Source organism: Notamacropus eugenii, chromosome 1 (assembly GCF_028372415.1).
Source record: "Notamacropus eugenii isolate mMacEug1 chromosome 1, mMacEug1.pri_v2, whole genome shotgun sequence".
Taxonomy (NCBI): Eukaryota; Metazoa; Chordata; class Mammalia; order Diprotodontia; family Macropodidae; genus Notamacropus; species Notamacropus eugenii.
In genome coordinates this window covers 599961620-600033708 of record NC_092872.1, presented here as the reverse complement: position 1 = coordinate 600033708, position 72089 = coordinate 599961620, and the positions used below count along the sequence as shown (strand labels likewise).

At 37.9% G+C, this 72089-nt stretch overlaps 1 protein-coding gene, 1 long non-coding RNA gene and 1 pseudogene across 4 annotated transcripts in view; 2 read left to right on the top strand and 1 right to left on the bottom strand.

Annotated features, from left to right (window-relative positions):
* LOC140520603 (cystatin-like) overlaps positions 1-2336 on the bottom strand; it is an 11173-nt gene extending 8837 nt beyond the window's left edge. The window contains exon 1 of the mRNA XM_072634620.1: positions 2018-2336. Coding sequence (XP_072490721.1) covers positions 2018-2236 — 219 coding nt within the window. The 5' untranslated portion in view covers positions 2237-2336. The remainder of the gene's footprint in view (positions 1-2017) is intronic.
* A 10021-nt stretch (positions 2337-12357) lies between these two features.
* On the top strand, positions 12358-13619 carry LOC140519159 (heterogeneous nuclear ribonucleoprotein K pseudogene; annotated as a pseudogene).
* An 18531-nt stretch (positions 13620-32150) lies between these two features.
* LOC140520602 (uncharacterized) lies at positions 32151-66320 on the top strand. 3 transcript variants are annotated; one of them, XR_011972588.1, is made up of 7 exons: positions 32151-32207; positions 33022-33317; positions 33520-33720; positions 34583-34728; positions 35774-35812; positions 56408-56981; positions 66132-66320. It is a non-coding gene; the product is annotated as an uncharacterized lncRNA (long non-coding RNA). The 3 variants fall into 3 exon arrangements; XR_011972590.1 differs by lacking the exon at positions 32151-32207 and adding an exon at positions 32214-32347; XR_011972589.1 differs by lacking the exons at positions 56408-56981; positions 66132-66320 and adding an exon at positions 46666-46957.
* The last annotated feature ends 5769 nt before the right edge of the window (positions 66321-72089 follow it).

Sequence of the window (72089 nt, the reverse complement as noted above, 5' to 3'; positions counted from 1 at the left end):
ACTATTGTGCTATAAGAAATGTGTGATGAATGCAAAGAAGCATGGAAAAATTGATACAAACAGAAGCAGAGTGAAGTATATAGGGCTAAAGAACAATATACACAATAGTTGCAACAATGAAAATGGAAAGAACAACTTTACACAAATAAAACAAAAGGAATTATATCGAGATTACAACAATCAAGCTCAATTCAAATGAAAAGATATGACAGGATAACCCCCTCCCCAAAACCTACCCCTTCATGGAAGCAGGACCTTCATAGATATTGTTTATTGTGCATATTTTCAAACTTCTTTGAAGTATTAATCAGCTGTAATAATTTTCTCCTTTTCTTTTTTCTTTCAATTTTTTTTATTTTTAAAAAATATTGTTTGTTATATGGGATGGCTCTCTGGGAGGAGGAAGAGAAGGGATATTGTGGGATATTATAAAAATAAAAGATACAAATAAAAATTTATTTTTAAAATGCCAACCTAGTAGGAATTCATACAGCTAGAAAAGTGGTAGAGCCAGGCTTCCAGAGGTTTCAAGTTCCAGAGCTAAGCATGGGAATTGCACTAGCAAATGTAATCTGCCTCTAAGTTATTGTCTCACCACAGGAGAGGCAGCAACTCTGAAGTAAAGATTGATATGGGGAGATGGGGTTAAAGGAAGAAGGAACGACAAAAGTTGGAGGGAGGGTGATGGTGGTAGCGATGGTGGTGGTGGTGCAACAGAACAAAGAGGACCAGGAAGCAGGATTTTTCTCCACTCTCTTACACTCTCTTCTGGTGCTTCTGATTGAGAATGAATCCAGCCTGACCCATAACTTTGCCCTCTATGGGCAAAATTGCTTTGGCTACTGATTGCATCCTACAGAACAATTCTTCCTGATTCTTGTTTCTTTCCCCCCACACCTTCAAAATCTTAACACAAGCCTTGCTATAACGTTTCAAGAGGATCTCTCAAAGATTGTGTGTGTGTGTTCGTCCTTCGTTGCTAAAGATGACCATGCCATCAGAGAAATAATGACATGACTTGCACTTGACTTTGTTTTGAGTGAGGGAGGGCTGTGCAGATCACCAGCCTAACTTCTCTTCCAGAGCCATCTGAATCTAGGGACCAGATATTCATCAGGGTGACTGGAGATGACCCAGGATGAGGCAATTGGGGTTAAGTGACTTGCCCAAGGTCACACAGCTAGTGAGTGTCAAGTGTCTGAGGTGAGATTTGAACTCAGGTCCTCCTGACTCTTGCACTGGTGCTCTATCCACTAAACCACCTAGCTATCCCTCTCAAAGATTGATAATTAGAGAAGTAGAAAGGCTGAAAACAGGGACTAATCATTCAACCACTCAATGGAACTGGAAATAACCTGAAAACAGAGAAAATGGAAAAAGTCAAGGAGAGGGAAAGGGAAGGCCACTGACTGAGGAGGCTATATCCTATTCTGCTATTTACCAGCTGTATGACTTCAGGAAAACCACTTTATCTCTCTGGGTCTCAATTTCCTTATGTGTAAAATGAGAAGGTTGGACTAGTTGGCCTTAGAAATCTCTTCTGGTTCTTAGAGAAGGATCATAGGATTCCATGAGAAAAAGTGAACACCTGGGTATGAAATGAGTGATGTGTGTCACTGAAGTTTCCTCATGAACACCATTGAACACTTCCAGGAACAATTCTTCTCCTTTATCCTCTGTCTGATTTTTTGTTGCTACTTCACCCATCCTTTCTGGATTTCTTCCTTTTCTCTTCTCTGTTTAATATTACCTATCCCATTGCTAGAATGTGCAATTGTAGTATTTTTAAAGAAAATGCTTATTTATTGCTTTTCTTTAATAACATTATCTATTCCTGAATAAATGTTTATCTGATGAAATAAAAATTTTCTTTTCTCAAAATGCCCTAACAATTTCTTTTTTTACTTGAAGAAGACTTGAAAATGACCCTTTCTGAGTGTGTCACCTTCAATAGCAAGGAAAGATTCTCACCCTTACTTCATAGATGCAGTGGGGATGTTGAGACACAGAGACTGACCTGCTCCTGGGCTCGAATCAGCTGGGTCATCTGGTAGAGGTACTCATCATTGCTGTCCTTGTTGTACTGCTTTATGGAAAATCGAAGGGTCTCTGGGAAAAATGCATGATTCTGTTCAATATCAATGAATTTTCTCCATACATCCTGATTCTCCTGGGCCTGTATCACCAAGAACAGGGAAGTTAGCAGGAGCAGTGGGATCTGCAAGAGCCTGGACATTGGTTCTTGCCTTGGAGGGTAATGGAAATGGTTTGGTAGATGATGTCTTAGTCTTTTGTGATTCTCTCCCAAATGCTAGTTTTCACTAGTTCCTGGCAAGTTGTATTAAAATGTGTATCTCTTGTATGGGCTCCTCCTCCTTTCTTCTCCTCCCCTCTCTTTCTTTTTGATTCCTTCCCAACATACAACCACAACAGAAGCAGGTAAGGACTGAGGATACAATGTAAAAAAAGAACCAATCCTTGACATCAGGAAACTTAAATTCTTTCTCTCCAACAAATTTAAGCAAGTAAGAAAGCCCTGCTTTTTTTGGTGGGTCCAGCCTGTCTTTCAACCTTACATGATTTTTTTTTCTAAAAGAGTAACAGAGTTTCAAGAGTTGGAAGATTCTCTGAGAACATTTAGTCCACGCTGCTGGAACATGAATCCCTTCTACATCTCCAAAAAAAGATCATCCAACTGTCTCAAAGACCACTATCTACCCCGTTTTTTGGTTTTGTAATTAATTTATGTGTTTCGACTTTGCTACCATCACTTCCATAAGTGTTAGATTTTCTCCCCCTCCCTCCCTGGATGGCATGCAATCTTATATGAATTCTACACATACATTCTTATTAACCACATTTTCACATTAGTCATGTTGCATAGAAGAATTAAAATGAATGGGACAAGCCATGAGGAAAAACAAAACAAAACATAATACAAGAGAAAATACTCTACTTCATTCTGCATTCCGATTCCATAGTTCTTTCTCTGTATGTGGATGGCATTTTGCCTCGAGTCCTTTGGGAATGTTTTAAGTCCTTGCATTGCTGTGAAGGACTAGGTCTAATAGCTCTCTCTAATTCTTAGGTTTCTTATATGATGCTAGAGCTGAAAGGGACCTTAGGGGCCATTTGGTCCAGCCTCCTCATTTAGCAGATGAGACAACTGAGGTTTACAAAAGTTGAATAACCTGTAATAGGGGCAGCTAGGTGGTAAAATGGATACAGCACTGGGCCTGGAGTCAAAAAGACCAGAGTTCAAATCTGGCTTCAGACACTTGCTAGTTGTGTGACCCTGGGCAAGTCAGTTAAGCCTGTTTACCTCAGTTTCTTCATCTGTAAAATGAGAAGGAAATGCTAAACCACTCCCGTACTTTTGGGAAGAAACCTCCAAATGGAATCACAAAGAGTCAGATACAACCGAACAATAATAAACTTGTGATAGTCAGGCAAACCCAGGACATCATAAGTCAAAGTACTGTGTTCTCTGTCCACGACACTATGCTATGTGAAGATGCCATTCTCTTTCTCAGGATTGGTCCCTGCATCAACAGTCCCACCTTCAACCTTAATAGGGCCCAGTATCATGAGAGAAGGAAAAGAAGAAACATGAACTTAAAAGCACTGAAACAGCAGAGTCTACAAGCGGCTCCTTTCCATTGTAAAATGTGTTCAGTCCTACAGAAGATGGGGGGTAGTAACTGTTAATCAGTTAGTCAGTGTTGTTCCAGACACTGTGCTAGGCACTTTTACCATACTGTCTCCTCAGAGGCAGATGCTATTGTTATAGTTACCTCCATTTCACAGCTGAGGAAACTTGAAGCTAACAGGGGTAAGATGACTTGCCCAGGATAACCCAGATAAATAGTATCTGAGGTCATATTCCTGACTGCATGGCCAGTGCTCCATCCATGGCGACCAGCTCATCCTTGTTAGTACTTCTAATGGTAGAATTGTAGCTTTAAAGAGCATAGATTGGCACAGTGGGGAAATCATTGGGCTGATTATTAGGAAGACCCAGGTTTGAACGCCACTTCAGAAATTTACTCACAATGTGATGTTGGGCACATCATGCATCACCTCTCTAGGACTCAGTTTCCTCATTTATAAAATAAGGAAGTTGAATTCAGTGAACTTTGAGGTCCCTTGTAGGTTCTGATCCTAAAGACACTGCATCAGAGGAAATGAAACATACATGGAAACGATATGTCCTTGACTCTAAACTATCCCATTCTCTTAAATCCCTCCCCAGGACCCTAGGACCACCATGTTCAGATGTTGTTGTCTGTCAATAAGTAATTTGGATGATTTCCCTGCAAAGAAGATCGTCTTTCCTCCTCTCCTAATTCTCTCTGGTTCATAATGGCCACTTGACAAATCACATCTGTCTAAAGGCTTAGCTCTGTTCAACAGTTTAAGAAGTTAAGTAATTTTGCCCAAGACTGAGTCAAGACTATATGGACAATACTAGACATCATGACAACATGCATTTATATAGACTTCAGGGTTTTCAACACATTTTACATATATTATCTTATTTGAGCCTTCCAACAAAACTATGGAGTAGGTATTTTGATTCCCTTTTTATGGTGAGGAAACAGCTCAGAAAGGTCATATGACTTACCAAGTTAAAAAGTATCTGGGGTAAAATTCAAACCTATGTTTTCCTGACTCCATGTCCATTGCTCTACCCACGACATCCTGCTGGCTCTGAGGCCAAGGCCAGATGCCAAGCCCCAGGGAAGAATAAGGGACCAAGACAGGAAACCAGATAGGGAGTTGGGCATCTATCCTCTGGGAACCACAAGTATACTGGCAACACTGAACAAAGGCTGCTTCTCTTATCTCTGGTATGTGTACTTTTAGAAACATTGATGAACAAAAAATTTTTAGAACTTTTAGAAACACTGATGAACAAAAAATGGCTTCAACATTCTGATAGCATGGAAAATTTTAAACTGTTTCCCCTGAAAATATTTCACAATTCTTAAAAGACTTTATTTTCCTGTCTACTAATATTTTCTACTTCTTTAAAAAATATTTTGCCTAGGAGGGAAAAAAATGCCTATTGCCCTTTGACCCCCCTCTTTACTGGCTAGTTACATTTATACTCCTTCTTCGAAGTTTTAAGGTATTTTGAGGCCCTGAAAATAAGTCTCTACAGCTTTGAAAAGTACTAAGTATTGTATCTTATATCCTTAATGAAAATATTGGGGATATTGGCCTTTGACTGGGCCATAAAATACATTGTCACAAGGGAAACCTTATGCGAAGTATAGTAGTCCAACTCATAGTGTCATAGATTTAGGACTGGAAAGGCCTTTAAAGAACATAGAGTCTAACAGTTCAGGGGTGGGGAACCTGCAGCCTCGGGGTCACTTCTATCCTCCAGTGAGGACTTTTGACTGAGTCCAAGTTTTGCAGAACAAATCCTTTTTATTAAACGGATTTGTTCTGTGAAATGCCATTTCAATGAGAGTTGCCAAGCTAACATCCTCCTGATACTTTACCAGTATCTCCACCTGTCCCCACCTTCAACCATAACAAGGATTCTACCCTGAAAAATAGCAGACTGGGTTATTAGCCAAACATTCTATATTTGCCAAAACAAATGACCCTAGATGCCTTTATTGTCATAAGTGGGTCTTAGGTGGTAGTGATATAAGCCAGTCAAAATAAATGCTTTAAAGACAGGCAAATTCTGAAGGTCAGAACATGGAAACAAAGACAGGCATTGATTATCTGAGAGATTAACACATAGGTACATGAATCTAAAGGCAGGTTTAAAACTAGGAAATCAATTTTTGAAGGGGAAAGGGTAAGGTTAAGGAATCAAGTTCCATTATTTGCCAAAGTTCAGACTGACTCCATGATTCAGAGTTTCAGTTAACTTTTCTTCCTGTCTCCTAAAATTTTCCATTTTAGAGTTTCAAAATTCTTTGGTCATTGAAGCACTAGGTTGAAGAGAATAGAGGCCTTGTCTGGTAGGGAACATATACATGACCCTCTGGGGCCAACACTGATTTGGTAGATATTTTAGAGTTACTATTTTTTAATATTTCATTTCAAAGATATGGATCCAGTGAGGATGAAGGGTTCATGCGTCAGAGCTGTGAGTGGAGTGACCTGAGACAGGGCTGTTCTTAAAAGACAACTAACTGTAGTATTTATGGACATTAAGCAATATGATTAGCAAAACATCTTTCTCTTAGCAGAAATGTTAGTGTTTCGTTGTTATAGGCTAAATGTGCATATCAGCCTAACCTTATGAATATCCCTACATCTTCTCCAATAAGAAGGTACCACTCTCAAAACTCCCTCAAAATGCCTCAGATAAGAACTGTAGTTGTCTTATCTGGAGTTCCTCCTTAGCCTTAAACAAGTCTAAGAAAAGGCCCCCATTAGGTAACTTGATATGCTTGGTATACAGTCTTTCTGTCCCACTCCTTTCCTTCTTCAACAACAACAAACTTTTTTTTTTTTTGACTAAGAAACAAGGCCTCATGTCCTACTGTGGCAAAAAAGAAGGCAGTGGTATGGGTGATTGGATATAAACAACAGCCAAATATCCCTAGCCTACTGAAGACAATCTTCATAGTAAGGGACCTCAGTAGGTATTAAATCCAAATCATACCCCCAAATGAAACCCCACTACAACAGAGATGATAGCCTTTGCTTGAAGACCTCCTTAAACCTCCTACTTTCAGACGGTTTGAATTTGTTATAAAGTTTTTCCTTATATAAATCTAATTTTTTATCCTTGTCACTTCTACCCACTGCTCTTTATTCTTCTCTTTAGAGTCAACCTGACCAATCATAATCTCTTTTCCATATGCCAAGCCTTCAGATACTTCACAGCTAATATGCTTCCCTCCTCCATCCCTAGGTTAACCATGCCAAGTTCCTTGAACCAATCCTTTTATGGAATTTTTTTAAGGCTTACCTCCATGGTCTTCCGTGGTAATCTCTGCTATTCAGGCTTTACCTCTGCATAAGGTGTCTACACAGAGAGGACTTCCAGAGCAGGGGTGGTGAGTTAAACCTTTGCCATACATATTTCTTAAATATGTGCCTCACTGCTATTTTAAGGAATTATTTTTTCAGTAAACTTTTGCACTTCTTTTTCCATTTTGCCAATTTTGCTTCTTAAGGAGTTATTTTCATTTTTTAGTTTTTCCAAGTGCATGCCCAATTCACTGATCTTTCTCCGTTAAACTCCCTGAGATATCAGAAAATAAAACAAAGTTCAAAAAATGAAGAAAATAGAAGAAAGTGTGAAAGATGTCATCAGAGAAACAACTGAATTGTTGCAAGTGAATTCTATGAAACATTTATGGAACAACTAATCCCAGTACCACATAAATTATTTAAAAATATATAAAGAAGGAGTCATTGAACAAATTCCTTTTATGACAAAAAATATGGTTTTGATACATAAACCACAGTGATCAGAAACAGAAAAAGAAAACCACAAACCAGTTTATTTAATGAATATTGATGCAAAAATTTTAAATAAACTATTAACAAAGAGATTACAGCAACATATCACAATGATCATAAATGGGTACCTAAAAAGGCCTTGGCCTAAAAAGCCAAGGTCTCCCATTGCATTCTGGGCCATCTCCAGTCATCCTGATGAATATCTGATTACTAGATCCAGATGCTTCAGGAGGAGAAGGTAAGGTTTGGTGACCTTGCACAGCACTCCCTCACTCAAAACAAAGTCAAGTACAAGTCATGTCATCATTCCTCTGATGTCATGGTCTTCTTTGAAAACGAAGGATGAACACAACAACCACACTATTATTAAGGTCAAAGTTTAAGCTTACTCCTCCTATGGATTCTCTATTTGTGAGAAGGAGTGAGCCAGGTTTTTAGAGAATATTTTGTTTTAAAGGTCTTTACATGTAGCAGTAGGAGCTGCCCTCTGGGGACCTGCCATGGCAATTTGAGCAGAAGTTGGGGAAAGCTGCTATTATTCCCTCCCCTCCTCCTCTTCCTTCCTTCCTTCCTTCCTTCCTTCCTTCCTTCCTTCCTTCCTTCCTCTTCCTCTTCCTCTTCCTCTTCCTCTTCCTCTTCCTCTTCCTCTTCTTCTTCTTCTTCTTCTTCTTCTTCTTCTTCTTCTTCTCTCTTCTTCTTCTTCTTCCTCTTCTCTCACCACATATAGTCTATCTCTCCACTTTAGACACCTTACCCTTACATGTGGATGCTCTGTCCACAGGAATGTAATTTCTGGTTTCTTGTATTTTGCAAGATATTGGGGATCAAGGTTTATATTCTTCACTTACTGTTATCATTATTTTTAAAAAGCTGGGACAATTTACTTCTTATCTAGTTTTCATCAATGATTTCTTGAAATATAACTCTGGAAAAAAGAGGCTTTTAAAAAAAGCTCATTTTGCTTCATATTTTGCTACTTGACCACCCCTTTAAACCTACATCATTCTGGCTTTCTTTGAATGGCCATCAATAGTCTCTGTGCCTCATTATTTAGATTTTAATGGCTTAGAATGAGTGTAAATAGCATTTGTTTTCTGTTCTGGCCAAAACTCTGAAGGTGTTTTCACTGATATTTTTGTCATGACAAGCCAAGCCATCTTTTGTTAGAATTCATACCCTAACTCAGTCATTGAATGGGCATTGCCTCAGACAAACTAAGACCTTGGAAAGATCTAATTTATTTTCCCCCAGAGTCAAGATGATTTTATTTTAATTTATCAAAGTATTTTATTTTATTCTTTAGGAAGTTGTAATCTTTTTATTAATTAATTTTTAATTTTCAACATTCACTTCCACAAGATTTTGAGTTCCAAATTTCTCCCCATCTCTCCCCTCCCCTCACCCCCAAGGGAGCATTCATTCTGCTTCCTCCAGTCTGCCCTCTCATCTATCGCCCTCCTCTGTAGGGCAAGATAGATTTCTATACCCCAATGACTGTATATCTTATCTCCCAGTTTCATGTAAAAACAATTTATAACATTCATTTTTAAAACTTCGGGTTTCAATTCTCTTCCTTCCTCCTTCTCCACCCAACCTCATTGAGAAGGCAAACAATTCAACACAGGCTATACATGTGTAATCATGCAAACACTTCCATATTAGTCATGTTGTGAAAGACTAACTATAGTTTCCTCCACCCTATCCTGCCCCCTATTCATTCTATTCTTTCCTTTGACGCTTTCCTTCTTTAAAAGTGTTTGCTTCTGATTACCTCCTCTCCCAATGTGCCCTTCCTTCTATCATCCTCCTCTCTCTTATCCCCTTCCCTCTTACTTTCCTATAGGGTAAGATAGATTTTCATACCCAGCTGAATGTATATGTTATTCCCACCTCAATCTTAATCTGATGAGAGTAAGGTTCAACTCATTCCCTCTCACTACTCCTGTCTTCTCCTCCACTGTAAAAGATTTTTCTTGACTCTTTTACGTGACATAATTTACCCCATTTATCTCTCCCTCTCTCTTTCTCCCACTACATTCCTCTCTCTCATCCCTTAATTTTATTTTTTAGATGTCATCCCCTTCATATTCATCTCCTCTTGTGCCCTCTCTATATCGATATATCTCTATTTGTGTGTATATGTATACACACATACACACACACACACACACACAGCACATAGATTTATATTCCCTCCAACTACCCTAATATTGAGAAAGGTCTCATGAGTTACAAATATCATCTTTCCATGTAAGAATGTAAAGAGTTCAACTTTAATAGGTCCCTTATGATTTTTCTTTCCTTTTCATCCTTCTCTTGTCTTATATTTGAAAATAAATTTTCTCTTCAGCTCTAGTCTTTTCATCAAGAATGCCTGAAAGTCCCTTATTTCACTGAATGCCCATTTTTCCCCCTGAAGGATTATATACAGTTTTGCTGGGTAGGTGATTCTTCATTGTAATCCTAGCTCCTTTGACCTCTGGAATATCATATTCCAAGCCCTCAGAACCTATAATGTTGAAGCTGCTAAATCTTGTGTTACCCTGATTGTATTTCCACATTAATCAAATTGCTTCTTTCTGACTGATTGCAACATTTTCTTCTTGACCTGGGAACTCTGGAATTTGACTCCAATATTCGTAGGAGTTTTCCTTTTAGGATCTCTTTCAGGAGGTAATTGGTGAATTCTTTTGATTTCTGTTTACCCTTTGACTCTAGAATACCAGGCAGTTTTCCTTGATAATTTCTTGAAAAGTGATGTTTGATCATGACTTTCAGGTAGTCCTATAATTTTTAAATTGTCTCTCCTAAACCTATTTTCTAGGTCAGTTGTTTTTTTCCAGATGAGATATTTCAAATTATCTTCTTTTTTTAAATTTTTTGGTTTTGTTTTATAATTTCTTGATTTCTCATAGAGTCATTAGCTCCCTCCTCCATCCCTAGACTCATCTCATCACCTGAAGGTTGCCCATCAGGTGGTAGATTTTTTCAGCCATAGTATTCTGGCAGAATGAGTCTCAGACTTGTGTAATCATAGATAGTTTAAAGAATCAAAGGAAAGAACATAAAAGAATGAATTTTCATCATGGTTTGCATTATGTATTTCATAAGTGTCAAACAGTGGAATAGAAAAACAAAATCAAAGAAAGTTCTTGTCCTCAAGGAGCTTACATTCTAATGGGGGAGGTAACACATAAAGAAGAGTGGTAGCTAAAGAAGGGTATTTTGATTTTGAAAGTTAAAAGTATGGTAGTTAGAGCTACAGGGAGTCAAAAGACACACCCTTTTCAGGAGATTTGATTATGGTTCCAAAACTAGAAGAGGAAAGAGACACACACACGTAGGGCAAGGGCAACTGATAACAACATGGGTAGGGATTACAATAAAATATTCAGGGAGTCTACCTGAAATAGTGGACTCTGATAGGATCTCACCAATCAGAATAAAAGAAGAATTCTAGAAATTAAAGGGGAGGATTCTGGGCACAGCTTCTTGTCCCTTCCCACTTGGCAACCAGGGATATGGGTAGAAAATAGAGCATATAAGCCTATGCCCACACTTAGAGTTATTTTATTAATAGTATGTGATGGAGCTCAGTGTCAAGCACCTGAAAAAGAAAGGGAAAATTGAGGAGGAGCCTAATTGGCAAGAAGGAAAACAAAGGTGGCAAATGAGTACAGAACTTAGGAAGGGTAGTTCAAGAGGATAGATAGGTAAATGTTAAGAACAAGGATGAGATGAATGAGGGAACCTGGTCAACAAGTGATTTATTTAAGCATTTACCATGTGCCAGGCACTAAGCATGGGGGATACAAAGAAAGGTAAAAACTGCCATTTCTGCCCTCAAGGACATTTCATTCTAATGGGGAGACACCATGCAAAAAAAATTGTACATACAAGACAGATATGATATAAATAAGCAAATCTTAATCCAGAGTAACCTATAGTCCATCGATTGATTGCCAAATAGAGCATATCATATTTAATGCTGGAGTTCAAAGGGAACCAATGGAGTTTATTAAGTGACGTGAGCAAGTCTGCACTTTACAAAGACCACTTTAACAGTTGGTCCTGGAGTGGAGGAGAACTGAAGGAGAGAGATCACTCAGTAGATTCCCACTGCAATAGTCCCAGATGTGAGATTGTGAGACTTGTGCCTGGATGGCAGTGTTTAAATGGAGTGAAAGGGATTTATAGGAAAGATGTTTCCAAGGCTTCAACAAGACTTCGCAACAGATTAGACCTACTCACAGCAAAGATGGAAGTAGATTGCAAAGAAACAAAGGGAGATAAAACAGAGAATGTTATAGAATCCAGTCATCTGTTCTGCAGGTTGAGGCCCTAGTGAGACCTGAGGGGTGAAGTGGATGAATACTGAAAACTATTTTTGCCCTGGCTCCTTGCTCTGGTCTCTTCAAATCATTGCCATCTCCTGTTTTCCCTAAGCCCCTCACTGTCCCCTCTTGGCAATTCCCTATACCCTCCTTATCCATTTCCACCCCTCCTAGTTTTCTACTATCTACCAACCTGAGTTCCCCCACCATTCCTCTCTCCATGACTGAGGAAGCAGCTTTGTTTGGTGATATAAGCCTGGTCATTTTAAATTTGAGGTCAAGGTTGTTACAGGACTTCCAGCTCCCACAGGATGTGGTATTTTAAGGTTTTTTGCCCAATGCTTGGAAGAAAAACCCTACCATTTCCTAGCTAAAGAAAATAGCTCTGAGGTTTTATTCTGGTTATGACAATTATGCTTCTTAGGGATAAGATACTTTTCTTTAGAGTGTGTGAGAGTGAGAGGAGGAGGGTGCTTGAAGTGACACCATTATCCTCTGTGTTTCTCTATGGCATCATCCTCTCTCAGCTGGCATTTCTCATGCTCTTAAACTTCTAGATTGTCTACCCATTTAATCTGAGAAAATGGAGACTGAGATGCCAGAAGAAACTTTCCCCAATTCTAAAACCAATGGCAAATTTGGTAAGCACTCTGCTGAAGATAGGGAGAAAGAGAAAGCCTTTAAAAGATCTAGAAACACTGATGAGATGGTTGAACTGCACATTTTCCTTCAAAGCAAGAATGTTGGAGCAGTGATTGGTAAAGATGGTAAAAATACTAAAGCATTTTGTACAGACTACGATGCCAATGTTTCAGTCCTAGACAGCAGTGGCCCCAAGGACATATTGAATATCAGGGCAGATATTGAAACAATTGTAGAAATTCTGAAGAAAATCATCCCTACCTTGGAAGAAGGCCTGCAGTTATTTTCTCCTACTGCAACCAACCAGCTTCCACTCAAATCTGATTCTTGGGAATGCTTAAATTACCAACACTATAAAGGAAGTGACTTTGAGAGTTAAGGCTATTGATTCACCAGGAGATATTATTGGGGTCAAAGGTGCTAAAATCAAAGAAATTCAAGAGAACACTATCAAGCTTTTCTGGGAATGCTGTTCTCATTCCACAGAGAGAATTGTTCTTTTTGGTGGAAAGTCTGATAAGATGGTGGAATGCACAAAGATCATACTGGATCTTATAACTGACTCTCCCATCAAGGGATGTGCACGATCCTATTATGCCAATTTCTATGATGTATGACTATGGTGATTTCACAATGATGTTTGATGATCGACAAGGATGCCCTATAGGATTTCTCCTGTGGGGAAGAGGAGGATTTGATAGAATGCTCTCAGGTCCTGGTTATGATGACATGAGCCCTCACAGAGGACCCCCCCACCTCCTCCTGGATATGAGCAGAGCTCAAAATCTTCCTCTTCCTCCTCCACTACCACCACCACCTAGAGGAGATCTTATGGCTTATGAAAAAAAGAGGAAGACCTGGTGACCATTATGCTGGCATGGATGGTTTTAGCGCTGAGTTTATGGATGGTTCTGGATATGATTATTCCTATGCAGGGAGCCATGGCTTATACTTGGTGATCTTGGGGACCCATTATTATAACACAAGTCACTATTCCCAAAGATTTGGCTGAGTGTATTGTTGATGCAGGTGGACAGTGAATCAAAGAAATACGTCATGAATCTGGAGCATCAATCAAAATTCATGAGCCTTTGGAAGGATCCAAGGATTAAGTTATTACTATTACAAGAACACAGAGATCCAGAACGCACAAATATTTGCTGCAAAAATGGTGCGAAGCAGTATTCTGGAAAATTTTCCTAAGACTAGTGAAGAATTGAAGGGGTCCTGCATCTTTCATTTTGATCTGCTTCTGTTAAAAAAGCCAACATTTCTCTGCTTGATAGATATTCTCCATTTGAGGTGTACTGAAATCTTTGCTGTTCATCAGATGTAATGATTTAGTTCCTTACAAACAGAGTGGAAGGGGAAGGGCACACAAAACTAATATTGAAATTTTGAAACAGCAGCAGTTAATCCAATCTACCTCAGTTCCTCATCTGTAAAATGAACTGGAGACAGAAATGGCAAACCACTCTAGTATCTTTGCCAAGAAAACCCCAAATGGAATCACAAAAAGTCAATCACTACCGAAAATGACCAAACAACAAAACAACAAATGTGCTAGGCACTATGCTAAGTGTTAAAGATGCAAAGAATGGAAAAAGACAGTCCCTGCTCTCAAGTAGTTCCCAGGAGTTGAGGGCATCTTGAGAGCTCTATATATGAGGAGTAACATCAGGGGCATGGATATGGAGGAGGCTTGTGGAAAGGACAGTTTGGACCATTGGATCATAAATGGAGAATTAGAAAGGACTTCAGAGGATATCTAGCCCAATCCACTCATTTTACAGAAACGGAAACTGCAACCCATAAAGGTTAAATAAGTTTTCCAAGGTCATGTAGGTAATAAGCGTGAGAGACAGAATTTGATTCTAAAGTCAAAGCTCTTTCCTCTATGTCATACCTTTTTTCCTATATAAGGAAGATTAATGTGATGAAGATTAAAAACTGTTGTTTAAAATGTTCAAAAGCAGAAAAGGTCCAATCTCCTTGAAAAACCTGTGCTGGCAAGAAATTTAAAAAAGAAAGAAAAACATAATTAGGTTGGCCCAAGGTTTGAGGCAGAAAAAATTTTTTACATGCTAAAAAGTCTGTTTCAGGAAAAAAATTTTTATTATTTATAAATCATCTGTTAGAAATTAGTGGGTCTCAATCACATGAGCCCTAGGCACAGAGGTTGCCAACAGTAACTAACACACTATGTAGCTCTATTCGGGGAAAATTAGTAATAGGGACAGCTCTAATCCAGGTCTATCTTCAAACTCAGTGGTGCCAAAATCAAATAGAAATGTGTGCAACTAACTAGACAGACAGGTAGATAGATAGATAGATAGATAGATAGATAGATAGATAGATAGATAGATAGATAGATAGAGAGATAGAGAGATAGAGAGAGAGAGAGAGATAGAGAGATAGAGAGATAGATAGATAGATAGATAGATAGATAGATAGATAGATAGATAGATAGATGATAGATAGACAGACAGACAGACAGACAGATAGATAGATCCCTATGGGTCACATATAGACTTAGAAAATACATATGAACATTATCTATGTTTGTGTTTTTATTTATTTTGTTAAATAATACCCAGTTACATTTTAATCTGGTTCAGGATGCACTATGGTGGCATGTTTGACCTCTCCGTCTTACTAACCCATCTGGTTCCTTCCTTGCCTGATGAAAGAGTTGGAAATCAGAAAGGCTGGGTGATTTGTCCTGGGTTACATGGGTAGTGAAAATAAAAGACAGAGAGTTCTAACTCCAAAGTCTAGCACACTTTACACTATATTTGATTTTCTTTGGTTTTTTGGAATTTCCTCCAATAAGTCATAAAGTGGGGAAGGGGCAAGGAGCAGAGAGGGAACAGATTGAGATAGAATGGTCCATGATCAGATATTATGTTGAGAGGTACAACTTAACAAGGTTGTTCTTCTTTTCTTGCTTTTTAAAGAAAGATCCTCACAACAATCCTGAGAGGTAAGTCCTATTATTATCTCCATTTTACAGATGAGAAAACTGAGGCAAACAGAGGTAAATTGACTTGCCCAGGGTCACACAACTAGCAAGTGTCTGAGACTAGATTTGAATTTGTCTCTTCCTGACTCTAAGACAGCTGCTCTGTCCTCTACATCATCTAATTACCTATCGTGTTAAACAAATTGAATCTACCAAATATTTATTAATCTCCTACAGGTTCAAAGCATTGATGTGTGCTTGATTAATGCTAGGTATTACATTAATGCCAGGAGATACAAAGATTAACACTAATGCAATCCCTGCCTTCCAAGAGTTTACATTGTCCTGGAGAGAAGGTGGGCCTAATGAGGTTGATTACTATTCAAGTGACCTATTTATCAGAGTTGCCTATTACATAGCTTAGACAGTTTTTACCCTGGAGTGTATATTATGTATAGAGAGACTCTGAATTAATTTCAGGATAATCATTTTACATAATTTTACAGTATACAGGGAGGACTGAGGATGATTCAGAAGGACCTCTGACTTCCTATTGGCTGATGTAACTGAACATTTTTGGGGTTCTGCTGCCCTCTAGAAGTTACCATGTGCAACTGCAGATTACAGGCAGTTACCTTATCTCCACAAGTGCTGTTATGGCCTCATATTAGAAGGTGGCATTACTGACCTCTACCATCAGCAGCAGGACATGGACTGTTGTATTATTTTCCTAGTAAGGATTAATTATAAATCAGTGCTCTGTCAGCATTCCACAACTATTTTTTTGTAGTTGCTATTTTCAAAAACTTTGTAGTCACTGTTCTTGCTGTCTTCTTTTAGACAGATGGTTGGTCAGAAGACATTTGGGAGATAGAAGGCAGGTTCAGCACCACCCCACTTCAGGACAGAAAATCCATACAGCTCATCCACAATCTGCACCCTAAGACAAGGAGTGGGAAGCTGAAGAACTGACTTGGGGGCAGAATAAGAAAAAAGGTCTTGATAAGAAAGGCATTGGCGAGACTGTGGCATATGCCTAGCAAGTGATCTTGAAAGATCAGGAGAAAGCCTTAAAGGTACACTGTGAAATGGAAAGGTATTTCCAAAGAAACATTACAGTCTGCCTTAAGTCTGGCAGAGAGCTGGCAGAAGGATTAGAATTAGCTGCCCCTGATGACTTTTCAGTTTATATTATTATTATTTACCTAGTAACCAAGGCTTAAAATCAAGGAATCATCCTTGATTTCAACCTCATATTTTTAGAGAAAAAAATCATAAAAATATCACTAAGTAAATTTAGGGGTATAGAGAAAAATTATTAATAATACTCAGCTTGTTGCATGCCCAATAAAACAGAAAGGAGAAAAAGAGAGTGGAGTAAATTGCCCATTGCTCAAGTTGTGTCTCCAAGTTAGCATGGTTCAGGCACATCCTTCTTTATTTTCTTCATCAACTGAAAGAATGCAAAAGGCTTTAAGCACCCCAAGGATTAGAGATGGTTCTCTTGGCAAGCATCCTCTGTCTGTGGCTGGGATGGTGGTCAATCTCTGTCCCCCTTCTCTTCCCCTACCTTTTCTGCAGTCATTTTAAAACTGAAAAACTACACCTCCCAGTTCCCTGCCCATGATCACTATCTCATAGTAATCTAGGAAAAACTACCAATTCCAGGATCTTTAGCAAAGCCTTATCTGATTGACTGTTGCACCTGCATAAAATATTTCCTCATAATCAATCAAATATTTAAGCTACAAGTATTAATTATTTGTTACTCTCATATATTATTCTCTATACCTTAATCAAACTGAATGATTTAATGCCCCCTTAACATTTCCTGTGCTTTCATGTTTGTGCTTTTATCTACTGTCCCTTATATTTCCAGCTTTTGAAATCCTACCCATCCTTTAAAATATAAATGCCTCTTTCTCTATGAAGGCTGTCTCCTAAGCCTTCCAAATAGAAGTAATCTCTTTTTCCTGTTATTTCTCATTTCATTTGCCTTTATCACTGGGTTGTAGGCGGGGTTTTCATATCCAAAATTTCATCAGTATAGGAGACTTTCCAAATTCATTCCACCAAGGTAGATCAGGAATTCTGCCACAATATAGAGCCTTAGAGAGGCCTCTTGACGTTCTTTGTGGTTGGGTAACTTCCTGTTATAGCTAGTATGTGTCAAATATAAAAACTTAAACCCATCCATCTCTCTACTATGATATGTTACTTCTCATCTCTCTGAGTTGTATTCTATTTCATACTTGATGAGGTATCAAAGTCATACAACACCATTATTAAAACCTTTCCTTTAAAGAAAGAAGTTGTAACAGAAATAATAGATGTCAGGGAAAGGAGGGGAGAGGAGGGGAGAGCAGAGGGAAAGGGAGGGGAGGGGAGGAGAGGGAAGGGAAGGGGGGGAAGTAACTCCATCAATATTGGCCCTGACTTTGTGGACCGCAGTAGTGACAGAGCATGTATGATGATATATCTAGATCTTCATTGAATGGGTGTATCTCACTCAAAGTGAAAATGTGATAAGACCTTCGCCTGAAAAGATCAGGGTCTCACATTGCATCCTGGGCCATCTCCAGTCATCCTGATCAGGCCACTGGACCCAGATGTCTCAGGAGAAGAAAGTGAGTCTGGTGACCTTGCACAGTATTCCCTCACTCAAATCAAAGTCAACTGCAAGTCATGTCATCATCTTGATGTCATGATCCTCATCAAGAACGAAGGACAAACACACACTCAATTTAGGGAACTTGTGATTCTTTCCCTGTCTAATCTTTGAAAGTAACAGCAGCATAAGAAGTACGTATGGAGACCTAGTTGTTTGTGTATATGTCATTTCTTCAACTAGAGTATAACGCCTTTGAGAAAAAGAAACAGATTCAATTTACATTTCCATCTCCCCTGGCACCTAGCACAGGGTCTTGCCCATAATAGGCAATTAATAAGTCTTTGTCAAATGAACAAGACCTTTAATCCTAGGGAAGTTGGCATTTGTTCTCTGTCTTGTTTAACATAGTCTATTGGGCATGTGCCACTATGGATCAGTAAGTATTATTTATAGTCTGAAGGGGTTCAGTGTCTGAGATAGGGATGTCCCTGCCCTTGATGGAAGCAAAGACAGAGATACTGAGATTACTTCACAAAGGTAGTCTTAACAGGGAAGTGGGGGATAATAACGAGACAACCAGTGGCAGACACAGACGTATTAGCAGTCAAGGCAACCAAAATTCCATGAGACCAAGTGGGAAGCTGAACCAAAGCAACCAGTACTTCACAGGAAGAACAGAAAATCAAGAGTACAGGTAGGCAATCCAAAGAAAGGAGAACATTATTACTAAATATCAGAGTGAATCAGTAGTTCAAAATTCCATTCAAAACTCATAAAAAGAAACTAGGAGAGTGAAGAGACCTTGTTGTTGATGCCATGTTCTGACCATCTTTAAATATGTCTCCTGTTAGAGTAGGTAAGTATTGAATGTTGTCAAGGATTTTTCTGTTTCTATTGATATAATATGTGATTTTTATTGAATATATTATTAATGTCTATTTATGCTCATGGTTCCCTAATATTGAACCATCACTGCTTTCCTGGTGTAAATCTAAATTGGCCAATGTAAAAAACCGAAATAACTGTATGACTGAGTGATCATTCCACTCACAGTTAAACCTGGCAAAGTCCTTTGTTTTGTGAATTATGTACATATACAAACATCAGACTTTCCCACCACACAAACCAACTTTCCCACCATATGTATCTTGACAAAGAGGCTAACGAAGCAAAGATGAATCAAAGATAGTAGACAGAAAATAAATATGATATTAGCACATAAATGTAGTTGGACAACTGAATAACATCCAGGCCATCTCAAATGGGTTACCTGGGAGCTCCATTTATCATGAATTGTGATTAATCCCAAGGCATTTCGACCTTCTCGGATGCTGTGAACATGTATACAACATTCTAGTACTCCATCCTTATGACCACACATATTTAGTTATAGAACCATATGGTACCCTGTTCTGACTCCTGTGTATCATACTGAACAATCAAGAATGCTAAGCCCAAAATATTCTAGACTCCCTACACACACACACACACACACACACACACACACACACACACACACACACGCTCTAGTACCTGGTCAACTAGAAGAAAATCTTTTATGAACCTACTATTGGTCTTGGAACACTATTGGCTACTTATATGTGCCCTCAAACATTCCACCTCAAGCACTCTACTAATATGAAGTTTGGATAGAGAGAAATGGATATTATAAGGGTACCTGTGAGACAGCCCAAAACTAAAACAATGACAGTCGCAATAAGGGGAAAAAGAAAAAGGGGAGCCTGGGCTTCACAACCCTTAACCCCTAATACCTAGCACTCTCAGATTCTCCTTGGAGGCGGTCTCATATCTTAGTTGCCTCTGATATAGAATGTTAATAAAGGCAAACTGGTAAGACTCACAAAGAAGGAACCATGTACACTCTGATCTCTTTGAGGACTTGATATATTTTGTTGAGATCCACACAGTCAAAGGCCTTAGTGTAGTCAATGAAGTAGAAGTAGATTTTTTTTTCTGGAACTCCCTTCTTTATAATCCAGAGAATGTTGGCAATTTAGTTGCTAATTCCTCTTCCTCTCAGAAAACCAGCTTGTACTTCTGATAATTCTCAGTTCACATATTGCTGAAGCCTAGCTTGCAGAATCTTAAGCCCCTTTGACTTCTTTTTCATGGTGCCTTCTTTTGTCCTGCTTTGCATTGCCACCCTTCCCAAGCAGCTTTTGTGGTCATTCACCTGCCACCTCTCACGATCCATTGGGAAAGAAACTGGCTATACATGTTAGATTCTTAGCCTTCCTCCACAGCCTGAAGCTTGGCAATACCTTATGAACTCCCACTGTCTTGACGAACTTTCAGCTCAGATGTTTGGAGTTCAAATTACTGTCTTGAAGGATGAATAACTTTTCTGTCTGTACTGAAGAAAAGAAAATTCATTCATTCAAAAAACATTTCCTGACTGCCTTCTCTGTTGCACTAGGAATTGTGAGAAATATAAGGAATTGTAAGACCCCTTTCTTTGCCATCAAGGAGTTTACAATCTAATAGGGGTGGCCAGAAGGGGCAGGTAGGTGGTGCAGTGGATAGAGTACTGGTCCTAGAGCCAGGAAGATTCATCTTACTAGCTGTGTGACTCTGGGCAAGTCACTTAATCCCATTTGCCTCAGTTCCTTTTCTGTAAAATGAGATGGAGAAGAAAATGGCAAACCACTTCTGAGAAAACTCCAAATAGGGTCAGGAAGAGTTGGACAAAACTGAAAAACAACAACAAGGGGAGGCAGGGCAGGTAAATAAATAATTGTGATATAAGGCACTAGTTACAACATAATACAAGGCAGTAATTATAATTTATATGTGAATGGTAAAAAGTATGGTCAGATGAGGGAAAGATAATATCTAGATAATATCTGCTTAAGGCTTTATGCAGAAGATACAGTTTTAACATGATTTTGAAGGATGGACAGGATAGGTGGAAATGTCAGGAAAGAAACTCCAAAGCAGGAAAGCACAGTCTTCAATTAGGAAAGAATGAGTAGTTCAGAGTGGCTGGAAAGCTTCTCTAGGACCCTTTTTATTTTATTTTTTTTTAAACCAGGTCTTTGACTTCATTTGGACAGGTCATCCCAGTTGAGGACACACTTTCTCTCCCAATGCAGACAGGCAGCTTCTCTATAGGTCATAGCTCTAGAGAACTGCCTGGAGCACTAAGGGGATTAAGTGATTTGCCAGGGGTCACAGGACCAGTATGTGTCTGAGGCAGAACTTGAACCCAGGTCTTCCTGGACTTGGAAACCAGCTCTTTATCTACTATACTACCCTGCCTAACTCTGGGGAATTAGAAAATAATATATTCAAGTATCATAGAGATATCACCTGATGGAAAGGGTCTAGGTGCTGGAGTCAAGAAAGAGCTGAGTTGGAATCCCACTTCTAATGCTTACTAATTTTATTAACATGAGAAAGTCACTTACCTCCTTTAATGCTAGTGCTTCCTCTTTCTTGCTTATTTCCAATTTAACCTGCAAATATCTTGTTTGTACATAGTTGTGACTGTGAGATCCTTGAGAAAAGAGACTTTTTTTGTTCTTTCTTTGTATTCCCAGCACTTAACACAGTGCCTGGCCCATAGATGTTTATTAAATATTTGTTGACCAACTGACAAATATTTGTTGACCTTCTGTTTCCCCATTGCAAAATGAGGCCAATAATAAAGAGATAATAATATCCACATTACTTAACTTCGCAGTGGTCATGAAAATCAAATGAGATGATGTACGTAAATTGCTTGGTAGACCTCAAAGAGCTATATAAATGTTAGCTATTCATAGCAGTAGCTGGTAGGAAACTTAAAGGTCATTTTGACCAAGATCTTCCAGAAAAAGAAATCAACTCTACTGTATCTCTGATACGTGCTCATTCAGTCCTCTTCTTCAATAACTGCAAAAAGAGGGTCTCACTACCTAGTTACAACATCCCATTTTCATTTTGTACAGTTTTAATTATTACAAAAGGGCAGCTAGATGACACAGTGGATAGAGTTCTAGCCTTGGAGTCAGAAGCATCTGAGTTCAAATACAGCCTCAAACACTTAGTAATGTGGCCCTGAGCAAGTCACTTAACCCATCTCTGCCTAGGTTCCTCACCTGTAAAATGAATTAGAGAAGAAAATGACAAACTCCTCCAGTAAATATGCCAAGAAAACTCCAAATGGGGTCACAAAGTCAGACACTAAAACAACAACAAATTGTGAGGAAGTTCTTCCTTATATTAAGTCAGTCTGATGCCCTGAAATTTCCATTCATTAATAGCAGTTTACATTCTAGCACCAAGAACAACTCCAATCTCCAAATATTTAAAGAAACAATAATGTGCAATCATGTCCAGGCCTTCTCTGTTCCAGGATGAATATTCCCAATTTATTTATCTGATCCTCATGTGACATGCGCCATTCTGGGTAATTTAGGAATTGGAAGAAATCTCATACATGACTTTCTTCAACAACAACAAAAAAACTTCTCCCTATCCCACCTAAAAAATGTGATGGTCACAGTAGAACACAATATTTGAAATATGTTCAAACCAGACAGAGCCCACTGGGATTATTACCTCCACTGTTGTAGACACCATGGCTTCTCTAAATACAGCTCCAGAGGGTAGTAACTTTTTTTTAGCTGTCATAACGAATTGTTGATTTGAAGTTGACCCAAACTTTCAGGGAATTTTCCACGAATTATAATTATCTTCTCCATCCTATGTTCCTACAAATGGTTTTTTGAACTTAAGTATTTGAATTTGCTATGGGCTATTGCATCCACAAACAGCTTAAGACACAGGACAATCTGAGATCCCTTGCAGTTACTTCTGCTATTTGAACAACTTGAATTAGGTCAGGGAGGTGAAATTATTTACAGTCTGGCACATCAGGCCACTGAGGACATGCACATTCAATATTGCTCCCAGGTGTGTAGATAGTCATGCAGTCATAAGCACTGAATAATAGGTTCTGTTTGTAGGGACATAAAAATAGAGGGGTACAGCCTTAACTTTTGAAAAGAATCCCACAAAAGGTTACTCCTGATCATGGAAATTATAAATGAGATAATATTTTCCAAGAGCTTAACACAACATCTGGCATGTAGTAGGCTCTATAAAAATGCTAGCTATAATTTTTGTTATTCATCACTATTATTACACGGAGATGTAATAATTGACTTAAGATAAAGTACTTCTATATCTGTGTATGGTTCTGTCCTGTAGATGGCACAATGGTTCTTCTTGAGTAATAAATAGACAATGTCTTAAAAGGATCCAGAATTTTGTGACTAGAACTGACTCCAAAGTTCACATTCTAGAAAGTGTCTCAGTGTCATAGAACGACTTTTTTTGAAGTGGTTGTTCAGATACAGTGACTCAGAAATAGTTCCCACTACTGCAAGAAAATAATGATAAAAATTGATCATGTGCCCAAAAGCCTAAAGTGTATAGTATAACTCTCCCAGGACATTTCCACTCCCTTTTCAAGGAGTTCAATACTTGGTTTATCTCATTCCTCCCCTTCCCAGATCCAGCCCTTATACTGAGGACTTTAATATTCACATAGATCCTTCCTCAAACTCCCTAAGGTCCAAATTATTCAGCCTCCTTAAATCCCATGACCTACTCTCTCATTCCATTCTGCTCTACAGGAAGGACGGTCACATGCTAGATCTCATCATCAAGCATGAGTGTTCTATTTTTACTAATTAGAAATTTAGACATTCTCTTATCTGGCCTTAAGCACTTATCACTCCACCTCCCCCTATGCCTCATTATTTTTCATCTTCATCAAGATTTCCATTCCCTTCTTCCCTTAATACTTTCTCAGGCCATTGCTCCTCTTCTGACGTTACTTTCCTTCTCCAAACTCAACCTAGTAATTAGCCATTTCAGCTCTATATTACATTATAAGTTCCTTGAAGGAAGAGGCAATCTTTCCTCTTATTATTTGTCTGTCTAGCTCTTAGCGTAATGTCTAGTACAGAGTAGGCCTAGATAAATGTGTATTAATATGTATTGTGTTATGTTTTATGTGTGTGTTACATTGCACTGTATTGTATCATATTATATTAATGTTGTGATGTGTTGTGTTGTATTGCATTGCATTGCATTATATGTTATGTCATATCGTATATCATATATATCATATTATACTGTATTAAATTTTATTATGGTATTATATCATAACATATCATATCACATTGCCTTGCCTTGCCTTGCATTGCATTGCATTATATTATAACGTCCAGGGCTCTCAAATCCATTGCCCACTTATCCTATGGCTGGTCATCTCTTCATAAAACCCAGGCTGCTATGCAGAAATTTAGGAAGTCTCACAACTGTGATGACTCTGCTTGCATGACAAATTCATGTTTTCCAGCTTCTACCAAGGCCTTATTTCAGTAAGGCAGACTTTGTATTCCAGGCTTAGCACAATAGCTGACATATTATATGTGCTTAATAAATGTTGATTGATTGAATATTCCTCGCTAATTGATTTCCTATTTTATTCCCCACAAAAGCTATTCAAAACCCTTTCTCTTTTCTCTACAAGCCTCCCATACCTCCCCCTCCTTACCTCTTCTCTCAGCAGAAGTCCCTTTCTCTGACTTTACTGAAAAAATTGAGTCTATTTGATGTGAGCTCTCTTGTCCCACTCTCCTCAAAATACTTTGACATCATCTCCCACTTTCTCCTCCTTCCTCCCAGTATCTAACAAAGAAGTGGTGCTTCTCCTTGCCTTGACCAACCTGTATGCTTAATCTCATTCCTTCCTGTCATACCCTTTTTAATATTATAAAATATTTTAAATTTAAATACCAAAAGAGTTATTTGCATACACACAGCAGAACACAAAAAGAGGATTCCATATTAAATTGTGAATATCCATATCATGTAGCTTGCTTTAAAAAAATTATGTAATAAATTCTACACATTTCATGGGGAAATTTCTAGAATGCTTTAAAAACTGTCTCATCTAATGCATCCTTCTGAACTCCCTTCTTTTGTCTTCTGCGTATTTTTTAAAATGTTTCGATGGTCCCCTTTTTTGGTATGTTAAACCTGTCTCTACCCTGCCACCTCTACCCTCCAGTTAAAAAAAAGGGAAAGAAAAATATAACCCTGTAACATATAGGCAAAATTAAGCAAAATGAATCCATACAGTGGCTGCGTCCAAAGATGTATGCTTCTGCATCTTCTTCTGCATCACCTCTCTGTCAAGAGGTAGGGACATGCTTCATATTTGGTCCTCTGGAGACATGGTTGGTTAGAGCTTTCATCAGAGTTCTCAAGTTTTTCAAAGTTCTTTTTCTCAACGTTTGTTGCCTTTGTATAAAATGTTGTTCTAGATCAACTCAGTTCACTCTACATCAATTCATATTGCCCAACATTGTCTAAACTCATGTCTTTCTTTGAATTTATAGCGCAGTAATATTCTATTACATTTATTTTTTTCTTTTCAAATTTATTTATTTAACTTTTAACATTCATTTTCATAAAATTTTGGGTTCCAAATTTTTCTCCTCATTTGTCCCCTCCCCCCACCCCAAAACACCGAGCATTCTAATTGCCCCTATCACCAATCTGCCTTCTCTTATATCATCCCTCCCTTCCCTTGTCCCCATCTTCTCTTTTGTCCTGTAGGACCAGATAACTTTCCATACCCCATTACGTGTATTTCTTATTTCCTAGTAGCAACAACAGAACTCAACAGTTGTTCCTAAAACTCTGAGTTCTAACTTCTCTTCATCCCTCCCTCCCCACCCATTCCCTTTGGGAAGGCAAGCAATTCAACATAGGCCATATCTGTGCAGTTTTGCAAATGACTTCCATAATAGTCGTGTTGAATAAGACTAACTATATTTCCCTCCATCCTATCCTGCCCCCCATCACTTCTATTCTCTCTTCTGATCCTGTCCCTCCCCAAGAGTATTGACTTCAGATTGCTTCCTCCTCCCATTGCCTTCCCTTCCATCATCCCCCCCACCCTGCTTATCCCCTTCTCCCCCACTCTCCTGAATTGTAAGATAGGTTTTCATACCAAAATGAGTGTGAATTTTATTCCTTCCTTTAGTCGAATGTGATGAGAGTAAACTTCATGTTTTTCTCTCACCTCCCCTCTTTTTCCTTCCACTAAAAAGTCTTTTACTTGCCTCTTTTATGAGAGATAATTTGCCCCATTCCATTTCTCCCTTTGTCCTCCCAATATATTTCTCTCTCACCCCTTAATTTCATTTTTTTAAGATATGATCCCATCCTGTTCAATTCACTCTGTGCTCTGTGTGTGTGTAATCCCACCAACTACCCAGATACTGAAAAGTTTCAAGAGTTACAAATACTGTCTTTCCATGTAGGAATGTAAACAGTTCAACTTTAGTAAGTCCTTTATGACTTCTCTTTGCTGTTCCCCTTTTCATGCTTCTCTTCATTCTTGTGTTTGAAAGTCAAATTTTCTTTTCAGCTCTGGTCTTTTCATCAAGAATGCTTGAAAGTCCTCTATTTCATTGAAAGACCAATTTTTTCCCTGAAGTATTATACTCAGTTTTGCTGGGTAGGTGATTCTTGGTTTTAGTCCTAGTTCCTTTGACTTCTGGAATATCCTATTCCACGCCCTTCGATCCCTTAATGTAGAAGCTGCTAGATCTTGTGTTATCCTGATTGTATTTCCACAATACTTGAATTGTTTCTTTCTAGCTGCTTGCAATATTTTCTCCTTGACCAGGAAACTCTGGAATTTGGCCACAATGTTCCTAGGAGTTTCTCTTTTGGGATCTCTTTCAGGCGGTGATCAGTGGATTCCCTGAATACTTATTTTGCCCTCTGGTTCTAGAACCTCAGGGCAGTTTTCCTTGATAATTTCATGAAAGATGATGTCTAGGCTCTTTTTTTGATCATGGCTTTCAGGTAGTCCCATAATTTTTAAATTGTCTCTCCTGGATCTGTTTTCCTGGTCAGTTGTTTTTCCAATGAGATATTTCACATTATCTTCCATTTTTTCATTCTTTTGTCTTTGTTTTGTGATTTCTTGGTTTCACATAAAATCATTAGCCTCCATCTGTTCCATTCTAATTTTGAAAGAACTATTTTCTTCAGTGAGCTTTTGAACCTCCTTTTCCATTTGGCTAATTCTGCTTTTTAAAGCATTCTTCTCCTCATTGGTTTTTTTGAACCTCTTTTGCCAATCGAGTTAGCCTATTTTTCAAGGTGTTATTTTCTTCAACATTTTTTGAGTCTCCTTTTGCAAGTTGTTGACCTTCTTTTCATGCTTTTCTTGCATCTCTCTCATTTCTCTTCCCAGTTTTTCCTCCACCTCTCTAACTTGATTTTCAAAATCCTTTTTGAGCTCTTCCATGACCTGAGCCCATTGAATATTTATTTTGGATGTTTGGGATACAGAAGCCTTGACTTCTATGTCTTTCCCTGATGGTAAGCATTGTTCTTCCTCATCTGAAAGGATGGGAGGAGATATCTGTTCCCCAAGAAAGTAACCTTCTATGGTCTTATTTTTTTCCCCTTTTCTGGGCACTTTCCCAGCCAGTTACTTGACTTCTGAGTTTCCTCTCCACACCCACCTTGCCTCCAGATCCACCCAGCTAGTGCTTGGGGGCTGAGATTCAAATGCTGCTTCCCAGCCTCAGGCCTTTCAGCAGGGGTGGGGCTGCTATTCAGTGTGAGATTAAGTTCAGGTGCTTGGGTGGAGGCAGGGCTGCCACACAGGGCTTAGTTCCCTCAGGGGGTTTATGTGGAGACCTTCAACAATGGATCCAGGCTCCTGCCTGCTTTGGGAGCCCCTGTCTGCTGCTGCCTCCACTGCTGCCTCCCAAGGGGGCCTGAGTTATGGAGACACCCCACTCCCCTCTCTGCAAGCTGACAAGACCCTCTCACTGACCTTTGCAGCCTGTGGGTAGAGGGACCTGCACTGCTATTGGAGATTCTGTCCCTGAAGCCTGCTCAGATCTGCTCCTCTTGGCACCACACAGCCAAGGAAGGGCTGGGCTGTGCTCCAGGTCCAGTGAATGATGGACCTTTCATGTCAGTTTTTCAGGTCTCTCTGGAACAGAAATCTCCTCCACTCTGTTGTTGTGTGGTTTCCGCTGCTCCAGAATTTGTTAGGAGTTCTTCTTTACAGGTATTTTATGGGCTGTGGGTTAGGAGCTACCATATGTGTATTTTTCTACTCTGCCATCTTGACTCCTCCTCGTTCTATTATATTTATGTATGACAATTTGTTCAGTTGTTGCACAATTTTCTAAGAGATAATCTAGCACAACCCCTTAAATTCTAGTTATTTGTTATGGGTGTTTTTTCCCTCTTCATGCTCTCTTCAGGATCAAGAAATTTGTTTTGCTTTTGGCTATTTCCTCTTTACTATCAAACTCCCTCTTGATCACACTATTCTTCCCCTATCAATAATCCTACTGATTGAAATATATATATATATAAATACATAAATATACATATATATGTATGTATCTATATGTGTGTGTGTGTGTGTATAATTGTATGGTTTTTAATTCTTTTCGTATCAAACAAAAGTGATATTCATTTGATTCCCACTCCCCTACCCTCTCCTCCATGTTTGTATATTCCTCCCACATACTCCATTTTAAGAAATAGAAAGTTCTACCCACTTCCTTCTTTCTACAAAAGAGTATTCCTTTTACATTCCCTTCTCTTTCCCGTCTTCAGATCCCCAGAACAGAACCATTTGAGCTCTCTGGGACCTCTCTTTTCCTTATTCAACTTCTTCAATGTCAAGACAATAATAGACCTTGGTTTCTTATCTCACTTTAGAGTGAAAGATTGCATCATCATATAGTTCCTTCCAATAGTTCAAGTAAATTTACCTTCCTAATTTTCTTTGGACTCTTGTTTTTGTATCATCAACTCTGATCTTTTTATCAGAAATGATTGAAAGTCCTTTGTTGTTTAAAGATCTAATTTCTCCCCTCTAGGATGATACTCATTTTTGCATGAGAAGTTATTTTTTTTGTTATATTCCTACATATTTTGCCCTTTAGAATATTGTATCCCAAGATCTTTTTTTCTTTAGTAGAATGTTCCAGGTCTTCATACAAAAAGTGTCACAAGACCACACTGTGGGGGGGTGGAGGGACAGTACATAAGAAGATTGGAAAGATGGGAGTTGATGGGAGAGATTATAAAGAGCCTTGAATGTCAAACAGAGGATTTGATATTTGATCTTGGAAGGGATAGGGAGCCATTGGATTTTCTTGAGTATGGGTGGGTGGGAGGAGGCAGGACACAATGCAACATGGTTCATATCTGTGCTTTGGAAAGATAACTTTGGGGGGGCAGAGCCAAGATGGCAGAGTAGAAAGACACATACTCTAACTCTTCCCCCACAGTCCATAAAATACCTGTAAAAATTACTCTAAATAAATTCTAGAGCAGCAGAAGCCACAAAATGACAGAGCAAAAGAGATTTCCAGCCCAAAGTAACCTGGAAAGCTGGCAGGAAAGGGTCTATCACATAGGGCACAGAGAGGAGCAAAGGGAAGCCCACAGAACCCAGCCCAGCCCTGGTCATGAGGTGCAGCAGGGACAGGACCAAAACAGGTCTCAGGGGCCAGAATCCCCAGCAGTGGCAGTTCTCAGATCCCTCAACCCACAAAAGCCAAAGAAAGTTTCAAAGGCCAGTGAGAAAGCCTTTTTCATCCTGGTGAGAAGGAAATGAGGTCTGGTCTCACCAGCAGCAGCCACTGCAGCATCAGTGTCCATTTTTGGAGACCTCCACCTAAAACTCCTGGGGAACTGAGCAGCTGATCTGAATCTCAGCCTGAGCTGGGCCCTGGGGTGAGGAGGAGCACTGGCTGGTGGAGCTGGAAGTGGTTATGGAGAGGGAATTCTACTACTTGCAGATTCTGGGAAGAAAAGGTTTTGGTTGCTTCCAGATCAGTGCACAGGCCAAGAGAGGATAACTAGGATTAAAACCACCCAGCAAAACTGAGTACAATACTTTAGGGGAAAAAATAGTCATTCAATAAAATAGAGGACTTTCAATCATTCATGATGAAAAGACCAGAACTGAACAGAAAATTTGACTTTGAAACACAAGAATCAAGAGAAGAATGAAAAGATAAACAGGAAAGGGTAATTATAAGGGACTTTCTAAAGTTGAACTGTTTACATTCCTACATGGAAAGATACTATTTGTAACTCTTGAGACTTTTCTCAATATTTGGGTAGCTGGAGGGATTTTACACATACACACACACACACACACACACACACACACACACAGCACATAGTGATTTGAATAGGTTGAATAGGAACTCAACAGACCATCATCAATCAATGCTAAGGCCATTGACCGTTTATCTCAGGTTGAAGTCAATCCTTCCTTAGCTGAACTTCCAACTGAAAAAGAGGTTTTGAGGGCCATTAGGTTCCTTTAATGTGGCAAAGCACCTGGTGCTGATTCTATTCCAGCTGAGATTTACAAGGTAGTGGGACCATTGCTCATACAAAAGCTGACTAAAATTTTCCAGGTTATATGGCAAGAGGAGATTATCCCCTAGGAGTTCAAGGATGCCTCCATTGTCCATCTCTATAAAGGTAAAGGGAATAAATTATCCTGTGACAATCACAGGGGAATCTCTCTCTTAGTCATTGCTGGCAAGATTCTTGCTAGAGTCCTCCTTAATAGGCTGATCCTTCACCTGGAAGATGGGCATATACCTGAGAGCCAGCGTGGTTTCAGAAAGGGCTGAGGAACAGTTGATATAATGTCTCCTGCCCAGCAATTCCAGGAGAAATGCCAGAAACAGAACAGAGGACTGTACACAACATTTGTGGATCTGACCAAGGTCTTTGACACTATTAGTCATGAGGAATTATGGAAAATTATGTCAAAATTTGATTGCCCAGAGAAGTTCATCAATATTCTAAGTCAATTTCATGATGGCATGTTTGCCCAGGTTCTGGATAATGGACAAAACTCTCATGCCTTCCCAGTCACCAATGGAGTGAAACAGGGCTGTGTGCTTGCTCCCATGCTTTTTAGCATGATGTTTTCAGCCATGTTGACAAATACTTTCAATGAGGATGAACACGGCATCAAGGTCAGCTACTGTACTGATGGTGAGTTCTTCAATTTGAAAAGGTTACAAACCAAGACCAAAGTGGATGGAGTGTTGGTACATGATTTTCTGTTTGCAAATGATTGTGCAGTCAATGCAGCCTCTGAAGCTGAGATGCAACAAAGTATGAATCAATTCTCTGTTGCCTGTGATAATTTTGGCCTAAAAATTAATACCAAAAAAACACAGGTGCTCCATCAGCCACCACCAAACCATGACAACATCAGTTACAACACATGGAGAAGTTTTGAATGCTGTGGATAAGTTCACTTACCTTGGTAGTGTACTTTCCAGGGATGTACACATTGACAATGAGGTTGATGCACACATTGCCAGAGCTAGCTCAGTGTTTGGAGGCTCTGAAGAAAGGTTTGGGAGAGAAGAGGTATTCAACTGACTACCAAACTGAAGGTCTACAGAGCCGTTGTGCTGATCTCATTGATATATGCTTGTGAAACATGGACAATCTACCAGATCCATGCCAGAAAACTGAATCACTTCCACTAGAACTGTCTTAGGAAGATTCTGAAGATCACCTGGCAGGACAAGGTACTAGACATTGAAGTCCTTGCTCAAATTGAACTGCCAAATGTTCAAACTGTGCTTCAGAGAGTGCATCTCTGATGGGCTGGCCACATTGTTAGAATGCAAAATGTATGCTTGTCAAAAAGCCTATTTTATGGAGAACTTGCATGGGGCAGGTGATCACATGGTGGCCAGAAGAAACAATACAAGGGCACTCTCAAGGTCTCTCTCAAGAACTTTGGATTTGACTGTGCAACATGGGAGACAGTGGCTCAGCATAGTGTGCCCACATAAGGAAAGGTGCTGTACTCCTTGAACAAAGCAGAATTGAGATAGCACAAAGTAAATGGAGGATGCACAAATTTGGAATATCCACTCCAAATATTCAAAGGGACTATCTCTGCCCAACCTGTGGTAGTGCATTCCAAGCTCATATTGGTTTGGTCAGCCACAGTCAGACACACTGAAATTTCACTTTACAATGGTGATGTCATTTTGGTCCTCTTTGAAGACAAAGGACAACAACCAACCAATACATACACACACATTCACACACACACACACACACACACACACACACAGACAGAGATCACATGGTGAGTTGAATAGGAAGGAATAAAATTAAGGGTGAGAGGGGAAGATATTGGGAGGAGAAAGGGAGAAATGGAATGGGGCAAATTCTCTCTCATAAAAGGGGCAAGACAAAACTTTTTCAATGGAGGAGAAAAGGAAGGAGGTAAGAGGGAAATAGTGAAGCTTATTCTCTTCACATTTGGCTTAAGGAGGGAATAACATGCTCACTCAATTTGGTATGAAAATCTATCTTATACTATAGGAAAGTAGGGGAGAAGGGGACAAGTGGTGTGGGAGTGATGATAGAAGGGAGGGAAAATGGAAGGAGGGAGTAATTAGAAGTAAACACTTTTGGGGAGAGACAAGGTCAAAAGAGAGGACAGAATAAATGGGGGGCAGAATAGGATGTAGGGAAATATAGTTAGTCTTACACAACATGACTATTATCGAAGTCTTTTGCAAAACTCCCCATGTATAGCTTATATTTAATTGCTTGCCTTCTCAGTGAGGATGGGTGGGGAGGGAGGAAGGGAAATAAGTTGGAATTCAAAGTTTTAGGAACGAATGTTGAGAACTGTTTTTGCATACAACTGGGAAATTAGAAATACAGGTAATGGGTATAGAAATCAGTCTTGCCCTACAAGAAAAGAGACAAGATGGGGATAAGGGAAGGGAGGGGTGTGATAGAAGGGAGGGCATGCTGAGGGAAAGAGTAATCAAAATGCAAGGCATTATGGGATGTGGGGAGGGGAGATATGGGGAGAAAATTTGGAACTCAATATTTTGTGAAAACGAATGTTGAAAACTAAAAATAAATAAACATTTTTTTAAAAAAAGGAAAGATAACTTTGATAACTGAGTGGAGGATGGGCTGAAGTGAAGAAAGACTTTCACATTTTGAGCAAGAGTTGGGAAGACTGAACTGATGGCTGATACTGTGAAACAGACAAACCCTGTGTTCCACTGACCCTACCATCAAAGAACTTTGTAAACAACATGGATTTGAAAAGAAAGTGCCTCCTTTCACTTCTGTGGGAAGCCCTGATGCATCTTTTGCATTGGGCCATTTTAAATGTAAATTTTCTTTCAGCCAGGAAGCCTCATTGATATGCCAAGAGTCTGGGGATACCTGGGTGAGAAGGAAAGAATCCATGTGCCCCAGAAACTGTGCTGAGCTTTACCTTTTAATAACTTTGCAAGCCTACTTGAGGTGTCAGGTTGTACTCTCAAGATGGATGTTAGGTGTGATGGGGAAAATTAGTCCCTTGGGTATATGGGAGAATGAGCAATATGTGTGTTACTGATAGGTGAGTTTTGTACTGTGATTCAATGCAGAGTCACAATGTGATCATGACAAACAAAGGGCCTGTGAAAATTGCTGTTTGTGAAGGTGTGCTGGAAGTTTGAAGCTGCAGAAGGTTTGTGTAAGAGAAATGAGAAAAAAATAAGAGAAAAGTAAAAATAAGAGAAAGTGTGTTTTCTTGAAAATTGATGTGTGAGAGGAGCAGTGGATCTTGAAGCTCCAGTGGAGAACAGGTATGTGTTAAGGTTGGATTTTGATTTGGATGGAATGCCAGTTAGAGTGCATGCTGTGGGGATCTGTGTTATGTTCTATGTTCTAGTGGCTCTCCCTTACACCACCCTATTGGGGAGCTAGGTTGGGTCACTCTGTCAGATTCTCTATCACACAGCATACCTGAATTAACAGGTTAAGTTTCTGAGTTACTTGTAGAGTACAAATCGGAAAATAATTTGTTAAGAGAAAGTGGAGGAGGAAGGTACATAGGGTGGGGCAAGGGAATTTAGAACATGGTGCATTAGTGAAAGCAAGAATGCATAACTGTCAAGAATAGGTCCTTAATGATTAGAGGGTTCCTTTATGAATTCCACATACAAGGCAATATTACAACATAATGTCTAAGAAATTTTCAAAATCTTATACTGAGACAGATAGCACAGTCTAGTCTACAATATAAAAAGTAATACCCTCATAGGACCTTTATTCTTTGTGTTAAATTTAAATTACTGAATAACTAAGGAACTGATGATAAACTGACTATTCCTAATCCTAGAATTTCATTCAATCTAGTTGTAAGTCAAATTGGGAGCAAGACAAATTTTACTATAGCCTATGTTTGGATCGTAGAATGATAGGATCATAGACTTACACCTGGCAGGAATCTTAGAAGTCATTGATTTCAGTCCTCATATTTTACAAATAAGGAAACTGAGGCTCAGAGAGGTGAATGTATTTGTTTAAGGTCATAGAGCTCTGGTACCTAAGGCAAAATATGAACAAAGATCTTTCTGACTGTAAGTCCTATCTATGGATAGCATTTTATCCATGATACCACACAGCCTCTTAATCTTTCTAAGCAAAACAACACTTCTTTTCCAGGCTTCATAACAGAAAAAAAAGTCTACATTCCTTACACTGGACAGGAACCAGACTGACGAGCCTTCAATTCTACCTACACAAAACCAAATTGGAAGCTCAGGTTCTGCTTCAGAAACATGGGTACCTGGGCAGTGGTTTGCAAATAGGTATTTAATAATTTATTTTATTTTATTATTGAATTGAATCATCCAGTTTTGATAGGACCCGGAAAAGTTTAATTCACTGGAATTCAATAATGGTTATTGGATGGCCAATAACTTTGCCACTATAAAGATCTCAATAGCACTTCTGATGAAATGAAGAATAGTTACACAGCTTAGCCAATAAATGAGGCATATGTGGTCTCACCTCCGAGAGAAATTACAATTTATCTTTGAGATACTGTTCTTATCCCTTTTCACACCTTATAATTTTTCTGTGTATATCTTGTTTTTACAGGATCTTTGTTTCTAAATGTATATGTGTGTGAATTTAGGTAGAAAGATACAGATATCCTTCCTTTACCCATTGAGCTATTACTCATAACATAGAACCAAAAAAGGGAGAGGAAAAGCAGTTAATAAATCTAAACACTGAACCATTAATAACTACATTATTTAGGTCTAACCATTTAATCATTTCTGAATTCACCTGATTGTACTATTGACTAATCTACATCTCTCCATTTTTTTCCATAAGAATAAGGTATTTTCTCAAATATTGGAGGAAAATCTTGGGAAGCTATACTTACAATAATCTCTTGTTACCTAAGTACCAGACTAAGTACCAAAAATAAGATTAATTTGGCATGACTTGTTTCAGTGAAGTTGTCTTGACTCTTTGTAATAACTGTTTTCTTTTCTTAATGCTGACTAACTATCCTTTTAATAGAATATTTTTAGAGTTTTCCCAGTAATCAACATCAAGTGCATTGGCCTATAGTTTAGAGACTCAGTTTTCTTCCCCTTTTTGAAAAATCAGATATTTTGTGAAAAATGTCTGCCCATCTCTAGTCCTGTGGTATTTCTGACATTTTCTACATATGTTCTAAGACCACTGACAGTGGTTCAGTCATCATGTCTACCAGTTTTTTCAATACCTGAAGATGCAGTTTATACCTGGGTCAGGCGACTAGAATTCAAAAGAGAACGAAATATGTTCTTATATCTAATATTCATTTCCTTTTAACCATTTTCATTCTCTTCTTTCCAGTCCAATGACCAGGGTCCTTGGCAGAGAAAGAGAGGCAAGGTAAGATGTGAGCTGTTCTGTCTTCTCTCTGTCATCATGTGGCATCATCTCATCCTTCCAAATAGCAGTCCTAACCTTTCTTTCATCCTTCTCCTTTCATCTTTCTCATGTGTTTGTGTGTGTGAGTACATATATATATATGTATAAATATATATATGTATATATACATATATATGTATAAATATATATATGTATATATACATATATTTAAAACAATTTTTGGTGTCTTCAACCTTTCTTGCAAGTTTCAGTTTATTCTGAGCTTTGGCACTATTATCACTATTCTTATGGGACTCTGTCAGACTTTATATTCTTCCTCTGTTACATGCTTCTGCCGTTATTTTCATATATATATATATATATATATATATATAGCTTTTAAAAATCTAGTTCATTGGTGAATTCCCTATGCTTCCACATAGATTTCTTCAAATCATTTCTTTCACCCCTTCATTAAAATACGTTCTTTTTTTTATGTCTTTGGAACTTAACTCTTTGGATTATTTTGTCTGGACAATTTTAAGCCATATGCTCCTTTGTATCCTTCCTCTAAAGTCTTTGACATATTTTCTCCAAAAATGTTGGATATTACATAAGGCTAAATTTACATGACTAAATTCCCTCTCTTCTGTGACAAACTCTAAGAAAAAATAGTTCTTTACTCCTAAGGGTTCACATTATTTCAGTCCCCCAAATCAGTTCCTGCTTCTTGGGAAAAATCAGATGGAATAGAATTTTCATTTTTTGCTTCCTCCACCTTGATTTATCTGAAGTTTCAAGAGCGGTAAGAACATAACCCTCAAATCTAACATTTTTTCTTTAATCATTATCAAGTAACAAGTAGTCTGTGTTAATGTATGACTATCAAGTTTAGTCAGACCACTTGTAGAAAGTCTGTAATTGATCATGTATATTACATGATTGAAGAAAACCCAAGTTGGAAAAAAGAATGTGATTGAAATTTGGCTTTCAATTGATTTTTCAATTGAAATGGGTATTTGGTTTTGAAAGGGACATTTTTTGATCCTTTGGATTCAAAGAGCCTTCTACTCTAAATAGAGATGTTCCTTAATGTTAAACTATATGACAATATGGGAGAGTTCTGATAGAAAAGGAGATATTTTCTTCTGACAGTCCTATGCACACATGCGGTAGAATTGAAAACCCACAATCCACGAGTAAGTTGAACAGACAGGAGACCAACTAATAGACACTTGTCTAGTCAACTCTTCTCTGACCATACCCACACTAGTGGTGGTGACTTAAAAATGAGGGGAGTGCAAGATGGCTCAGCAGGAAGCCCTTCTCTATAGCTTCTGCTCCTGACTTCTGTGCTTTTGCTTTTCCTTAGGATGCCTACTTGCCTTTCCTCTTATTCTTCATGGTTCTGAAAAGAAGTTTCCCTTCCTCTTATGTTAAATCATATCCAAACTCTTACCCCTATTTCAAAGGATTCTTCTGTGGTAAAATACAAACATCTCCTGAACTAGTACAACATTGATATCGGGTGAATGCTTCTCTCTCTAATATGACCAGAGCAATTTTCTTGTCTTGTTTCCAGTGGCCCAAGAACTAAATAGAACATCTTTCTATATCCCCAGCCCAAGGGGTATAGGAGAAGAAAGGATAGAACATCTCCCACCTCCTTCACAGTGCCCCATGCTGTGCAATAATGCAATGATCCACATAAGGAGCTGTGCTGGTAGTAAGGGTAGAAACCTCAAATTGTTGAGACCACAAGACCCCAAAAGATAGAGTTTATAAAGCCTCTGCTAAGAAGCTCAACAGCTGAATAAACCGTTGTGTACAAGGGGATACTTTTTTTGATCCCACCACCACCACCAAGGACAGCTCCAGCATAATAGTAATTGATTACAGCGGATGCTTGGTTTAGTAGAAGAACCTCTCAGGGTAGCCAAGTGGCACAATAGATAGAGCATTAGCTCTGGAGTCTGAAGGACCTAAGTTCAAATCTGGCCACAGACACTTATTAGTTGTGTGACCCTGGGCAAGTCACTTAACCCAGTTGCTTCCAAGGAAAAAAAGAATAGAAGAAACTCTCAAAGGGAACTGTGAGAATTTGAAAGAGAAGTTCCTGGCTCAGGAGCCAATTGTGGTACAGGTTACTGGTGAACAAATTTAATCATCTAATAGATTATATTGTCACATATGCCTGAGTTGCTTGTTCTGATATTCACTAAAAAACCTTTTTGCCTTCTAGAGGTAGCAGAGTGTTTCGAACAGTGGATAGAAAGCTGAACTTGTAGTCAGAAGACCGGAGTTCAACTTCAAGCTCAGTTTGGATTTAGTTATATGCCTCTGAGCAAATCACTTAACCTCTCTATCTCAGTTTTCTTATGTGTAAAATGGGGATAGTGCCTACCACACATGTTTGTTGTGAGGACCAAGTGAGATAACATTTACAAAATGTTTGGTGAGCCTTGAAGAGCTATAAAATCACCAGCTGTCCCTATTCCTTTGTCTCTTGTTCTGTTTTGGCTCCTGTTTTCTTCCACAGTATATCAACTGTTCCTTCAAGGTGTTCATTGTGCCTTAGTTGAACCAATATAGTCTGATGAACTGGAACTGCACTGGTACCTAGGCGTGTTCCAGCACACATATGCAGCTGCAACAGCACCATCTTTTTTAAAAAAATGAGAGAAAATAACAATAATGAATTTGAAATTAACAACCATTTTGGCTCATTTTTTCTTAACTTTGTGACTTGTGGTTATAGTTCTCTAAGAGGTCACAATGCTTACTGTAACCTTAGGACTCAAGATGGCCCTTTTTCTAACAAAGAGAATATACTACAGACTCTGTTTGACCAACCTCCCTGCTCTCACTGAGTTAGAGCCTTATTTCCCCCTGAGACAGATCATTAGCTAAGGATCTCAGGATAGATCCCTGGCCTACTACCAGTGCTTGCAACACATTCCTAAACCCTTGCCTTTGTTGATGGCATCTTCTGAATCAACTTTCCTGACCAGATTTGACTCACTGTACACTTTACAAGCATCCAGGCTATCCAGAATGCAGGACAAAATGTTATATTATCCCAAATCGCCTGTGAACAAACTAGAATTTGTGCCGTCCAATTCAGAGACAATAACAGAATGAAAGCTGAGAGATATTCCTGAGGGGGGAGATGAGTGGCTGGAAGTATAACTTAGCTTGTCTCCTCAAAGGAAGAGAACACAATGACTGTTGCTTAGGAAGAAAGCATAAGACAGTGGGATAAAGTGAGGATTTTATTCATGAGGCAATAGGGAACATTAAAAAGAAAATCTCACATTGCCAGTTAAAACAGAACTCTGATACAGAGACAATAAGGGAACAAAAGAGAGCCTTCCCACTCACTATACGCTTTCTGCTCTTATGCCCAAATTCACTCCTTCACATTCACTCCCTTCTCCTCTGATGCTGCAGTAGTCTCATTACCCAGGTCAGATCTAACTAGCTCTTGCTGTAAGTAACACCTACCTACTTCTGCAATATTTCCCATGGTATATGGCATAATACCTTTTCTTCTAGCCCTCTTCCCCTTATCACAAAGGTAATTGGTAGTGTGTGGAGGAGGGGTGAGATCTTTCCATGCAGACAGCAGCACCTGCATTACTCTCACTCTCAGCCCTATCTTCTAAGCAGGGACTGGCTTTTATGTTTATCTGTTTTTTTATTGGTTTGTTTGTTTTTACCTTTCTTTCTATCTCCAGAGCTTAGCAAAAGGCCGGGCACATAGTTGATGCTTAATAAACGCTAGTTAAGTAAGTGAACTCTTTCCTAAAATGCACAAAATAACATTTCTCTTTCTTCCTGAAACACTCCGCCTCTCATTCTTCTCCAATCAGTGAGAGTGGTCAAACTAAGAACTGCAGAGGAGAGAGTGACCTGCTCTAGGGAATTTATGTATTTTACTCATCTTTAATATAGTTTATCTTGGCAAACATTGTCAAGTTGTTAAGCTTTTTTATTTAAAGTAGGTAGGGGAAAGATAATAGGCTGGTAATATGCCCTATTTCTTGATAAACTCTTACTCTCTCATTATTATCGTGGGTAAGGAAGAAAATCAAGATAGGATGTCTACCTCAAAGTCTTAGCTAAGAATGTCAGGGAATCTTGAGGATGGGGGCTTATAACTGCAGGGAGGAGTAAGGAGCTACATGTCAGTTTAATGAGTAATAGGAGAAAAATAACCAGGCAACACTTACGTATTTCTGTCAAGGGAAATTTAGCTTGCTAATTTTTGTGCAATAATATACGTATGCTGCAGTTTCCTCCTATGGATACACCCTTATGACACATTGCCTGCTTGGCTATCCTTAGTAATATTGTGATTTTTCAGTCATCACCTTATTATCTATTAACTCAACAAACTCACTTGCCCCAGATCCTCCAAAACTGTCAAGTCTGGCCAGATGGCTTAGGTTTTAAATTCAAAAAGTTTGGTTTTGCCTCTGGCCCTGAGAAGAAGCCAAGGAACAAACTACAGGCAGACTCTAAAGACTGGAAAAATTTATTTTGTGCCCTGACTAGACAAGAAATAGAAGGGATGACACAGCTTTCTCCTTTGGCACTCCTCTTTCTTCAGGCAGACTAAGTTTACAACAACATTCCTCTGCTTTTCCCCCTTTAGTCTTTCTCCCTTTGCTTTGGAGCTTTCATTAAGAATAACAGTTTTCTGTTCTGTGTTTAGAAGAACAAATGGTACTCTCATCCTCCATCTCTAGGATCTGGAGGGTAATATGCCTGGATCCATACAAAAGAAACCTAGGAAGTATTGATTTGTAACTTAATTCAATCCTATTTGTGAGAATATGTGTGTCTGTAGCCTTTCAAGTTATTTTAAGGATTCATTTATAATAAACTTAACATTCTCAATACAACAAATCTTCAAACACTCAAAACATGAAAAATGATGAATTATAAATGTTCACATTTTACAAGCTGCTTAATGTGTAAAATATCCAAGATGCAATAATACCCAGGGGCCTACTGCTGCTGTTTTGTTGTTCTCTTATAGTGATGATGTATTTTTCTGAATTTGTTATTAACATTATAATTATTTTTATCATTCAATATTCCTGCATGTTCAGTGTATACACTGATCTTTTTATCTTTATTTTCTCTACATCAAATATATGTGTTTATATGGGCACATGCATGTATATGTAGCTTTCCATATATCTCTATGCATACATGTATATATGCATATATGTGTATCTTTGTCTACAACTATATAGCCGTTATATTAGCTATTTCTTAGGCTGTTTCATTCTGGTTGCTTACCTTAGTGTCTTTAACCATTCCCTTATCTCCGAATATCTGTCCTTTTGTTATTGATAATGATGGTGATAATATTATAATTCAAGCAGCATTTTAAAGTTAAGAAAAGGTTATATATGTGTGTAAATGTTTATTTATATATACATGTATGTATATATGTATATACATACATACATAAATGAAGCTTTTAAACTTCATTACATTCTTGTGTGATAAACACTACAGATGTCTGATCTGTAAAAAGGGGGAAGAAGTATGATTTTATCTGCAGGGGAAACTCTCAACATGGAAAGTATGAACTCAATGCAGACTAAAACTGTTTTATAATTTAGTACTTACTAAGTCCTAGGGGGATTTTTGCAGATACCTAGGGTCTAAGTGACAAGGGTTGCTAAGTTGCTAAGTGACTAAGCAACTAGGGTAGCTCAGCTAGCAAATAATGGATGTAGGAATTGAAGAAAGATATACTTGTTGCAGTGATCCATCACTCTAACATTGTGCTTCCAGTGCTTAGCACAGTGCCTGACTTATATTAGACACATTAAATGCTCAGTTGTTTACTTAATTATACAGTCTCTATTAAAATAATGCTAACAATTACATTTTTTTATAGATTCCTTTTAGTACTTCTACAAGTTGGAGTAAATATTTCTCCATTTAATTCCATAAGAAGGAATCCCTGAACATGGGGAGGGGAGAACTTGAACTTAGGCCTTAGTCCCCCATTACCTTTCTACTTTTGACCATGAGACCTTGTGAGTTTTGAAGGGTCCAAAAAATTTTGGACTTCTCATCCTCCCACTAATATAATGGTAATGTTCCTGGATTAGTTTATGGCAATGTCTATTGGGACAACATGAAAACTTGATGTTCCTCAAGGGGATCACCAAAGGTATATTATGACCAAACTGAACCTCTTGAGCACCATATGAAGGAGAAAAAGGATGTGTAGAGGTAGGAACTCTCTAAACTGAAGAACATTTTTTCCTGGAATTCTGTATGCAGTTATAAGTACTTACATCACACTTTTGAAGTGATACTTAACACAATGCCTGGTACATAATAAATAGTTAATGCTTGTTGACAGACAGACAGACAGACAGACAAACAGACACACACACACACACACACACACACACACACACACACACACCATACAGACAAATTCAGAATTCAGAGAATCAGAGATTAAGTATTGGGAAAGATCTTAGGTGGTAACTCATCCAAATCCCTCAAAGGGAGGAAAATAAAGCCAGGAGAGATGATGCTACTTGCCCAAGTCTTCATCTCTGATTTGATATCCAATTGAGTCCAATTCAGATTTAGTCCATGGTTAGAGAGTCTAATCACCTCTACTGTCTCTTTGATAATAGAGAAGGAAGGGAAGAAGAAGGGAATAAGCTTTTTTTAAAGCACCTCGCCTACAGCTGGTACTTTACAAACACTTTATTAATATACTTTATTTATATTAATAACACTTTATAAATATCATTTGATTCTCACAATAACCCTGTGAGGTAGCTGCTGTTAAGAACCCCATTTTACCGTTGAGGAAACTGAGACATATAGAGGCTCAGTGACTTGCCCAGCGTCACACAGCTAAGAAGTGTCTGAGGACAGATTTAAGCTTAGGTTTTTTCTGAGTTCCAGGACCAATGCACTATCTACTTACATAAACGAGTTTCAAAATTAAGTTTAGGTCTTCAGCCTTGACATGAGACAAGTGTTTATTGTAGAGATAAGATTTCATTATATTGATATAAAGAATTTAAAAATACATCTCTTCCTGTTACAATGTTATTTATCCATCAAGGCTCAGGTCATGCAGGCATCCTTAATGTCCCTACCCAGATGTAATATCTACTTTCTTGGGTGTCTCATCACAGGCTTTTATTTCTACCTTTCTGAAACCCAATGTTTTACTTTTATTATAACTAAACAGATCATATTTTGTGCCTTCTGATTGCCCTGTCTAGTTTATAAATGAATGGAGAATAAGTCATCTTTGTATTTTCATTCATTAGTCATCTTTGTATCTTCAAATGCCTAGTGTAGTGCCTTATACAATGCTAGTGACTAATAAATAAATTTAAGTGACAAAAAATAAAATAAATGAATATAAACACATGCAATCTCATTAGTAACAAAATTTTGCAAGCTTTACTTCAAATCTACAATATGCTTTTAAGTATTTAAGAACCATATTCTTCCCTACATTTTCACAACTTTTAGCTTCATCCTATTCAAAGAAGTTATTGCAGGTTTGATAAATGAAATAGGTATAGTCATATCTCAAAATATTCATTTGCTTTTGTTTTTGTGGATGCTTAATGTGTGTGTGTGTCTGTGCGTGTGTGTCTGTGTGTGTGTCTGTGTGTGTGAAGAATAGTGATAGATAAAACAGCTTGTCCATGGTAGGTGATGAATGAGCACTTGGAATGTGAAATCAGGAACACCTATACTTTTGTATTCTTTGCAAATCAAACAGAGATCTAAATGGATATGAAAAGTTTTCACTAGTTTCATAGGTTACATATTTTAATATTTCAACATGATAATAATGATAGCTATGTTTATATAGTATTTACAACATGCTGTACTAAGTGCTTAAAATGTTATCTCATTTGATCTTCACAACAACCATGGGAGATTTATTATTATTACACCAATTAAACAAATGAGGAAAAGGTTGCAAGAAGAGGTTAAGTGACTTGCCCATGATTTTTGTTATGAGGGACAGAGCCAAGATGGCAGAGTGAGAACAAGTACTCACCTAAGCTCCTTCTTCATATATCTTTAAAAAGAGAATGTGAACAACTTTTAGAGTGGCAGAATCCACTAGGAGACAGAGTGTAGCAGATTTGTAGCCCAGGATAGCCTGGAAGGTTGATGGGAAGTATCTGTTGCATGGGGTTGAAGGAGTACAGAGCACACAGTGCACAGGCTGTACCAGTGCAGAGCCTGCCATAGCAAAGCTGAGCAGGAAGAGCCAGGCAGCATGAAGGAAAAGCAGCAGCATGGACTCTTAAACATATCATCCCAGGATGGAAGTCCAGTGGAACTGAGTGAGAGAAAGAAGCCTAGAATCCCAGGTAACAGAAGCAGCCATTCCTGAGACTATCAGCCCACAGATTAAATGTTTGTAAGTCACCTACTTGAACTTCTGGGTGCCAAGATGGCAGAATGATTGGTAAATGGTATTCCCCTCCCCTTGTTGACCTTGAAAAACCCAGAGAGTATTTTCCCAGGAAAAATCCTGGAATAGTGGGATCAGCTGAGGGGGTAAACAGTCTCTTAGCCTGTGAGGCTAAGAAAACTGCAAAAGAAGGGTGTTCCTCTTGCTAAGGCTGAAGGGAACTAGTGCAGGACTGGAGTTATCCCAGACAGAGCTGATGGGGAGGAGATCCTGAGCCTGAGGGGGGTGGAGCCTGCAATCTCCAGCATCAGGACCCCAGGCATGCCTTATCACAGCTAAGGGAATGGGGAAGACACTATCACAGATGGGGTTCACCAGCCACTGAGTCTACCTGTGCTGTAGCTCAGGAGAAGAGATATTCTGTGACCAGACCACTCCTCCCCCACATCTTACCCCATGAACTCCAGGATAACTCCAGGGAAACTCAGAAAGACTTTACCTGGCCTCTGCTTGAGCACACCAGTCAGCTCAGCACAAGGTAAGCTGCAGCATTCTAGCTTGTAGCTGAAAGTGCCAGAGGCCACACAAAGACTCCAGTTTTAGGCACAAGAAACATGAGACAGAGCCCCCTGTGCCCCAGAAGCAGAGATCCACTTTAAAAGCCGGGGAAAAGGCAATCATCATGAGCAGGAAGCAAAGCAGAAAAGAACGTAGAATCTTACTGTGGGGACAAGGGCCAAAACACAAATGCCAAAGATGTCAGCATTGAGACTGTACTCCCATCTGAAACTTCAGAAGGGAATATGAACTGGTCTGAAGCCCAAAGAGCATTCTTGGAAGAGCACAAGAAGGACTTTAAATGCCAAATTAGAGAGGTAGAAGAAAAACTGGGCAATGATTTCAAAAAGTAAAGCAGTCAGTCAAAGGAAAAGGAAGTACAAAACCTAACTGGAGAAAGTAACTCCTTAAAAGGAACAACTGGGCAAATGAAAAGGAGATACAAAAGTTAACTAAAGAAACAATTTGATAAAAATTAGAATTGGGCAAGTAGAAGCTAATGAGTCTTTGAGACGTCAAGAATCAAACAAAATCTAAAGAATGAAAAAATAGAAGAAAATGTAAAATATCTCTAAACAGGATAGGATGATATGAGCTTTGCTCCAGGGCATTGGAATTTAGAAGGCACTTGACAGAACTGAACTTAGCACCTACATTAGCAAGAATAATAAAATAAGAAACTACAGGTGGTATAATCCAGAAAAGCCACCCTAAGTCTAGCCTTACTCTGTTCCCTTCTTTCTGCCTCTGTAGCAGTTCCCTGGGAGCCTTTCCCCTCCCCAAAAAGGATACACAAAATCTTGAAGATCTATTTTTGCTTCTTTCCCTAGGCACTAAAATTTCAAGATATAGCAGTTTGTTTAAAAGACCCACCACATTTTGCAAAGTAACCTCTGGCATAGCACTTTTAATAAGGCTTAGGACTTATTTGTTCATTTATTTAGCCTATGAATTCTTTTTTCAGTTTTTTTTTAGTTTTATTTTTATTTAATATTTTATTTTTCCCCAGTTATATGTAAACTTTATAACATTCATTTTTAAAACTCTGAGTTCCAAATTCTCTCCCTTCCTCCCTTCCAACCCCCCCCCCCATTGAGAAGGCAAGCAATTCAATATAGGTTACACATGTATAGTTATGCAAAGCATGTCCATAATAATCATGTGGTAAAAGAAAACAGACACACAAAAAAGCTAAAGAAAAATAAAGTGGAAAAAAAGCATGTATTCAGACACCATCAGTTCTTTCTCTGGGGATAGATAGAATTTTTTATCATAATTCCTTCAGAATTGTCTTGAACTATTGTTTCACTGAGAACAGCTAAGTCATTCGCAGCTGATCATCTTACATTGCTGTTACTTTGTACACAGTACATTTCACTTTGCATCAGCCCATGCAAGTCTTCCAAGAAATCTTATTAAGTTTAGATAAAGTAAACGGAATGATAAAGCCTAGCGCCAGTTTTTTTCTCATCATAATTTATGAAATCTGTAGAAATAACAAGTGCTATGAATCAGTCACTAAATGTTCATGGAACATCTCTGTGTTCAGCACTGGGTATAACACAGATACAACATGAGACAGGCTCTTTGTCCTCAAGTTGCTCATTACCTAGTTAGAAAGACAAGACTAATGCAGAGGAAAGCATTATAAAGCACTGAGGAGATTAAATCTGTGATACAGACTGAAAGAGGCAAAGCTTCACTGCAGGGATCCATGGGAAAATATGAATAAGAATAAAACATGATGAAAACAGGCTGATAATTTGTCATCTGCATCAAGGAAAGAATAACAGTAATAGCTAACATTTGCTTAGCACTTTAAGGTTTGCAAAGTGTTTTATAAATATTATCTCATTTTATCTCCTCCTTCAAGAACTCTGCATTCCAGCTAAATGGGTCTACTTAACAACTTCACAAAATCATTGTAAAGGAGGAAGACTTTGACTCAACGGAAGGAAGGAAGGAAGGAAGGAAGGAAGGAAGGAAGGAAGGAAGGAAGGAAGGAAGAAAGGAAAGAAGGAAAGAAGGAAGGAAGAAATGGAGGAGGAAGGGAAGAAAGAAAGGAAGAAAGGGAAAATTAAAGGAAGGAGGGAGGGTGAGAGAGAGAGAGAGATAAACTAATCTTTAAAAAAAATGACATGGGCTAATTTGGAAGGCAATAAATTTCCCAACACTAGAAATGTTCAAGTGGAAGATTATATATTAGGAATGCTTGAGAAACTGTTCATATTTTGCCTGTTGTTTGGATGAAATGACCTAGGATATCCTTTTCAATTCCATGACTTTATGATCCTATGGTTCTCCAAATGTCAAGATTAGGCTTAAAGAGGGCTTTCTAATGAACTTTTCTCCCAGCAGCAAACAACTAATAGTCTTTTCCATTCCCACAGGATTCTTTCCTCAAATCTGAGTTCCTTTCTACTCTAGAGTACAATACAGCAGCATTTTGATTCACTAAAGCAAGTGATAGCTTTAGCCATCATCTAGTCTTTACATATATGCCTACATTGTTATGTCAGTAAACAAAAATTTATTAAGTTATTCTTATATGGAAGGCACTATGCTAAGTGCTGCAGTTATAGTGGAAAGAACATTGTATTCAGAGTGAAAAAACTGGAGGGATTAAATGCTGAAACGATTGGAATTCCAGTTCTGTCATTTATTGCCTATGAGAAATAGGGAATACTCACTTCACCTTCTGCAGTTACTTATTAGTGAAATGTGGGGGTTAATAACAGCTAGCATTTATTTTAAGCTGATGCTCAAAATAACCTTAGAAAGTAGGTGCTATTTTCATTCCCCATTTTAAAGATGGGAAAACTGAGACTGAGATGTGAAAAGATTTGTTTGAGGTCACACAGTTAGTAGTTCGCTGAGGAGAGATTTAAACCCAACTATCCCTAGTTTGAAGTCTGGGGGTCCATCCCTTATAACAAATGACTTCAGAGTTATAGAGTTGAATCAATTATTATTATGACCCTTATAGCTCTTAATCCTGTGATCCTATTACCTAGATTGGAATTCTGGCTCTATTATTTAACACACATCACTTTGGGCAAATTTTAAATTATCTGAATCTCAGTTTTCTCAGCTTTAATTGAAGGGGTAGGATTGTTCCCTTTCATTGTAGAATCCAATGACCTTTTTAGATACCATTTTCTATACTGCGTTTAATTCACCATTTAATCGATGTTCTTCATTTACTAGCTTGAAACAGCTGCCTATCCTTTTCATATTAAATTTCCAAACTGTTTTAAAATGACATTTTTTTTACATCGAGTATGGAAATTGAGCCTTTGTTATCAGCAAGACTTCATTCAAATGATTCAAAGTTCCAAGGCAGGGCAATAGGGAGAGGTAATTAGGTACAATCTTCTTCCATCTGCTTCATACAACTTTCCTCTCATCTGGTTAGAAAATGCATGTTTCCACACAATCTAATGATTATCTCTGAGACTAAAGTTGTGATTCATTATGCCAATAAAGAAGATAATTTAAGTCAACTTTGGCCATTTAACAAAAAAAAAAGTGGATTGTTGACCTAATTTGTTGCTTCCTTCACTCAAAAGATACAGAGCAGCCAGTCTTCTACCATTCCAGGAATCTGTAGCATAATAGTTTAGGTCATTTAGAAAAAATAAAAACCTTTTTAAAAATTTGTCCAATTAATTCAGCTTGATAAGTGTATACTCAAGAACTCACTTCTTGCAGAACGAAGTGTCTCTCCTATAATTTTACCTTACAAAACTGAATATCTAGCAATTGTGCTCAGAAGGAACTTAGACTCTGGATATCCTACAACTCATGTATTATCTTCACCTTAGTCATTGGGGCATATCTCATCACTTTCTCTACTTACTATCTCTGGAAAGGGCATTATCAATTGAATTACCTATAGTTCTGCTTAATATCTCTTGGACTTCTCCGAATAAAACATAATTCTATAGTTACCATTCCCTCATATTTCCCTTGCCCCCCTCTAAGAGAATGTAAGCTCCTTGAGGAAGGGATATGATTCACTTTTGCATTCACATCCTCAGTATTTAGCATAGGACATAGCTCATAGTAATCACTTTCCATTTTTTATTTCATTCATTCATTAATATGTAGCTGTCCATTCTTTCATGAATCATTGAGTCAAGTATGGAATATGACATACAAAGAAAATAATGACAATGATAATAGTGACATCAGAGAGGTATTCCTTGAAATCTAAGAGTCAAGAAATTCAAGAAAGGAAGATTTGTGAAGTGCCACTAGTCATCCCAATGGAGTAATGAAATTCCTTCCTTAAGTGGGCTGGTAGAAATAGCAACCACTTAAAACTGCTTACAGATTTATAGTTTACACTATTTTTTACAAATACACAACCTTTTAGGCATTCGGATAAAGGATTATTACATTCACACTACAAATCAAAGTCAGATAAGTTAAATAACAGCCAAAATCAAACAGTTCTAAGTGGAAGAGACAGAATTAAAACTCAAATTCCCCTCACAAGAGAGGCCATGTACTTTCTATCACCCCATTATAGCAGGATAAATGTATCTCAGCATACATGATATGTTTTCATATCCTAAAACATACCTCTACTCCAAATATACCAAAGCTAAAAAAAATGAGTGAACCTCAAGATGACATCAGTCAGTCTAAATTTATCCATGTGTTTGTGTTGTATAGATAACAAAAAGAAGCAACTGTTTATGGTGATAGATGATCTAAATTAATCAACAAAATGCTGTAAATTATCATAAAGTAAAATCAAATAGGGTTACCCCAACCTACATATTAAATCCAGTAACATTATTACTATGCTTGTTGGATTCAGGTTTTGGACAAAAAGAACTAATATTTTTTGAAATTATCAAGAATATGTTTGATTTATTCTGCAGGTCTCATAAAACAGTTTAAGAGTTTTTGAAATGATTATATGTGGAAAGAGGAAAGAAGGAGACCTTTTCAGCAAGTTTCTGGAATGAAGCTGAAATGCTTTCAACTAAATTAATTTAAAGAGTTTTATTCTATCCAACACATTAGTTAAAACCACATAGGACATATCATAGCCATGAAAAATTTGAAATGCACAGTGCCAAAGCTGAGAAAGAAAGAAGATTTAAATAGCTCTTTAAAAGCTCAAGTTTCAGTCGCTTGGGGCATTTCAAGTCAGCAGTCTTGTTATCTCCTCTTCTGCTGTCAAATCCATGACAATAATCTTCATATAGATTCATGAATCGTTCCCCATAAAACTTAATAGCTAGCACCAATGCAGAACTTTTCACAGTAAAATCCTCTTGCTAAGAGTCTCCTCAGAGTTTAGACACAGCTGGGATTTCTCTCCAGGAACAGTAGGGTGCCTGCTTCAGAAAAGGAGTCAACTCTACAAACCAAATTGGTATAAAAAGTGCAGGAGGATAAAAGGGAATATTGACATCTGGTTCCAATTTTGCCACCTTTGTGACTTTGAGAAATGTGCTTTATCAATTTTTCACTCCATCATCTAAGAAAATGGAGAATTGGACTAGATAGTCTCTAAAATTCTATCCAAATTTGACATTTTGTGATCATAGGATTATAAATCACTGTGAGTACAAACTTAGCTTACTAGGGCCATTCAGGAAGGAATGAGAAAAATATGTGTCATTACTTATCAAAATGAGTGGAACTTTGATTATGTGGATGACAGATGGTACTTGAAAGTACTTGTCCCAGAACTTGAAGAGAGCTACCAGATGGAGATTTAGAATAAAAAGAGAACAAGATTTGAATTAAAGTGAGGCTAGTGAGAGGCACATGGCAGTGTTGCCTTTCTGGAGCAACCTGGCAGCCACATATAGAAATCAAAATGATAAGCCAACATGATGAGAATGAGTCTAATTAAATAAGGAAGCTGAATTTGTCAATGATGCATAGAATAAGGGTATTTTATCATTTTGACTGGTTTTTATATTTATACCACACTAAAATTTTCCCTAATGTCCTTGTGCTTGCAATCCCTTATTAAATAGTTTTCTTCCTCCCACTAACGCAGGAATTCTTAACCTTTATTTTGTGTGATGGATCCCTTTGGTAGCTTGGTGAAGCCTATGGACTCCTACTCAGGATATTGTCTTTAAGTGTATAAAATAAACTACATGGGATTACAGAGGAAACCAATTACATTGAAATACAGTTATCAAAACATTTTTTCAAATATTTTTAATCCTAGGTTTAGATTATAGACTCTGAAGTTGAGTTTCTTGATGGGGGCTTAGCCCACCACACCCCATCCCTCTCTGCTTAAAAGGTCTCAAGAGTTACTGACTAGGAAAAGGGTGGGGGCACCGGGAATAATCAGTTCCTGGTTTGCTATTGCTAACAATCCCTTGAGGTCACTCCAAAATTGAGACTTTCCAAGAGATGAAACTGGTGTTGGACTTAGAGGTCCACATGCCTCTTAGAAAATAATCCTTTCTGGGAAACCAGAGCTATTCAGCATCTCAGGGCCCATGTGTAGGCTCTGTCCCCATTCTCCAGTCAATGGGGAGAGCCAGAAAGATCCCTTACCAGGCTATTCAGTCCACCCAGTGAATCTGTCCTGAGGTGTTGAGAGGTAACTGGGAGAGGGCAGTTGGTATTTGTTCTCTTTCTTCTTTAATATGTCCTCCTATGTGTATATGGTCCTGGATCTATTAGACCTATTTGCAACCAGAAGCAGATCAGAGCACCATCCCTAAAAGTCAAGGACAGAGATGTTGAGATTACTTCACAAAGCTATTAATGGGGTGGTAGCCAGACAATAGCCATAGTTTCAGGATAACAACAGACATCTAACAGAGGTCTGTGAGCAAGTGGAAAAAAAAAAATCATCTAAGGCCCTTGGTTAAAAGGAATCATATTGTTGCCAGAGGAAAGAGTGAAACAGTCGGTCAAAATCTCATGTAGTTTGGCAAGAAAATCCAAGGAAGGCACCAGGAGATTCAGCTGACCTTTACACTAAAGTCAGATTCTGTGCTTGTGGTCAACCCAGGGCCTGCAGATGAAAACAGGTAAGTGAATGCACCTGAATGGAAAATGTGAGTCAGAAAGCAGCAAGTTGAAGACCCCTCCCCACCACATATCTGCCTGGCAATTGTCCACTGTGAGTATGGGTCTGAGTGAAGTGAAGGTAGGGAAAGAACACAACAAAAGAACTGGAAACAGAAATTAGTGAAGGAAGGAGATAGGACAAGGATTGGAGCTGTGATATCATTGGTTTGAGGAACTCCTGGATGCGGAAACTTCCCCTGCTATTAAGTGGACGCTCCCTCTCCAAATTATAGCCTTAGAGAATGGTGTGGAACTCTGAGAAATGAAGTACCTTACATAGGGTCATACTTCACAGTATGTGTCACACACAGACCTTGAATCCAGGTTTCTAGGTAGTCACAGCTGGCAAAAAAGGAAGGAATTGTGGGTAAAAGAGGATCCCACACTATTATACAAACTCTGCCATAAGAAAGGAGGAAAACCCTATAGTCCTGTTGGTTGTTAGCATAGAATAGAACTGGTTGTGATTTCAGGACGTGGCTGGCCTTTTGGTTTGCTAATCTTCATCAACTCATTGGCAGATTATAGATGAAGCATGCCTTCTAAAGAGGGGGGAAGATTTTGCTATAAGTGAGTTATAGTAATAGCATTTATATAACACTTTAAGGTTTGCAAAATGTTTTATAAATATTATCTCACTTGATCTTTGTACTAACCCTGAGGGAAGTAAGTGTGAGTATTATCTCCATTTTACAAATAGGGAAATTGAAGCACAGAGATGCTAAGTGATTTGCCTAGGATCTGACAACTAGGATCTGAATCTGGATTTGAACTCCTTTTTCTGACTTTTCTGACTTTCCAGTGCTCTATCCAGTGTTCTATCTAGTTCCATCCAACTGCTTGACTTTGTTTTGCAGCTTGAGAATAAATTCCAAGACATTCTGTCTCAGTAATAAACTATTAGGAAAGAAATTATTTAAATTATGGGAATTGTGCATATAACCGAACACAATGCTGTTTAAAAAAAATAAAATTGCTTTAATAGAAGTCTTTCTGGAATGCATTTTAATAGAGTATATTGATAAGGATGTAACCTTTTCCATATACTTCAATGTCACCATTGTAGCCAACAATCGATTATGCTATATGTTGTGCTGTTCCCCCATCAGAAACAATCCAGTCTGGGAGCCAAACAATCTATCACCAGTGCTTGAGATAGTGGGAGGAGGCAGTCTTCCTTCATAACACATGAATCAAACTAGGACAACTGAGGTGAGATACAAGAGTGGCTACAAACTTACAAGACAGTTACCCATGATTCATTGTGTAATGATGCAAAAGTAAAAGAACACTGATGGCAACAGTATAAGAGAAGAAAAGAATTCCGGAGGGGGAAAAGAATACTTTGAGATGTGATTACTTAATTTTGCCAAGAGGCAGCCATTCATAAGCTTGCCCATAAGGTCAAGCAGTTTCATGCTTTTCCCTTCATTTTTATGCGTGCTCCTTCTCGCCACTGAAGGTGTATATATTTGTAGGATGGTGTTTCATGGTTTCATGGGAAGAATATTCTACTGAGATCTTTCTTACTATGCTATTTCACTAAATTCATTTTCTTTGATATATATGTGTGTCCTCTGGATGACTGAAGAAAAAGTTAACACTTTAGTGGGAGCTTGTGAGCTAAGGTTCTGAGTGAATGCAGACTCCAAGAATATATTAAACCTGTGAAAAACTATGATGGGAGCCCCACGTGTGAGAGAGGAGAAATGCCCCAGGTACTACATGATAAAGACTCAAATGACCCAAAGGAAAGCAGTTCTTGGACATTTTTCAAGAAAATTCCAGGGTATTTCTTCTGTTCAGTCAGTATCCATTGTATCCAACACTATCTGCATACACATATCAGTATGCAATGCAAATAGACAATCTATAACTATAAGCTACATCCACAGGACAACACAGAATATAGCATAACAATGCTGATGACGTTGAAAAATAATGAAGAGGTTATATTATCATCAATATACTTCATTAAAATATATTCTAGAAAGATTTTTATTGAACTAGTTTTAATTTTTACAAGCAGAAATATTCAACTATATATACATATAAAATTCTCATAATGAGAATATTTTCTTTCTTAATGATTTCTTATTACTGAGATATTCACCCCCAATTCCCTTGAGTTTATGTTAATGTCTTGAAATCAGTTCTCAACACAAGAGATCTCTAAGAGGGAGGGACTTATTTTTCAGGATAAAGACTTGCTCTCATACTAAAAGTACTAAAGAAAAAAGGAAAAGATAGTATTCTGTTTAGAAAAGTCACTAAATTTGCTGTCCTCTTCTAGTTAAAGTGACTGAGCTTGGTCCCATTTCACTTATGCTTCATCTTCCCATGATCCAGTGCAATCTTTGGTTCATGCATCTATTGCTTGTTCTTCCAGTGTTAAATCAGCTATGCCGGTAATCAACCGTATAGTCTGAGACCTACTGGGAAGGAGATTAAGATAAATTATCAATGGGCCCAATTTTCAAAGGTTTATTTATCACAAATTTCTATCTACCATGACTCATACTCTTTGTATGATTCACTCCTAATTCTTCTAACGTAGGTGAGTGCCCTGATGAAAGGGAGGTGGTCAATGCTTGTCCATGTCTCTAGTCTTAATTTTGATGCGATGCCTCAAAAAAACACACCAAGGACAATCTTTATATATTCTTACAATTACTAGGCAGTTCCAACAGTTGGACGTAGATGCCATTATAGCTGATACCTGTGGTAGTAAATGCAAATCTTCCACCCCCATGTTTGACTGGTGCTCTGCTCACTCCTTTGTAATCATGATCTTACATAACAACTTCTCAAGCCAGTTTCATTAATTCCCCACAAATTGCATACACATAGAACCCAGTTACCTCCTTGAGTGTTCAGATAGGCATCTCCACTAACTCCTAAACTCCTATGGAATTTTTTTGTTGCTTTGAAGTTGTACACTGAGTTGAAGTTCAAAAGAATTAATGTGAGGTTTAAATAACATTTTAAGGTTTGACAAGCAATTTACATATACCACCTCATGAGGCATGTGCCACACATTATTATTTCCTTTTGACAAATGAGGAAACTGAGGATCAAATAAATTAAATGTTAGTGCAGTTAGTAAGTGTCAGAATAAAGGTTTGGACACATGTGCATTGAACTATCATGTTGCTCTGGCATGTGGGGCCCAGTAGACCAGAACCAGTGAAAAAGAAGCTCTTCTTAGGAATGAGGTGGTTATATTTTTATGTATTTGAGAGTTCTGTTTCTAAAATTAATTAGTATAAGGAACCTTCTGATCCAATTCCACCTCATACTAGCCTTATATAATATATATTATATATAAGTATATATTGTGGTCATTGTTCAGTTATTTCACTTGTGTCTGACTCTTCATTACCCTATTTGTGATTTTCCTGGGAAAGATATGGGAGTGATTTGCCATTTCCTTCTCCAGATCACTTTGCAGATCAGGAACTGAAGCAAACAGGGTTAGGTGACTTGCCCAAGGTCACATAGCTAGTAAATGTTTGAGACCAGATTTGAACTCAGGAAGATGAGTCTTCCTGACTTCCGGTCCAGTGCTCTATTCACTACACCATTCAGCTGCAAGAATAACTAAGCAACAAAACATATCTATTATAAAACACTATTATTAGCATACATAGTATGTTAACTAAAATACATTACAATATATTGCATATGTTTATTTTGTATTATAACATAGTATGTTTGCATGTTTGTGTGTATATCATACTGCTAGTTTTTTGAGAGAGCTCCAGCCTCAGAATGAAAATATTAGTCCAAGTCTTATCTCTGACAAATGAATTTTTTAAAAATTATGAATTGCTTACTATGTGGCAGCCTGGTTACATATGACTATGTGACCCTTAGCAAATTATGGGACAGCTAGGTGGCACAGAGGATAGAAGGCCAGACTTAGAGTCAGGAAGACCTGAGTTTAAATCCAGCTTCAGATATTTCTTAGCTCTGGTTATAACCCTAGGCAAATCACTTAACCTCTATTTGCCTCAGCTTCCCCATCTGTAAAAATGGGGATAAGAGTAGCACCTGTTTCCTTGGGTTGTTTTAAGGATCAAATGAGATAACTGTAAACTGCTTAGTGCAGTACGTAGCATGTGGATACATTGTATAAATGCTGCTATTATAGGTATTATTAGTATGCTTCTCAGTGGTCTGAGAACGCTCACCAAAACTCTAATGTGCACAACAGTTGTTGATTTGCACCAACAGGGAAAGTTTCCTCCCTGGAAGTGCTTCCTACATCAATAAAATGCCAAAAATACCTCTAACAGCAAAATGTAACCATCTCATATCTAAGAGAATCAGCCTTTTCCCTAGTTCTAGCCCACAAATGCCAGAGCATCATGACAACTTCATGCACATGTGTCCAAGTCTTCAGGTTGGGAAATGGACCAGTCCTGAAAACTTAAATGAAAGGACTATATGTGTATGTATATATGTTTGTATGTGAGCACATTTTTTTAAAAGACAGAAATATATATTATTAATGATAGGGGCTCCTAATTGTCTTTCCTTTCGATTAGATTTTGTTTAGGTAAGAAAAGAGGCTGGAGAATTACCCACAAAAGAGAGGATATCAAAGTAAAAGGAGCTTCTAAAATACAGTCACAAGGAAAGTGTTGAAGGAAGCACTACAGTTAAAGGGTGGGGACAGCAGCAGCTTACCACTCCAACACTTTCTCCCATCCCCAGGTCCCAAACCAAGAAACAAGCTCTCCATACTTCCTTATTTGAGGGACTAGGGACAGACCTTTCTGTTCGTGCTGTGCATCCTTTCCTTGGTGGTCAATAAAGAAGTTGAGAGGAGAAGTAAAGCACACTGGCTGACCCAGAGATGATGGGAAAAGACATCTCCATGAAACCAGCCCTAAAGTTTGCTAGGAAGAAGTATAACCAGGCCAGTCAAGACCAGTATAGCTTCAGAGCAATGACAATCCTAAAAGTGAAGAAACAAGTCAGTGGATTGGCTCCTCCTTACAGGGATAAATCAACTTTTTGCTTCTAAAGCAGAGATAGGAAACATTTCTCTAGTAAGTGGCAGTGGCACATCAAAAAATAAATAAATCAACTAATGGTCACACCCAAGTGAAAACCAAGGTAAGGTACTTCATGGGAGAAGATGGGGGGCGGTGGGGAGTGGCAGAGGGAAACTTTCCTTTCTGAAGTTGACCAGATCATGTTTAGAAAAGCACGGAAAGAAAGACCCTACCGCCCCCCGCAAGCCATTACGGCCTAAATAGAGATGTCAAACACATAGCCAGTCAGATTATAATGTAATTGGGAAATATTTAAAATAAAATCATAATAAAACATCAATAACATTATATTCAATTCAACCCTCAGTGATCTTTACATATGGATTAGTGGCCCCCATTTCTATGAATTTGACACCACTGGCATAAAAAATACCTTCATTGCTTCTTTCTTTGCAAAGAAGATTCAACTCATCTAATTTTAAGATCAAGAATAGCCAGAATTATGTTCATGAAGGTAGGGTAGCATAATGGTTAGAAAGATGGATGTCAAGTCAGGAAGATTTGGGGTTTAAATCCTGCCTTAGATACTTTCTAGCTGAACAAGGGGTGGAAAAGGTGCTGAAATTCTCTTAATTGGTTGGTTCATCTGTAAAAATAGGAGTAATATACCTTGCCGCTTACCTCATTGGGTCATTGTGAGGCTCAAATAAAATGTATGTAAAGAGATTTATAAGGTACCACATAAATGAGTTTTGCAAACTTGAAGATATTTAAGACATTATATAAACATATTGCTGTTATTAACTCTGGATAAGGTGGGAAAGAAAGTTTCATACTCTTTTACTAACCAATTAACCAAGTAGAAATGCCACATGGAACCTCCTCCCTGAGGTAACCCATTGGAGAAATTTCTTCTACTCAGTAATTTAGACTCTGTGCCTTGCTTTCTTCTCTTCCCTGACTTGGGCTACCTGTTGTTTGTCAACATCTGATTTTCCATCTGCGTTTATCCTTGCAGGAAAAAGAGATGTAGTTTTCCATTTCTCCTCTCCTTTGTTGTATATGAAACAAGTATCATTTGGCATTAACATCTGAAAGAGTAAATGTACTCATTTCCATAGATTTTTACTAAATCTGTGTTTAGATTAGTCATTTTTTTGATCATTACAATTCAGTGTTCTACAGGAATTAGAGGAATCTCAGGAGATCTCTTGGTATGACTGCAGATGGTTTCCACTTCCCCAATCTGATCTATGACATTTGTGTAGCATATGTAATTTGGGGTATTTCCTGATCTTTTTTCCTCAAAACAATCCCTCTATTCCTGGCAATTCTGTGCCTTGAACTATAATTTCCAAACATCTTTTTGGAAATAGAACTTAGAAAGAGGTCGACTAATATAACCCTTAGGGCTCCCCTCACATATGGGCCCCTGATGATATCTGTCCTGTGTTTAAGCCCTGTTTTGGTTCAGAACCACAGCTCCTAAGAGAGAGGCCCACATCACCATTCTTTTTTCCAGAGAAAACAGAAGACGTACTAGTCCAATGTTTAAAAAAAATTAAAAGGCATAGCCAAATAGATGACAAGTAAAATTTCTCCCTTCATACATACATGGCTGCATCTTTTTACAGATTGCTGCATTACCAGTAAGAGAACACATGTAGCCAAGTAAAATGTGTACATAAACTGTGTGTGTATATATATATATATATATATATATATATATATATATATATATATATATATATATATATATATACACATATACATACAAACACATATATGGGCATATATTTATGCATGTGTATATACAAAATATATATAATTATATCATATGTGATTATCATATTATATATATTTTATATATAACAGTTAATATACAATATATATTATATATTGTTATATAATATATAATATATATTGTATATTATATATTATATATTATATAATATATATTGTATACACATATACTATATATGTATGCATGTATATATGTATATAAAATATATAATTATATAATATTTTATATAGTTAACATATAATATATAATGTTTATACATATGATATATTTATATAATATGCAAGATATTTAATGTATCATATATAATATGAATAAGATTTATTATACAAATGCAATATATGATAATTATTATAATATATCCTAGATCATATTTCCTATTTCCATATGTTCATATTATCTCATGTCACACACATGGCATGTGTCATATCTCCCATGTGTCGTGTGCATCACAAAACACGAAACACATCCCATATATTTATATCATTTTACACATGTCATGTGTCACGAATGTCATATGTCACCAAACATAGAACACATACCACCTACCACAAGCAAGAAACCATGGGCCACAAATAACTAACCATGAAACACAAAATATGTAACATGAAACACATAACATGTAACATATAACATGTGCCATGTACCACACAGCACATTTCCAAATCGTCATGTGGTGTCATGTTCACACACACCATGTGCCACAGTGTCTTGTCTCTCATGTCAAATATCTCATGTGCCATGTATGTCATGTGCCACGTACCACATGACAATGACCACAGAAACCAGGACACCAAACATGTACTACATACTATGTATCATGAGCAACAAGCCACAAGTCATGTACTGTGAACCACGAAACACAATCCATATATTCATCTGATGGCATGTCACACATATCATATCAAACATCATTTGACAGGTATGTCATATATGTAAAAACCAGGTAACACTTAACAAGGAACTCATACCATGAGCCAAGTACCACAAACCTCAAACCATGAAACACATCCATGTGTTCATTTGATGTCATGTCACAATGTCATATGTTGCACATGTCATATATGTCAAGAAACAAGTAACACACACAATAAGCCACAAGTTATGTACCACAAACCACACATGTCACATGTCATAGAGTACATGAAACACATAGCACTTAACACATACCACATACCATGAGCAATGCGCCATAAGTCACAAGCTATTTACCATGAACCACATTCCTTATATTCATGTCATGTGTCACACATGTCATGTGCCAGCATGTGTTGGATATGCCATGTGGCACATGTGTGGTGTGTCATGTGTGGCATGTGTCATGTCGAATGCCATGTGTCAAATTGCCTTGTCGCACCTGTCATATTTGTAATGAAACACATAATGCTAAACTGAGAAACCAGAAGATGAAACACATATCATTTTCCATGTACCACAAGCAATGAGTCACGTGTCACACACCACAAGCCATGTACCACAAACCACAAAACATATTGCACACATTAATATGGTATGCCATGCATGTGTTATGGGCCATATATGTCATTTGTCACATGTCATAAACATACCATGTAACATGCAACACACAGCACTGAAGACATGTGAGTTGCAATGAACCATGAAACAAATATGTGACACAGACACAGAATGCTTAATATGGAACATATACCAGGAGTCATGTGTCACTAGCTTCTACCAATAATGTACCACAAACCATGAACCACATTCCATATATTCATGTGTCATGTCATACACATGTTGTTTATCATGTGTCACATGTCATTGTATGTCATGTGACACATAACACTTAACGCAGACCATGGACCACGTGCTATAAGCAAAAAACCACGAGCCATGTACCATGAAACACAATCCTTGTGTTCACATGATATCTTGTGTCAGCACGTGTCACATGTGTCCTACATCAATGTCATGTATGTCATGAAACACATAACATGTGACACTAAACACAAAAACTATAATATGTGCCAAGTCCCACATGCTACATACCACAAGATGTGAGTCATGAGCCATATAGTCACATGATGTCAAGGCACACGTATGTTGTGTTCATGTATGTCATGTGTCACACATGTCATATCATTTAACATGTAGCATGCCATGGACCATGAGCCACAAGCCATGTGCCATTCAACATGTACCATAAACCATGAAGTACATTCCATGTATTCAAGTCATGTCACACATATGTCACATGATGCATAGGCCTTGTCACACAAGCAATGTGTCATGAAACATGTAACAATAAGCATTGAAACTGGACTGTGAAACACTACCACATACAAGCAATGAGCTGTGAGCCACATGCCAGATGTCAGAAGCCACATGCATTTGCCATGTGTCACATATGTCATGCTTGTCAACAAATACTGAAGATATACCACATACCACAAACAAGTCAGGAGCAATGGACATATGTGACATGATATTTGTGACAAGTGAGATATTACACATGTGATATGTGGTGTATGACATGTGTGACACATGAAATCATGCCAATACATAGAAATGTGATTCATGGTTTGTGGTTGGATGTTTGTGTTATATATTACACATGTTGTATGCTTTTTGATCTATTTGGCCTATGTTGCATATGGGACATATGACATGGGACATATGTGGAATGTGTGGTGTGACATCATATGACACAGAAAGCTGTTCGTGGTTCATGTTATGTGACCTATATGACCTTTGTGATACATGATGTATACAATACATGATATGTGAGATGTGGCATGTGACACATGACATATGTGTGCCATGGCATCACACGAATGTATGGAAGTACTTCTACTTTCTGGAAGAGAGAATAGGGGAGGATTCAAGCTGAATAAAAAGGGCACTATAAGTAATCATTAAAAGGTTATTGAATTATAAGGCATTATAAGGCAGTGATTATCAAAATGCTATGGTACTAGTGAGGAAATAGGAAGATAGGTCAATGGAACAGAGTTGACAAATACTTTACAACAACAAATAAATATAGTAATCTTGTATTTGACAGATGTAAAGACCTAAGATTTTGGGGTAAGAATTCATTATGTAAAAATAAAAAAATATAAAAACTTGGGTGGAAAACTAGAAAACAGAATGGCAGAAACTGGGCATAGACCAATATCTTACACCATTTACCAAGATAAGATCAGAACATAATATCTATATAATATAATTTGTATGGGTGTGTGTACACTTCTATCTATCAGTTCTTTCTCTGGATGTATCTCTGGATATAGATAACATCTTCCTTCATATGTCCTTTATAGTTAATTTGGGCATTTATGATAGTCAAAATGACTATCAGAAATAGTCATAATGTATCAGAGATGTATCTTGTTCTCATTCACTCATTTAGTCTAACAACTCTCTGTTAGGAGGTGGATGATATTTTTCATTATGGGTTCTCTGGGATCATCATGTTGATCAGAGTGCTTAAGCCTTTCAAAGGCAGTGTGCTAAACCCTAGACTGTATTCATGTTCCCTGCTGTCAAGGAGCTCACATTCTAATGGGGGAGATGACATATAAAAACTATATATAAAAGCTATATGTGCATATATACATACATATATAAATATATCCGATTGGCTAATATGACAAAAAAAAAGGAAAGTGATAAATGTTGGAAGGGACATGGGATAATAAGAAGAATAACATATTGTTGGTGGAGTTATAGATTGATCCAGCCATTCTGGAGTGCAAAAAGTCCAAAGGGCTATAAAACTGGGTATATCTTTTGATCCAACAGTACTACTAGGCTTGTATCCCAAAGAGATCAAAAAAGGGGGGGAAGGGAGGACCTATATATATAAAAATATTTATAGCAGTTCTTTTTGTAGTAACTAAGAAATAGAAATAGAAGGGATGTCCATCGATTGAGGAATGACTGAATAAGTTGTGGCATATTATAATGGGATATTATTGTGCTGTAAGAAATAATGAACAGAATGCTTTCAGAAAAACCTGAAATTCATACCTGAACTGATACAAAATGAAGTGAGCAGAACCAGGACATCGTACAACGGCAATATTGTACAACGAAGAACTATGAATGACTTAGCTATTCTCAGCAATTCAATGGTCCAAGACAATCCCAAAGGACTCATGATGAAAAATGCTATCTATCTTCGGGGAAAGAACTGATGTCATCTGAATACAGACTGAAGTGTATTATTTTTCACTTTCCTTTTTGTTCAAGTTTTCTTGCACAAAATGACTAATACGAAAATGTTTTACAAGATTACACAAATATAACCTATATCACATTGCTTTCCATCTCATGGTGTGGGCAGGAGAGGAAGGGAGAGATAGAATTTGGAATTCAAAACTTAAAAAAAGTTTAAAATTGTTTTTACATGTAATTAGGGAAAAGTAAAGTATTATTTTTAAAGGGGAGAGGGAAATAAAATTAGAAAGCTACAGACCAAATTGCTTGACTTCAATTTCAGTCAGTCAATAAATGTTTGTTAATTATTTACCATGTGTCAAACACTGTGCTAAGCATTGGCATTTCAGGCAAAATTCTAGAATGGATTATTAAGGATATAGTTAGTGAACCTGTAGAGAAGGAAGTCATGACCATCACAAAGAGCTAGACTGATTTAATCAAGCACAGGTTATGCCACTTTAATCTTATTTCCTCTTCTGACAGATTTAAAACCGGGGAGCTCAGAGGAAAGCTATAAACAGAGTTTAACCACATTTTAGCAGCATTTGATCAAGTACCTCATGCTATTCCTACGAAGAAGATAGAGAGATGTTGTATAGACAAGAATACAGATTTAATCTAGCTAAAGAACTGAGCTCAAAGAATGGTCATAAATTTTATTTCCACCTGGCAGAAAGTCTCTAGGGGAATGTCTCAAGGATACCCCCGGTTGATGCTTAGCCCTTATACTGTTTAACATTTTTTTCACACCAGGCTTCATTATGTCAGTCTGAAGCTGAAACAGAGTTAGAAGAGACAACTAACACACTAGATGACAGAGCAAGGATCTAAAAAAATCTTGGCAGTCTAGAACTGAAGATGACTCTAAAAGTAAGAAGCAGGACTGTACAGTGGAGAGAGCCCAATTTGGATTTTGAGGAATAGGGTTCAGATCTCACTTCTGTCACTAACCAGGTGGTTACCTTGGGCAAGTTACCTTAGCTTTTAGTTTCTTCATCTGAAAAATGAACAGCTTATACCAGAAAACTGCTAAGGTCCCTTGCACTCTAAATCTATGTTTCTGTGATAATAGAAGTGAATGTAAAGTCTTGGATTCAAAAAAATGATTTCATAAGGACAAGATGAATAAGACATGGTTGGAGAATAGTTTGTCTAGGACTGGTGGGGGGGGGGGGGGCGGGGTAGACTGAGGTTCTTAGTAACCTGAAAGGTCAACATGAGTCAATAACAACCTAAAAAGGTGATATCTTGGGCTGCATCGAGAGGTATAACTTCTATGATTAAGGAAGTTATAATCATACTGAATTCTGCTCTGGTCAAAATATATCTGGAGCATTTTTTATATTTGAGTGAGCCAAAATTAGGAAGAATATTGATAAGCTGGAAAGTATGCAGAGGATGATAGCCAAGATGGAAAAGGGCTTTGAGTCTCTGACATATGAGGAATGGTTGAAAGAACAAGGAATTTTTAGCCTAAAAAATAGACTTAGTAAAGATGTGATAGCAGTCTTCAAGTATTTGGTCCTAAATCAACATTTATTAAGTGCTTACTATGTGCTAGGCAGTGTGCTAAATTCTGGAATATATTCATGTTCCCTACCCTCAAGGAACTCACATTCTAATGGGGGAGACAATATGGAAATAACCATATACATAAAAGATAATTTTTTTGCATATTTTTGTTGTTATTGGGTCATTCAGTTATGTCTGACTTTTCAGGACCCCATTTGGGGTTTGCTTGGCAAAAGATATTGGAGTGCTTTGACATTTCCTTCTTCAGCTCATTTTACAGATGAAGAGCTGAGGCAAACAGGGTTAAGTGACTTGCCCAAGATCACACAGAGGTAAATGTCTGAGATCAAATTTGAACTCAGCTCCTCCTAACTCTAGGTCCAGCACTCCATCCACTGCACACCTTGCTGCCCCCTATATATATGCATATGCATACAGATATTAATATGTAGTAAATGGAAAGTAATCTCAGAGGAAAGGTACTTGAGGAAGGGGAGAGAAGACTGGAACTTTTTATTTGAAGAACCATCATGTAAAAATGTTACTCTACTAAACACTAGAGGACAGAATCTGGAGCAATGAGTAAAAGCTGCAAAAGAAAGAGCGCAGATTTAGGCTTTATTTTTAGCAATTAAAGCCATCTGTAAGAGGAATGGTCTGCCTCAAGGAATGTTGGCTCCTTATACATTGGAGGTCTTTGAACATAGAATGGACCACTACTTGTCAGATATATTATATCAGAGGCTATTTTAGTGGCCAGGGATGGGGGGAGATATGGGTTGAACTCATGATATTCTCTCTGACTCTAAAATTCTATGATGTTGTGGCTTGTTCTACCTATCTTGATTGTTGAGAAAAAATCAGTTTGTAACCCTTAAAATACTAGTCAACATGAGTTGTCATCATTATTTTTATTATGGTTATTATTGAAGTAACTGATTGCATTAGTTTTTTTTTTTTTATCTTTCTGCAGCCATGTCACACTGCTGACTCATGTTGATATTTCAGTTTGTTAAAAAAAAAAATGCTAACATTTTCACGGGAACTGTTGTCTAGCAACACCTCCCCCAACTTGTATTTGGGAAGTTGATTTTTTTTTAAAGTATGGGACTTTACATTTATCTCTATTAAATTTTATCTTGAGATTCTGCCTGTTCTAGCCCATGGAAATCTCTTGGCATTTGCAATCTATCATCCAATATATTTTGTTCCATCTTCCAATCCATTCGTTAATTATGTTATCTGTGACTTCAGGTCACTGATAAAAGAAAAGATAAAAGGAAAGATACCTGAGAAATTCTACTAGGGATCTCCCTTTGAGCTAACAGATTTTTTTAAGACCTCTTTTTGGGGGTATATTCATTCATTCATTCATCCAACCAGTTCTGGATCTACCTAAATTGTGCTATCATCCAATCCACATATCATGTCTACAAGAATACTTGTCAAAGAACAGGCTACAATCTAGGTGTAACTAATTGTTGATGGACTTGCCCTCATTTACCAATCTAGTAATCCTCTCAAATTAAAAAAAAAGTCATTTTGTTTATAAAGTCATTTGAACTCTTAATGCTCACCATTTTCCTTTATAAGTATAGTTTACAAACAATCCTTCTAAAAATATGTTCTGGAATTTTGCCATGAATGAATTCATCAGTTTTTAATATTCAGACTGCTGTTGTTCAGTCATTTTAGCTGTATCTGACTCATTGTGACTCCATATGAGGTTTTCTTATCAGAGATACTGGAATGGTTTGCTATTTCTTTCTCCAGGTCATTTTACAGATGAAGACACTGATGCAAACAGCAAGTGATTTGCCGAGGGGGTCACACAGCTAATCTCTCAGGCTGGATTTGAGTTCATGTCTTTGGGACTCCAGGTCTGGAGATCTATCCACCACTTAACTGCATCACCTAATTGCCCATACACTCTTTTAAAAAAATAAAAAATGAAAAATTGTATTCTCCAGTCCTGTATCTCTCTTTTCTCCATGATTGTTTAAAGATTATTGGAAGCCATTCTGCAATTATACCTACCCTGGGATGTAATATATCTGGGTGTGTTGCTATAAAATTAGCATGTCAATGGGGCTCTCTGCTCCTTCTAGGATAACACGTAGACTCCTCAGCCTGGCAATGGAAACCTCTCAATGATTCAACTCTAGGCAATCTTTCTTGACTTATTTCATGATACTTCCTTTCATGGGCTCTCCATTTCAGCACCACCGGTCTACTTGCTGTTCCTCAATCATTTCACTCCCACCACTTTGCCTTTGCACTATTCCCAATATCCAGAATGTACTTCTAGTATACTTCACCTTGTTTACAGTTGACCTTCCTTCAAGGTTCCATTCATGTGCCATCTACTATACAAAACTTTTCAAGATCCTCCTCCCCTTTTTGTTAGTTCTCTCCCCCTCCTAAAATCATCACGTACATAGTTACCTGTTTACATGCTGCATCTCCCCAGACAATGTAAGCTTTTTGAAGGAAAGGGCTGTTTATCATTTCATGACGTTAGGCTCCTAGTATGTTTCAGGCACTGCGCTCCCACTAGGAATACAAAAAGCAGTAAGAGACAGTTTCTGCCCTCAAGGAACCCATAATCTAACAGGACAGACAATAAACAAACAAATATAAAAAACAAGTTGTATATAGAATAAAACAGAAAATAATCAATAGAGGTAAGGCACTAAGATTAAGGGTTGAGAGATTTCCTATGGAAAAATGAATTTAATTAAGACTTGAGGGAAACTTGGAAAGACAACAAGCAGAGATGAGGAAAAAGAGCCTTCCAGGCATAGAGGACAGCTAGAGAAAATGGCCTGAGTTCAGATGGAATGTCTTGTTTATGGAACATCCAGGAAGTCAGTGTCACTGGACTGATTGTCAGGGAGTAAATGATTACAAGGCTGGAAAAGTAGGAGGGATCTAGGCTATTAAGAAGATTTTTGATTTGATCCTGAAGGTGACAGAGAGCCATTGGAGTTTACTGAGTAGTGGGGCGACATGGTCAGACCTGCACTTGAAGAAAATCACTTTGGTGCCTGAATGAAGGAAGGACAGGAGTTGGAAAAGACTTGAGGCAGAGACCAAAAATATAGTCCAAGCTGAGGTGACACAGGCCTACACCAGAGTGGCGCAGTAAAAGAGAAGAGGAAAAGGCTATCTGGATGGATCAAGAAAAATCTTATTTGGAGAAGGTGGATCTTAAGGCAGGTCTTGAAGGCAATTAAGGTTTCTAAAAGATGAGGATGAGGAAAAGAGTACTTTCTAGTCATAGGAGATTGCCTAGGCAACAGGAAATGGCAGATGGAGTATCATACCTAAAGAAAAGCAAGAAGGTCAGTATGTCTGGAGCATTGTTATGGCAGGGAGTAGTAAGCAATAAGCATTTTTAAGGACCTACTATGTGCCAAACTCTGCGTCATGAAATGGGGCTACAAAGACAAAAAGAAAATCCCTACCCTCAAGAAGTGTATGGGAAAAGCAACAAAGATATAGATAATATATAACTAATAAATATAAAGAGATTGCATTCAAAGTTTGAGAATATAATAAATCTAGAAAGGTAGATTGATTGTAGTAAAGTTGTGAAAAATTAGAAATGCCAGAGGAGTGGGATCTTAGAGGTAAACTACTAGTGTTTATTGAGTAAGATGAGTGACATAATCAGACTTAAAACTTAAGGAAAACCATTTTGGCAGCTGTATGAAGAATAGATTGGAGAGGGAATAACCTGGAAATAAAAACAAAAACAATTAGGAAGCTACTACAATAGTTCAACTGAGAGGTGATAAGAACTAAGGTGATGGCCATGTGAATAGAGAAAAAAAAGATTGTTGTGTGACTGTTTGTCCTTGTTCTAGAAGAGAACCATGATATCAAGATGATGACATGACTTGCAGCTGACTTTGATTTGAGTGAGAGAGGTCTGTGCAAGGTCACCAGCCTCACTTTCTTGTCCTGAGTCATCTGGGTCCAGTGGCCTGATATTCATCAGGATTGGTGGAGATGGCCCAGGGTGCAATGGGAGACCCTGGCCCTTTCAGGCTAAGGTCTTATAGCATTCTCACTTTAAGTGAGATCTACCCATTCAATGAATAGGCTTCTTTAAGTAGTTGCTCAAGGGATGGCCCCTTTAATCAAAAAAAAAAAAAAAATCAAACTGGGAGGAGAAGACCCTCAGGGTTCCTGGCTAAAAGAGAAACAATTACTATTTAGTATTTAAACCCACTCTGTGCTAGGTGGGTGGGGACTTATTGTCCAGTCTATAAGCTCCAGAGTGAATTGGGTTTGAGGCTTGATCTTTGAGCAAGAGATGTAGCCAGGAAACCTAGGGGAAAAAAGGCAGCTTTTGGGGGTGGAACACAGGAAGAGGAGAAAGAGCCACTACTCATTCACAGGTTGTGTTTGTCCTTCCTTCTCAGGGAGGACCATGACATCAAGATGATGACATGACTTGCAGTACAAATGAGACAGATATGGGGATAGAATGGATAAGACTTGGTAGCAAATGGACTGTGTGGGCTGAGAGAGGGCAAGGTGGTGAATCTGGATGACATTAAGGATGCTATTACCCTTCATAGAAATAGGGAAGTTTAGAAGGTTGGTGGGTTTGGAGGAAAAGATGATGCATCATGTTTGAGATGCTATAGGACATCTATGAAATGTGCAATCAGCAGTCAGTGATGTGAGACTGGAGATCAGGAAAGAGATTACACTAGATTTTGGAGTTTTGTAGAGATGGCAATTAAATTGAGGTCATTGATGTAGTCACCAAGAGACAAAAGAAGAGGACTCACATTAGAACTTTGGGGTACATCTAATATGTACTCTGAGTTCTGATGTTCACAAACATAAGCTAGGACAAAATGTCATGTGCTATCTAAGACATCTATTGCTGCCTGTTGAAAGAATGCCTACCATCCTGGGTCCACAAGTGTTACATAATTTGTAAAAGGAAGTCAGAGTTGTGCAAACAAATGCTGCCCCTCATTGAAGCAGAGAAAGGGAGGTTGGGATTACTTCACAAAGGCTCTATTAGGGTCATAACCAAACATTAGGCACAAGGAGGCAAAAGGGCTTAAAGAAACTAATGTCAGGGCAGACACAGGACTGTAGCCAGATGGGAAGATATGATCTGAGAATAATACACCAAGGGAATAGTTCACAGACTAGACTAATAATCAAAGGAAATGGTAAGCAAGCAGAAGAAAGGGATCATACTGCTTGTTATCAGAAGTCAAGGTGAAAGTTGTAGAATTCCATGGAGTGAAAACAAATCCAAAGAAGGAGGTTTCTCTCCGACAAGTGCTTCCCATTAGAGGGTGGTCAATTCAGAGTTTCCATCTAAAAACAAGCAAGTGAATATACCTAACCAGAATCTGGCTTTTAGAATGTTCTAATAAAATTAACTAAGGGATCCTCTGACCTCAATTCATCATCCAAAATGGATCTGAGTACCTCTAACAAGCCCATGGAAGAAGGCTTGTGCTTATTTTTCTCAGAAGTTAAACTTTGCCAAGTATAAATATGCCACCTGGGAAGAGGAGCTCCTAAAATAACAAATTTTGGAAGGGCTGTGGGAAAACAGGCACAAGAATGCATTGTTGGTGGAGCTGTGATTGTGGTTTATTGTTTTGGAAAACAATTGAGAACTATGCCCCCAAAGTTAATAAATTGTAAATACCTTCCTTTGACCACTACTAGGTCTATGCCCCTGAGGAAAAAGAATTTATATGTGCAAAATATTTCTTTTTGTGGTAACAAAGAACTGTTTATTAAAGAGGTACCCATTAATTGGGAGATGGATGTGCAAATTATGGTAGGTATATGAATGTATGGAACACTGATATGCAATAAGAAATGAAGAAAGAGTTGATTTCAGAGAAATCTAGGAAAACTTGTATGAACTTGTATGACTTGAATGAAGTGATGAGAACCATCAAAACAATGTAATATCAACTTTATAAAAACGACTAACTGTGAAAGAATTAAGAATTCTCATCAGTGCAATGAACAACTCTGGATTCCAGAGCTGATGATGGTGATGAAGCATGCTCTCTATTTCCTAATAGATGATGAACTAAATAAGTAGAATGAGACATTTTTTACCTGGAAAGATTTACATGAAATGATGATGCAAAGTGAAATGATGAGGCAAAGTAAAATTAGCAGAACCAAGAGAACATTGTACACAGTAACAGCAACATTGTCCAATGATCCACTATCAGGGACTGAGCTCTTTTCAGCAATGTAATGACCCAAGACAATTCCAAAGGACTCATGATGGAAAATGCTATCCACCTCCAGAAAAAGAGTCTGAATGCAGATCAAAGCATGCCATTTTCACTGTTTTGTGTGTTTTTTTCCCCTTTTGGTCTGTTTCTTGATCATCTCAATTAAATTACCAAAAAAGAAACTCTGAATACTCAAACAACACCTCTGCTACTATTTTACGTGCCATTAAGATAAATAGACAACCCTCTTAAATATAAATTTGTTCTCCTATAATGCAATCCACACATCCACCAAGCAAACTATATTATTTGTGAACTACACATACATCACTAGATTCTCTATTCTTGTGCCCTGCTGACTTTTGTAGCAGCCACAGAGGAAAGACTATCTCACAGAGCTCTGGATTGTAGTAATAAAAATGACTAGCATTTATATGGTGCTTTAAGGTTTGCAAAGGACTTTAACAGGTGTTATCTAATTTGATTGTAACAAAAACACATTGATGTAGGTGCTATTATTATCCTCATTTTACAGATGAGGAAATGGAGGCTGAGAAAGGTTATGTGACCTGCCTGTGTTCACACAGCTAGTAAGTGCCTGAGACAAGATTTGAACTCAGGTCTTTCTGACTCCAAGTCCAGCTTTCTCTCTACAATACCATGTAGCTATCTCTAAATAGGTCTCAAAATTATGCTCAATTGGACAAAAAAATAGCTATGAGAAAAGACAGTTGAGATGATGAATAGGTAGCCAATTAAGAGAACATACCAAAAAAAAAAAAAAGCAGCAGACTTTCCTGGTGAGTGTGAGTCCACGCATGTGATTATCCCCATAATGTGGTCCTGACACCCAATTCACATGACAACGGTTAAATTAACCAGAGGTATGACTTCTGTGTGGCAGGTAGATGGTGCCACAGTGCATAGAGTTCAGTCAGAAAGACAACTTCTTGAGTTCAAATTTGACCAAAAATGATTACATTCAAATTCCACTTGTTTCTTTTCCTTAGGCTCCATTGTTTTCCTTGGCCCACATTTCTTCTATTGCTTTTCATTCTAGCACCTAATATGCATTTAATATATGTTTATTGATTGATCCCCTTGTGGACTGGGAACTCAACACATTTTCTGCCAAGTCTTTAAGTGTGTGTGTGTGTGTGTGTGTGTGTGTGTGTGTGTATGTTTGTGTGTGCAAAATTTGTTGAAGGAAACAATGACAGATGAGAATATAGTCTAGAGAAAAATGTCAGAAGATTCTTATTCCTCTTTTCTCTTTCTTTGAGCTGGCTGTATTTGGGAGAAAACAATGAATTTAGAAAAGTTATCACAGAACAGTTGTCTTTAAGATAAAAGAAATCTGCTTATATACAAATGGATCAGTGTTTATGAGAGTACTTGTTTTTGAAAAACTTAAAGGGGCTGCAAGTAGCAGCCACAACCTCTTGCCTCCTCAATCCCTTTCATCCCAACTCCTACGAATAGAAAAGTG